The 72,089-nt window shown below is 31.5% G+C and overlaps 2 protein-coding genes across 2 annotated transcripts; one reads left to right on the top strand and one right to left on the bottom strand.

Moving 5' to 3' along the window:
• Window positions 1-12,522: 12,522 nt before the first annotated feature.
• On the bottom strand, window positions 12,523-14,105 carry LOC132744228 (protein trapped in endoderm-1-like). Its single transcript, XM_060732870.1, has one exon. The coding sequence runs from the start codon at window positions 13,995-13,997 to the stop codon at window positions 12,996-12,998; it is 1,002 nt and encodes a 333-aa protein (XP_060588853.1). The 5' UTR covers window positions 13,998-14,105; the 3' UTR covers window positions 12,523-12,995.
• A 26,907-nt stretch (window positions 14,106-41,012) lies between these two features.
• Window positions 41,013-70,119, top strand: LOC132744216 (uncharacterized). The gene is made up of 7 exons (XM_060732849.1): window positions 41,013-41,050; window positions 43,809-43,885; window positions 68,003-68,109; window positions 68,369-68,681; window positions 68,859-69,052; window positions 69,491-69,618; window positions 69,823-70,119. The coding sequence occupies exons 1-7, from the start codon at window positions 41,013-41,015 to the stop codon at window positions 70,076-70,078; spliced, it is 1,113 nt and encodes a 370-aa protein (XP_060588832.1). The 3' UTR covers window positions 70,079-70,119.
• Window positions 70,120-72,089: the final 1,970 nt, after the last annotated feature.

The raw sequence follows: 72,089 nt of genomic DNA, 5'->3' as shown, positions 1-72,089 counted from the left end.
ATGCTATTCATGACCTAAAGTTAAAGCATTCACTTTTATGATAGCTGTATAAAAGTTAAGAGCAGGAGGTATTTATTTTAATCTGATCACGCATTAGGATCTGACTGGCACCAATAGAAGGTCAAACAGCCAGTCATCTGCAAGCTGCTTTCACAATTTTGAAAGGGATGCTGTTGCTGGAAAACTAATTCTGAATTGGTAATTTTCACGAGTTAGAGAGCAAACATGGCGTTGTCCATATAGCCGGCAACAATCTCGCCCCTGAACACACACAATCTTGCCCCCAAAAAGTAAATATGTAAAATTGTTCAGGTTTTAAGACGCAACGACATTACATAGATAATATAGCATTTTCTCCTTCTTACAACATTTCAGAAACCAGCAGAAATTTGAATAGCTCCACCAGTTGCTACACTCATCTGTCATAAGGCGATTATTGTAATCATTGTTTTACAATTCTTAGCTCAATATATTATTGTTTTTTTAAATGACCATTTTCAGCAAGGTAGGTTTAAACTCTTATACTCTCATTATGTTAATGTCACAATGCACACAATTAAAGATAGATATGCGCTATTGTATTGAATACAGATGAGAAAAAAACAGCAAGAAAACCCCAAACAAATCCTTTTAAATAATATTTTACAAAATTCAGTTAAGTTAATTAAACATCACGATCAGTAATAGCATAATACATATGTATTTCATATTATGCCTTATAAAATGTTATATCTGATCCCTAATTACCAATGATCTCTTCATGGAAATGTCTATGGATTAACAAAAATACATTCAATCATGAAGTTTTCATTGCAGAATATTTGCTATGCATCATAACTTCATGTAACAAATATTTATAGTGCTGTAAGTGTTAATATAAAACTGTTTTATCTGAAACAATTTCTCAAAGTCTTAACCAATCAAGGGAGCGGTGACCTAGTAGTTAAGGTGTCTACCTCTCAATCCAGGGATCATGGGATCGAGCCCTAATAGGGCCACGACCATGTTTCTTCATATGACACCAGTACTGGTTGGTTCCAGGAAGAGGACTCGAAAGTGATTAATATCAGTTGCAAGATTTGGTTTCGCAATACAGATTAAATGAAACCAATCAATTGACAAGATAGCTAAAAATTTATGTATGGCAAGTTTGTTAATAAAAATCTTGTCAATGGAAAATATATTATAATCACATGACATTAATATTTGGGTAACTAAACTCCCACTGAAGTATAGGAGTTTGACTTCTGGAAATTTAATACCAATCTGAGTTTTGAAAGGCAAAATCTACTTAAGTTATTTGTAACATGTACGATTTCCCGAGAAAGCTATTTTAGCCGTACAATAAAATCGTTCAAAACAGATAAGCATTAGGAGAAATATTAGAATATCGCTATCTGTGGAAGTTAAACAGTGTTGATTTTTGTTAGACAAATAAACTGAAGTAATAAATATGAAATTTTCATATGTAACGGACACAAACATGTTCACACTTGATTTTAGAAAAATGCATTTTTTCTGCACTTTTTTCAAAATATACACACATTTATCATATCATTGTGGGTGCTAAATTCTGAGATTGGGCAATGAAAACTTCAACATATTATCGAAATCGCAGACTCGGTTTGATTTATCTGTTCTGAAACCACAGATGTATAATCATTTTGGGTCTTATCACTTTGCAATAAAGATATAAAACAGAAACTGGAAACATAATTCTGTCGTCCGTCGTCTGTCGTCCATCCACACTTGTTCGCGAACACTCTAGCGGTCACATTTTTGCCTCAATCATCATCAAACTTTGTCAGGATGCTTATCTAGGTAATAGCTCGGATTAGTTCGAACATGGGTCATCTCGGATGAAAAACTAGGTCACAGGAGCTAAAAATAAAAACCTTGTTAACACTCTAGCGATCACATTTTTGCCTCAATAATCATCAAACTTGGTCAGGATGCTTATCTATGTAATAGCTTGAATAAATTTGAATATAGGTAATCTCGAATGAAAATATAGGTCATAGGAGCTAAAAATAGAAAAACCTTGTTAACACTCTGGCGGTTACATTTTTGACTCCATAATCATCAAACTTGGTCAGGATGCTTGTCAAGGTAATAAATCGGATAAGTTTGAACATGGGTCATCTCGAATCACAGGAACTAAAAATAGAAAAACATTGTTAACAATCTAGTGGTAACATATTTGACTCATTTATCATCAAACTTTGTCAGGATGCTTTCCTAGGTAAATGCTCGGATGAGTTGAAACATGGGTCATCTCGAATGAAAAACTAGGTCACAGGAGCTAAAAATAAAAAAACCTTGTTAACAATCTAGTGGTCACATTTTTGACTCATTTATCATCAAACTTTGTCAGGATGCTTTCCTAGGTAAATGCTCGGATGAGTTGAAACATGGGTCATCTCGAATGAAAAACTAGGTCACAGGAGCTAAAAATAAAAAAACCTTGTTAACAATCTAGTGGTCACATTTTTGACTCATTTATCATCAAACTTTGTCAGGATGCTTTCCTAGGTAAATGCTCGGATGACTTGAAACATGGGTCATTTCAAATGAAAAACTAGGTCACCGGAGCTAAAAATAGAAAAATCTTTTTAACACACTAGTGGCTACTGTTATGATCCAAATATCCTGGAAATTAGTCTGAAAGTTTGTTTTGATGGTTTCTAGGTCAAGTTTTAATATGGGTCACCTGGGGTCAAAAACTAGGTCACACCGACCAAATATGGAAAAACCTTGTCAACACTCTAATGGTCACATTTTTGACTCAATTATCATCAATCTTGGTCAGGATGCTTGTCAAGATAATTCCTCGGATAAGTTTGAACATGGGTCATCTTGGATGAAAAACTAGTTCACAGGAACTTAAAATAGAAAAATCTGGTTAACACTCTAGTGGCTACTGTTTTAATCCAAATATCCTGGAAATTGGTCTGAAAGTTTGTTTTGGTAATTTCTCGGTCAAGTTCGAATATGGGTCACCTTGGGTCAAAATCTAGAGCATACTGCTCAAATATGGATTATCCTTGTTAACAGTCTAGTGGTAACATTTTTGACTTACCTGTCATGAAACTTGGTCAGAATGCTTGTATAGGTAATTGTTCGGATGAGTTCGATGGGTCAGGTGAGCGATCTAGGGCCATTTTGGCCCTCTTGTAATATAAATGTCTGTGATAGACGACTATCATTTTATTTACACAATTGGCCAAAATCGCTACTATGGCTAGTCATATTGGAACTTGAACATAATTTGGGTCATTCCTGAACGAAAACTAAGTTGCTTCGTTATAATGTGTTGCAGCCATACTTTATGGCGGTATTATGTTTTGACTTTGCAGGCAACAGATTATTAGGTAAGAAGTTAAAAAGATGTCATTTGGAATATGTTTTATGATTCGCTTCTTAGATTCGAAGCTGTCTTTGACTTATGAGCAATGAAAAGGGGAAAACAAATAAATGAAATTGGTTTAATATAGTCTGTTGAGAGTGCAACATCTGTCAAGACCCTTTGCACCGGCTTAGCAGTATTTAATCCTCGATGGTAAAACGCTTCTATCAACTAAAAAAGGGACTGCGTTCTTTAAATGCCGCTCTGCCTTATTGAAATTGACTGCAAAATGTTTATCATAGTTATATTTAAAAGATGTTTTATGCACTTCGAACATCATTTTATTTTGGAGGCATTTCAAATATTCTCTCTATGGATTTGGCAACACAACCAATTCTATAAAATGATTTCTGATTACATCAATTTATTAATAATAAAACCAGAATTTGATTTAAAATTATTAAGAAGTTAAAAATTTTCCTAAGAATGCGGATTTTGTTTTTGTATGTTTTTCAAAGTAGCAATAAGAAAAACAACAACCGGTTTTTTATATAAAAAAGGAAATGCTACATTATGGAGCTTCAAGAAACAGATTCATAAAGATGGCCAACTTAGATCAAAAGTATTATTTTGTCGCGTTTATTTTCAAAAAGGGTCCCTATGTTTCATATTTTTTCTTACTGCTTATTTTTCGGTGTGTTTGGAGCACTGTAAGTATTAGGAATTTCAAAGTTGTGTATGTTAGGTACAGTATGGGTAACACTAATTGACATTTGATTTTTGAGATTTATATGTTTGAGAGTTTTTCATAACAAAGAAAGTAATATATCTTTTACTGATTTAACATTTATGCATTCGTGTATCTGTGAGATATAACCAAGTATATATTCAAGCAACATATATTCTAATAAAATACTAATGTTTCAACAATACTAGCCAAAATCATCAGACAAAAACTAACTTAACAAATCATTTAAAACTATAAATGCATTAATTTCTTCAGATGTAAAGACACTCATTAGCTCTTAACAATTTGTCCTAACGAGCAATTAGATTAACACTATGCTTACACACTGTATCACATGCATCATATTCAGTGTAAAAATCAAATTCTTGAAGACTAAAATCTCTTGCACATACAATTTGTTCAAAAAGGCACTTATTTGAACGCACTTGAATCGGTAGAAGATTTCAAAATAACTTGTTGTTAAACCTAATAATCTGTTATAATTCCTAAATACTTATCTTATCAAATGATTATTAGAACCAGACATAACAATTTATTATACTTTGGAGATAAATATTTTGAATTTTCTAACATGATATAACCAAAACGCTAACAAAGTTCAATTTGAAATAATGTATTTTTTCTATGTAATGCCTTGTTGGAACTCCTTTGACATCAGTTAATATAGCGTAATTTTGTATAATGGTCTCTTTAACTAAAGTTTCGAAATAAATAATTTACGTGTTTTTTGCATTAGTGCAACTGACTTATAGGTGGTCTCAATAGATTCCACAATGCAGTTGAGTATGTACTATAAGGCAAAATATCTACCTACACATTTCGAAGATAAACGACTTATTCCTATTGAAAATGTGATATTCTGTTATTTTAAGGAGAAATATGATTGTTTTAAGCAATGATGGACACTCAGTCATATTTATAGTACCTTAAATGGCATTATCTTATCTAGTGAATCTTTCAGTATCACACTTGAGTATGCATTCAGCTTTTGAGAACAATATTTCGAATACGTGCGAGTAAGTTTAAAATAAATCTCTGATAATTGTTTTTTAAGAAAAAAATGATGCATCCCTGGAAGTCATCATATAAATCAAATGCTTAACGTATATCTAAAAAACTGAAAACTTGACTTGAGCTCTCACACCGATGCAATATTTCGACCTGTGTGTTTCTGAAAATATAACGAAAAGACGAGAAACATATGTTTAAGTGACTTATCATTTAAAGACTTTGATATTAACTAGAATGATCAATGAAGTAATTGAAATTACATTTTCATAAAATATATCTAAATTACATGTTATATAATATCATTGTACTGAAATGATTCTGTCAGTATAAAGCAATGTTATCGATAATGTCTATGTTTATTTAAAATGAATTAAGATAAAACTGAGTAAATGTTTATTTTTGTCTTTCAATTTAGATCCAAATCAGTGTAAAAATTAGTCGAAAAAAAAATTAAGACAAAACCTTAATGTTTGTTTTATATTTTATAACTCAAATCATATAATTCATTTAAAGTATCTCAACCCACTGTAAAGAGATATACCGATGAAGACATCTAAAACTAAAAGTAAAGATTTACACGAAATATTAGTTTTCAAATAAATCAGCCCATATGTTGTAATTTTACTAACATTTTTAAATACTTTATCACTTCTAAATAGAGGATATTGTATGAATGTAAAATTCATTATTGAACGAGTTGAATAAAATTACATTATGCGAGCCGCTGGCGAGCATAATATTATTTTATTAAACGAGTTTAATAGATTTAGTAATAAGGCTACACGAATACAATATTCCTTTTGTTACATATCCAAAAAAAAAATAAAAAATTGTTAAACGGTAAAAGTGAACTACTTTTTCATTTACGCGCCTGCAGTGTAAATTTGATTTAATTACCGCAAATGATGTCACGTAAAAATTTATGCACGGCCGTGTAAAACCGTTTTTACGGAATCGCAAAATCAGCACGGGTATGTGGTATAAAATAAGGAATTACCGTGCATGTTATATTTCCTATCAATGTGGTAATACAGTAAATATTTTCGATAGTACCCTAATCCAAAACGTCAACATACTGAACTCTGGAAGAATCTTAAATTTTTTATATCTCTGTAAGGACGAGGTTACCCACAATACTCAATAGGGTGAGGTACAGAGATCGCTCGCGATGCAAAAATTTCTCTATGACAATAGATCTCGGAGATTAAGTGTATCTCATCGCTGATGCAGAAATCATGTGGGATAAATAAACGGTCACTCCCGGTTAGGTGGACCGGTCGCCAAGATATGACCGAACATTTGTTAAAATCGCCGTAAAACCAAATAAACAGATGAGGTTGATTATAAGGCACTTACTTTGTTATTTAGATGATATCTAAAATATTACTTGTTATATGATAGAACAAAGATAAATTAAAAAAACATAATAAAAAACAGAACAAAAACAAAAACAAACAAAAAACATAATATGCTCCTTCAATGTTTTCGTATTTACAATAGATATTTTAGGCTAAAGGTATACTATTGTTTGAATGAATAAATGATTTATGATTGATAGTTTTCATACTTCAATGTTTCAAACTATAATATACAAGAAAAATGTATGGGGAAATACTATCAAGCAAAACAGACAGATGTGTACAGTAAACATTTTATTTGCGTTCTATATAATATATATATATATATATATATATATATATATATATATATATTGGTGCCATTTCTATTTTAATGATATTTGGCAATGAAACAAAGTTTATTTTATATAAAGATTTTACTCAAATTCGTCTCTTTTTCAAAAGTATTAAATGTGTAATTGTATTTAAAAACAAGTAGGTAACATTTATTTTTACCGTGTTAACTCCATTCTGGTAACTTAATAGCATCATTGTTTTTTTAAATCCCATTCTGTTTTATTTATCATTAGAAAGTCTGTATAAATTGTATATAGCTAACGTTTATACGTTTATTTTGATGTACGGAATTTATATTATTAGAAAATACATAAAAGTTGATTTTGTTATGCACTCATTAAAACTTCTATGTAAATAATGATCGATCGTAGATTTTTATTGTTTTTTTTTTCAAACGTTCTTTATCAGTCGTGAGTCAATCTAATGTGATTTGTTACCCTTACAATGTGGTTTACCTGTTGACGAAGTATGGTGTTCCGTTAGGGCCATCGTGATACACATTTTACTCGAAACAACGACAACACCAAATTACGATGGTAAAAAGTTTTAGCATCGTTTATTTGTTATTTTGAATTTTCACCATAGTACTTTCATTTTTTTCATAATCGTATTTTCGATTTCTCAGCATCGTGTTTCCATCATCGCACTTTCAACTTTTCACCATCGTGGTTTCGGCTTCTTCACCGTAGTTTCGTATTTCACCATCGTACCTGCGAGTTTTCACAATCGTAATTTCGCCTTCCTGTTTCAACATGCGCATCGACTAACAATCTATATAAGGAGAAATCATCCGATCATTGAATAGGTACGTATTTACAGGGTTTTATAAAATGATATATAAAATATATTTATGATCTTTCGAAATTGAATGAGAAGTAAATCTTAATTGTACTTAATCAAGATCTTTGCAGATCCATTGTATAAATACGAAACTACGATGATAAAAAGTCAAAACCACGATGATGAAAAATTGAAACTACGACGAATGAAAATTCAAAATAACGAAACAACGATATCAAATTGTCGAAAGTTTGATTTTAAAGACACGAAATTATCGTGGATTCGTTATTTTGACTTTTCACCATGGTTATTTCGTGTTTTCGTTGTTCCTAGTGTTGTGTGTGTGTCGAGATGGCCCTTACGGGACACCGTAGAGAATATATTGCCGTAGTCTAATTAATTGTTGTGCACTTCACTTTTCTTTACAAATTAAATATGTTCATCCATTAACAAAAAACACGATACTATATTCTCAGGTTATTAATCAATGAATCGTCCGAAAAGGAAAAATATCGGATCGACACATGGAAGAATTTAAAAACATCTATGGAATGATAATAAAATTTCATATTGTCATATTGAAGTTGTAATCTGCTTTAAAATATTTTTTTAATCTCCACGCAATGATCTCCCCTTCATTCTTCGGCATTATTACTGTGGCAATAAAGGGAAGTAACCACTGCGAGGAGTTTGCTAGTTTCTATAGGAGTCGGTAAAACATACACAAGAAAATGTATCGCAACACATGACTTTGTACTGTGAAGACATGTAAAAAATGACTGCAAAATATTGGATAGTGAAATGGGTCGTTGACAACACATTAATCTAAGATTACGTTTTGTCCAAAATAAAATTGATTTACAATGCTCAACCGGTAATACTTGTACGTAGTGTGACGACAAAAAGTTAAATTGTAATCATAATTTATTAGCACAGTCATTATCTAGAGTACACTTTGCCGACCACACCTATCTTGCACAATAACAGGGAAGTTAACGATTTAACAGTTAACGAGTGTTCTGTTACCGCTGGGTTTTTTTTCTTTGATTCACACAATATTTTGTGGAAACAGATCGTAGTTTTGTTGTGTTGATAAATGAGATACATGAAGACAGTCTTTTTGGAAATTAATGAGTTAATGAATATGCTGACAGTCATTGTTATTTTCTGAATAATTCATATTTCGTTATAAAAGCTAAGTGTACACGGGATCAAACATGTAATAAATCATCACAATTACTTTTGTCTTCTATTGTAATCATGCAACATGTATATGTGAATAATATGATGTAATGTTTGATTTATTGATATTTATTTAGCCCTAAGCTGAGAGTATTTGTTTGCAAAATAAATATGAATAACTACAGAAACAAGGGATACTAAATGGGATTTGTATTCTGCATCTCTATATCCGTATATACATGTTATGAAGATATATACTTGAATTTTAACGTCAGTGTCACCTGTACTTCATTTGTAAGCCCCATCCCCTGCCACAGAAAAGCACGCACACATTCGCGCGCGCACGAACGCACCTATATTTTTTCCTGTAAGGCTGACCTCAAATACAGCAAATCGTTTATATTGAACATGAATTTAATGGTTGATAACAGAGATATTGTAATAAACCATCCAAGACGTTGCATTTTTTTATATAAAAGTTAACTTCTGCCCTCATGGTCGGCGCGGCATACTGTTCGTACCAGCTATACACTTACTACTGTATTTATGATGAAATACTATGTTTTATCATCCTTGCCGGTTATTCCACTTATTTCACGCAAAAGATCTCTTGACACAACTTGAAAAGTATGTTTTTATTAGAAAGTCTTACATTTCTCACGGCCTTCCTCGCCGTCGTTCTGCGCATGCGCAGTACACATAGTCTTACATCCTCACGGGTCTTAAGAAATTCACGCTACACCGGTATATTGTTTTATTTGTTTATGAGATTTCATTAACTTATGCAATTCTTTTTTATATATCTTATATATAATACATTAGTGTATTAAATTATATTAAAACGCCTCAAGCCAATTTATTTTACGCAATATTATAAAATTGAAATTACAACTATTTTTTATTACGTTTTGAATTGTTTTGTTTTCCACCAAATAGATGAGGTTATAAAGCCGAAGAGAAAATTATATATCGACAAAGATACCATATTATATATAAGCTGCAAAGTACACAAATTGATTTATTTAGTATATTTTGTATTCTTTATAAATGGCGATGATACTTATAATGTTTTAATAGTATATATCTAATATCAGTTATTTATTTAGTATATTTTGTATTCTTTATAAATGGCGATGATACTTATAATGTTTTAATAGTATATATCTAATATCAGTTATTTATTTAGAATATTTTGTATTCTTTATATATGGCGATGATACTTTATAATGTTTAAAAAGTACATATATCTTAAAATCAGTCAGGGGTGTGACGAATAGATGGTCTTACTATGAACAATGATATATCAAATAACGACATAAATGATAGTTTATTCTTATAAATCGGTAGAGGGACAATGGAAGCCATTTAACAGTATATCTTATGTTTTAGTTTAAACATATTTTATTCATCAATTTTTACAAGCATGTAACATTTTTACATCACAATATATATGGATTGGAAAACAAGCATAACACTTATATTAATTCCTTTCCATATGTTTTGAGAATGCAATAGAATGGTTTAAAATAGTTTAAATATCAGGAAGTACATAAATGATAACATTCATATATATTAAATACCACAATTTGCTTGGAGGATTTTTACGATGTTTCAAATGTGTGTCAATAAGATCTATACACAAAATTATATACATGTATGCGTCCGTCTATCATCTTTGGTAACCCTGACTATTAAAGGCTCATTATGCCCGAGAAAACATTTCGTTTCTAATGCTCAAAAGCATTTTATTTATGGTGTTCTGAAATAACTTTTTTAAAAGGTTACTCATTTGCCAATTACCTGATACATCTTTTCTTCTACAACCTTTCGGCAATTAGTACAGTAAAATTGATTTATTATTTTGTATGTAAGTAAAATACTACTTTGTTAATATTTTCCTACTTTAATGACAAATAATTTCACATTCAGCGCTATTTATTCATATGATAAGTATCAGTACTCTAAAACCATTTTATCATCGTTATAAAACTCATGTTTGCCCTTTCTAAAGAATGAAACAAAATATTTATTTCTGAGGCGAAATGTGCCTTTAACCATCATCGGTAATTAAATGCCTCTTTGGCTTCGATGATTTTAAGGAAATATTATCGCAATTTTGAGTGCATTTTTGTAGAATAATGCACTGCGCAGGAATATAATTATGAAAAATGATTACTTTCAAAGCATTTAAACCATAAACCGGGCATTACTATACTATTATGCAAGCAAGAAAAAGTCATGTCTTTTTTCATTCTAATATACTAATAAAACAGAGAATTGATAAAAAAATATGTTGAACTACATAAAGCGTTGAAGTAATTTTCATGACGTCGTGTGGTTAATTGAGGTCATATCTGACGTCATATGACGTGTACGTATTCTTTCATTGCTGTGCATATATCGTGTGCACTTGATTGCCCTATCTGTTTGATAAGGAAATAATGTGAAGCCTGTCAGAATATTTTATTTACTTCTGTTGTTTTTTTATTATTCCTTTGTTGTTTAAGTTGCACATGTTATGTCATTGAATGTTCTGTAGGAACTATTAAAATCAATTATCTTGGTCTATTTATCTTTTAAGCCTTATGTAAATAAACGAACTGTTTACTTTTTTCGTTCACGTTCCAAGTTTTGTAAACAACTTTTATACGTTTCATGTGATTTATGTAATCTTTATTGTTATACCTTATTGTTTACTAGACTATATTTAGCCTGCTAAGAGATTACACGGAAATTTAATATAAATTTCGGACTGCTAACTAAAAGGTCTTATTCATTATGTTTTCCTTGCTTTACAACTCAAATGTCTCCTCAGCAATTTAAGACAACGGGGTTGTTAAAAAATATGATGGATATGAAATGGCCCGAAAAATATAACCATGACTTATTCCTATTAAATTTTGATGGCCAAATTTAATTAACCGTATGTATAATCGCTATTTAGGAAAGTTTTCCTGTATGTTTGATACAGTAATTGCCTTTATATTTGTTACAGTTCGCCAAAGTTTGTCTACCAATGAAATCGCTCTATTTTGTTTAAATTTTGCCGAAGTATTTTCCATACAGTGCTGTAACTCAACTGTATGTATTAAATACGTTAAATGAGCCGATTTAATGGACTCCGCCTATTTACATAGTGCACTCGGTTTGAATAGGCGGGGCTAACTGTAAGTCGGTTATAGGTTATATACAGAGTTTTAAGAAACTAATTTTCTCGCTTCACTTCGTTCGCTCGAAAATTAATTTCTTAAAACTCTGTATATAACCTATAACCTATACTTATGGAATTGAGCTATTTTGAAGCGTGTTATGTCAGTGTTACAGTCTCTACAAGACAATATTTTTTTCTAACATTTTACTTCTTAATAATAATCTTTTTTCTCATAATAATTTTTGTAAACACATTTGTCTATGTGCTTTGTTTGTTGTTTTGTACTTTCCTCATTTCGTGCTAATGTACCTGAGAGAATAAAGAATATCTTCTGTTCTGATCATGTAACCTGTAATTTAATCATTCATTTTACTGATAAATATCAAGATGTTTTTTTATCTTCAATAACTTAAATTCGTGACTAACCATGTATTTGAAATTAAAATAAACATTTTAAACAGAAGAAGAAATTTCGGTTAACCAAAGTGTAAACATATAAAAAATAAATTAAGTATAAGTATGATTTTTTTTGTATATTATCTAAAACCAACACTGTATTTATTTTTACTTTTAATTTTTAATAATTTTTTTAAAATAAAAAATTTAAGTTATAAGACATGATTGTATCATATTAAATCTCAAAATGTATACATGTTAATATAATGGTTTTTATTAGATGAAGAAATGTTAATTTTTAAAACTGAGACAATGAAAAATGATAGTTAACAAGTTAACATGAGCAACAATGCAAAATATGTATAAACAGGAAAAATAAGTTAAGCATTTGCATAAAACATGTAATTTAATTGTCGTAAAGGAATTAAATAGCTTTTCATATGCAAGAACCTTCAATATGAAACATGATGATGCTTTATGTACATATTCAACATGATTGTTTGCATTTCTTCAAACAACTTTTTATATTATGATATAAACTGTATCTTCATAAGGTTTCATGTCATGACAATGACCTTTTTTCCAGCAGACGATACACAGGGGAACTATTTGCCGTCCACACTTAAAATATATAAACAAATTTCACTTTAAAATTATTTTCAGTGCAATCCTTTCTTTTCATGTTATCTAACAATCGCTTGTTTTCTTTGGGGTAGAGGTTACACCAGTAAACATGCTTCCAGATCTCCTTGCCGGATTCTTCTCACAGTTTCCGGTAAGAACTCTCTTGAAAGCAAGTCTGAAATTTTTATCCATCAGTGTATAAACAAAAGGATTCAGGCAATAAAGAAGCCATCCTAGCATTGTAGTCCAAACATGGTGAATGGGATATTTGTACCCTGTATCGGAGACATTTAAAATGAAATATGGAAATGTGCCGAGAAAAAATATGGAAAATATACATAGCATCATTGCTGAAACTCTTAAAGCTTTTCCTTGTGGTGTATTTCCTTTCCATCGACTCATTCTTTTAAAACTTCTTTGAGCAACTATGCCAATTCTGACGTAGCAGTATATGATGAAAATGCATGGTACTATAAATCCAGCAGTTACAGTTACGATACGGTTTGACTGCTCGATTGTTTTGTCGAATGTACATGCTAATATAGACGGCTGAAACTGGAATCCTCCCCATAAACGAAACGTTGGCGGAATAGTGAAAACTAGTGGAAACAACCAACAAATTGTAAGTGCTATTGACAGTTGTCTAAACTTTGACATAAATCTGTATTTATTAATGTGCACAACATTCAGGGAACGGTATAAGGCAATTACACATAAATGTACCATGATGACTCCGACCAATGTGTAACGAATTCCTCCCGCCGCCGAACAAAATACGTCAGACACTCTTTGGGAATGACGGTGAAAAATCACTGCCTGCATGCCGAGTATAAAGGAACAGTACAAAAATCCTGCTAAACTTAAACTTCCTATTAATATACAATTAATATTGTAACGAAGGCTTGAAAGAATGATAGCTAGAAGTGTTAAGATATTTCCAAAACTTCCAAGAATACACAGGATTAAAACAATCACTTCTAGAATTATCAAAGCACTGGTTTCACCGCACCACCATTCCGAGCAATCGTTATTCAACGTTGAATTATCCTTCACCGGTAATGACATTGTCTTATTTATTTCATGGCCTTACTTATGGTTAAATGCAAAAAATTCATAATTGTTTTAAGACGGTAAATCCAAAAGTTTTATTCCCAATTTATTAACACTTTTTTTTTTCTTACTACAAGTTTAATACATCACTTATTTCCATGCACTGAATAATTCAATTTAACCATGTATTCCCAATATTAAAACACCAACGTTATATTCAATGATAACTCATTTTCATAAAATTGACAGATCTTTTAAGACAAATTCCATAATTACTGTCGGAATAACTTTGTAATATATTCGTACACGTATTAAATCTTGCCATGGATATAACGTCAACACACTCAGTTAAATATATCACAGATATATGTTACCCTTCGACAGCTTTAAAAGCGATCGTTTTCCAATTCAATATAAATTGTATAGTTATCTAATTTCTCAATTAAATATTTAAACAGCGCCGCACAACGTACTTATCCTATGTCTAATGTTTACGACTCGGTGATTTTAAATGCAGTATTATAGTATATTTTTATCGTACATACATATACGTAGAATGCTTAAAACAGTCCGCATCATATACATTAACCTTGAAACGAAAATACTGCGGTTTAACTTACGCATAAAATTTTCACAACTAGTATTTCAACGACGTTTCTCATTCCACCACATTAGTAATTTCCACATGCCTACGATATCAAACAATCTTCCCTAATTATTTTAAAGTGTCATAAACATCGAGTTGTATCAAAATTCACAAATCCACGATATCAAACCAAATTCATATCAACGAAATCTGAATATATCAACGATATCTTAAAATGTTTACATCCATGATATATCACATCGTTAACAAATCCACAATATCGTTCACACAATGTTCACATGTCCACGATATATTTCACACCATGTTCACAGATACATGATATCTCATTTAATATGTTTCACAAATCAATAATAAATAAGAACGTTAACGAAAGCACAATATCTAATTTTACGTTCTAAAATCCATTTTCACTATCAATATTCTGAAATTAGTGGTATAAAATAATTTCAGCCGATCCACGATTAATATTTGCACGATATAAACTTTTATTAATATTTGATGTAAGATACCTAAATACTGTTTTCGGCAAAAAAAGTTATGTTTTATTCATTGCAGGAATTTCACATTGATCAATTAAATTTGTCTGTAAAGCAAGGTATGATCTACGTTACTCCAGAATTGAAGAAATATTCTGCCAAATAACTGGAATATTCATTATTTTAAAATCGAAAACAACTCATGTTTGTGTTATATGCGACCAAGCAACCTAGTTAATTTAAGTCCTTTTTTCCAACTTTAAGTCTTGCTAAATTATAAACCGTTTTGAAGTGATTACATTTTAAAGTCGATGTACTTTATGTAATTGATGGTAAATGACTCTTACTTCAAATATTTTATTGGTTTACTCAACATTCACAATCCTTATATATTATAATTGTTACGCGGTGTTAACATGAAAAGAAATATATTCGCCCTCAAACATTTCGTTTTTGATTTAAATGTAAGATAAATACGATTCTATTCATTTAATCAGAAAATTGCTCAAGTAATTAATTGTCCGGGTCAAATTTGTGATAAAAATCCGTTATAACCTTGTGAAATGTCACATAATTTGTTACGCTTTCATACAACAATCTTGCTTTTATACCACAATTTTGCTTTCATACCACAATTTATAAAAAAAACTGTAGAAATAGTCGATATAGATTTAAGATTTAAAGTTTATTTTTGTATCAAGGTAGTATGTTTATGAAATTGTTGTAAAGTTATAATCTCCAAGGTGAAATCAAACAGAGATCTGTTTGACTAAATGTTTAGGTAAATTAATTTATATTTTTTTGTATTTTTTTTTTTGCTTTAGTAAATATTCAGTTACAATTATTTCATTCAAATTTGTTATAACTAGAAATGGTGCATAATGATAAAGGATAATTGGTTACCTGTATCACAACGTAAACGTTATATTGTAAGTAAGACATTCCAGTCGAAAATGTGCTTACTGTCGATTTTTCTGTAAATTTCCCTTGTTTTCAACAAAGTTAAATTCTGGTATTTATGCTTTTAAAAAAATGCAAATGACAGAACCGGAAGCATCAAAATAACCTAATATAAGATATATCAAAAAATATATTATTCTGCCAATATCACTGCTGCAACTTTATTTTGTACAGATCTACGAGGTGCTTATAGAAATTTTCTGATGCTTTTAACATATCGTCATGGTACACATAATTGCGCGCCACGACAAAATCAACATAATGGGTTTGCGACCAGCATGGATCCAGACCAGTCTGCGCATCCGCGCAGTCTGATCAGGATCCATGCTGTTCGCTTACCAACCCTATTACAAATAGAGAACAGTATGAATCCTGATCAGACTGCGCGGATGCGCAGGCTGGTCTGGATCCAAGCTGGTCGCAAACGCACTATGTTGGTTTTGTCATAGCACGGCTCATTTAATGAGAAAACTGTCACTAAAGATCAATATTTAACATAAAAATTTCATTAAATTCTCATCAATACTGTATATTATGTAATGATAAAAAGTTCTGAATTTTTTCATCACATGTTATCGACATTGCCTCGGGGAATAAAGAAGCGTAACAGAAGTTAGTGAAAGTATTTTCATAATATTACACCTTGTAAATGTGTGTCACACTTGCCGAGTTTGACATAATAAAACGGACAAAATATGTACACTATTTGTCATACTAATTACTGTTTAAGGTATTTAATATTTCAAGTGTTTTCGTGACATGACTGATAAGATGTTGTTTTAACATAAAACTTGTTAAATTTACAGCAGAATATGTTTCCTTAACAAATAAATATTATTTAAATAACCGTCATGTTGTTACCATGTTTGTAACCTGATTTACCAATAAAGAGTATTGTATTGTATTGTATTGTATTGTAATAATGTGCTTCGGGAAGTAAAATAAACCAGGAAGATTCTCCGATGCCACACGTTTATTCAAATGGTAAACATTAAGCATAAACACTACATTCTAAAGACAATCGCTTAAATGTTTGTTGTAATTCTTGTCAATTTATATAATGATATGATCCTTTTTTCAGAATATGAAAATATAATTACGATAATTTCCTATAGGTCATTCTAATTGTTAATTCAAGTGTACCATGTGACTAAGAGTTTTGTACTGTTACATAGGTAACAGTTCCTCTTCAAAGTAGAAATCTGAAAAATAAAAATCTTATAGAAACAGTGTCAAAATGAAGTATTTGTTCATGGTAATTAAATAAATAACACATAGGTTCGTAAGTTACAGCAAAAATATCATCCCCCGAAAAAATACTGTTACATGTACCCGAGGCATTATCAATATTTTTCTCGGGGTTACTGTAATTTATATTATACCATGGTGTTAAATTTATTGAAGTACAGATGTTCTCTAACACAAATTGTAATGTAATGAAAAGAAACTTATTCTACAGTTCAATTTTATAGCATTGAAATTAAATAGGGAGTCTCAAGGCAAATCCAGTTAAATCTATGACTAGACAAAAACCTTTTTTTATTATTTAAACGATAAGATAGTATTCCCGTCTACTTGTATACAAGATTTTCATATGGTGAATTAATTCATTTACATGCTTTGTTGCTACTTTCCAAATGTGTTTGTGTAAAAACACAACATTATGTTTTCCAGTTTCTTAAGAAATCCAATTAAATAAATGATCAGCTTAAATATGATTCAGGCCCCATATGGTACAAAACAGCTGGTAAACTAATTATAAAAATACAGAATAAAGCAATATAAAATACATTAAAAACAAGCATTCAAAGTTTGCTGACCGGAAAATCTTATTTTCTTATCAAGTTGTATCATCCTCAACATATGATTAAAATGTATCTTCTTTTTTCTCTCGATTAGAAACTGGTTAAATCGTTACATATCTTAAGTTAAAGCCTTCCAAAGAAATTCATGTAGCCTAAATGTATTATTAAATACAATTATTAGATTTTATGTCACGTTTGAAACATTCTATTAAAATGATTCCTTAAAAGTGAAACTTAAATATTTTGTTTTAGTGACTTTGTTGATGATAGGCTATGAAAAGTGCAACATTTCTAAAGCAGACTGGCAATGGCTGATGCAATATTCAATCATCCAGTTTCTAATGGAAAAGAAAATATGAGAAAAAATGTAAAATCATAATGTTGTAGCAATGGCTCATGGTGTAGTATACCGCTTTGTGTGTAAAGAGGCAAATGGTATTACCCGTGAAACTATTTCAGTTATGTCTTTTTGTCTTAAATAACTGTTTCAATGACAACATATTCTGAAAATGAAAGATGTGTAATCGTTTTAGCTGTTTATTTTATCTAATAATTCCGTTAATGGTCTCTCCCTGTGTCGCTATTGCACCATACGTTTTTATTTGGTGCATCATCGGTAGTCCTGTGTAGCTGGGTATTGTTTTGGTCTGCGTTTCGTCAATGTCGCTCTCCCTTAGTCTTTCCGTACATATTTCATACTTCATTGTTGTAGTAAATTTAGAAATGTGTCTTATATAATATGAAATTTGAATTACACGATGAATCAAATTGGTTTTTGAGTTTTGATATGTATTTTGTAATCAGTGTTATCTCTGGTAAGTTAAAGATAATTAACTGGAGAAAAGACATTTCGGCGCCAACAAGGATATCAAATTCAATTTTTTTGAAAACATATTAATTAACAGACAATAAATCATAAATTTGATAATTTGATAAAATCACTGATTATAAAGAGATTCCTTTAGATAGGTTTTAAAATTAATCTTCATCATAATTTTTATTTTTGCATGAAATCCAAGCATTTTTCAAAACTTGCACAAGGCAATTGGTCTTATACTTATACATATGTTCAATCTCTCTGGCCTCAGACTTAAATTGAACTAGATACAACTATTTCTTTTAAACAGCGCTCAGCATTAGCAGTCCATAATTTGAGACTAAATGGACATTAAAGCAAAATGCACAGCACTCAGTTTTAAAGTATATATAAGGAATATACATATCGTTAAAGAAAGATGTTATCACTGCAACAACAAATAAACTCAATAACGTAGCCGGTGCTAGGGGCATGGACAGTAAATTGCACTTTCCTGTACCGTCCATGAACAGGCTCAGTCAAACCGAGCCTGCAACAGTTTCAGTTTTGTTGTTTTGTTCGTTCTTTACGGATTCTGTTTTTCTCTATATTAGTAGTCTGATCCCTGTCAGGGTTTGTTTGGTCTATGGTGGGTTCTGTATTACGTGAACATATATTTGAGCCACGTCACGACAAAACCAACATAATGGTCAGGATCAGGATCCATGCTGTTCGCTTACCAACCGTACTCGAAGTAGAGAAACTGGAAGCGAGCAGCATGGATCCTGATCAGACTGCGCGGATGCGCAGGCTGGTCTGGATCCATGCTGGTCGCAAACCCATTATGTTGGTTTTGTCGTGACGCGGCCCATTTCTTGTTCTGACGTTAACTCTCAATGCTTGATTTTATTAATGAGATTTTAAAGCAAAGATGCTTACATATTTATCTTATTTCTTTTAATATTAACGTTTTTATGTTTTAAATGATTTGTTACGTTTATAGTTGTTTCATTCACGCTCCATGACTTACTATGACAATTCATTAAGAAATGTACGAATTAACGTATCAGTTACGACACATGAGACATTCCTGTTATACATATATATATCAAATAGTTTTTACAAAACAAATTTATGATGCCAGTGATTCATCATAGTAGTCTCGACATATAGCACTTGAACAGAAAGCATTAAACAGTCCTTGGTAGTTTATCATAAAGTTAAGGATTCATATGTAGCTAATTCGAGGCACATTGCGGCTAAGAAATGAATAAATATATTCTTCTTTAAAAAGGGCTTATATGAATTCAATAACGTTTAAATAATAGTTTTGAAGCTATTAGATACTTAAAAAGAAGCGCTTATCATGCACTTATTTGTCATAAAAGTAGCAAAATGTAAACAAAGAAGTATTTTGACTTCCAAACAAAATACTTATTTGCTATAACTGTATTAATTGTAAACAAGCAAAATAAAAAAAAAGCTTTAAAGAAATAAAAATAAAAGCATTTATTGTTTAGGACTTTATTTACGTTTAATGATGAAAAGACTAACAAGATCTCTCTTTTTGATAAACAGTTTTAAAAAAGTTAATAAAAGACAGAATCTAACTTAAACGTAAAAAACGGTTAGTGCTTAGTTAAAAAGTGGTTGACTTTATCAATTTGTGTCTTAAATAACATACTTAAAATCAGAAAACCTTAAGTCTGTCAGACCGCTCTTGAAGAAGGAAATTAGGATTGACTATACAACTGTCGAAAAAAAAAGCATTTATTTCAAAGATCATCGAAAAATTCGCTCCCGTCATGCTTAATTCTTACACTGAGGAAAATGGTCTAAAGCATGTGTCATGTAATAACACCTTGAAAATCTCGACATTCCACATCCATTTGCAGGTAAACAGGGAAAAGATCTCTTGGGTCTGTAATAAAGAAATCATTAAACACTGGGCATTAAATCAAAATGCACTTTCCGATTTATTAGCAGTTGCTCCAGTTAAAAACGATATGATGCATTCAACATCAGACATAATTATTTTAATTTTCAATATTTTATGAAATACATTAAATTATCCATTAAACATATTGGGATGTGCACATAATTATTCATGCTTGTTTATCAGGTTTAAGTTGCTTTATTAACAAAAGTCATATCAAATGATTAGCTATTCATAAATTGTTGATGACAAATGAATAATTGTGTCTTTATTTTCAGTGTTTAAGCGTTGAATGGGTTTCATATGAAAAGCTCATGATTCAGCAATTCATTGACTCATTAATAGAATTACCGTATTATTTTACTCAGTGTTAAAGGTAAATTTAACATGAGTAAGTGTAAGTATACTAAATATAGAAACTATTCTCACTGTGATGAGCATACATGATTTATTATTTTCTTTGTTTGTTTAAAATTATATAATAGTATGGTAGCTATTTCATCATATAATTGAAATTTTGATTCTCTAGGCATCATTTTGTACTCCAAATAAGTTTCAGAAAAAAATGTCGTGATGATATTTAATATATTCGTTTGATGCTGTATTTTTAGCACTGTTTTGCGTAAACATGCAAACTAAGGAGGCAAAATCATTTCTCAAATCATATCTTATTAAGCTGTACCATTGATAATATGATTGATTAAGAAATGAAGTACATCTAAAATCTAATCAATTCTAAAAAAGATTTTATCTAAATATTACATTTAAACATTTTTCACCGAAATCCTATTCATCAATTTAATACATACAGGATATTCAAGTTTCTTCTATAAATACAGGATATATTTCCATCGAGAGGTATGAAAATAAATATTTCACGAGTGGCAGTAGCATACGCATTTTCGATACAAACTTGAAAACATTAAAACAAATATTTAGAAATAGTCAGACTCAACTGAGCAAATAACTAACAAGTTTTTCTTTTTACAAAATGCAAGCACCAAATACATTTGCATATTATTGGATAGGTCATCTGACCTCTCAACAGTGTTGAGAATGATTGCTGGCAGCGTTCATTTTTGGGTTTAAAGCCTAAAAGTATTAGAACCAGCCTACATTTTTATGCGCATTCTTCGCTTCAAAATACGACTTTACTTCATAAAAATAACATCAAGGTGAACAAAGCGTAGAAGGAAATCCCTAAAATATCATTTACGTCACATTAAACACTACTAACAGTGGTTCATTTTGTTTTTAATCCTTCAATTTGTATAAATTGATTATCGTTTTCTGTATGAATAGCGTTTTATCATTTCATATTTCGAAAAGTACTAACAGTAAACTATCACCAAGCACTATTACATGACCGAGTGAAGCGTTCGGAACATTGTTCGTGATATAGAGCTTAACCGTAGACTGACGGAAATAGCCGATATGTTTCTATTTTTCGCATAGAAAATCCTCTATGTGAACAATTAAACAAATATTCCACAGCACGCATGCTCCCTTTTAAAGAAGCAAACTAGTTTTGTTGAAAAAACGCTTTTAATTATGCGCAAATGTTATAAAACGGTATTTGAGTGTTGGTTGATGACGAGTTTGAATAAGAAAAAAGGAGGCAACTTAAGGAAACTTTTAAAGGTATTAAAAGTTTACGGGGGTAATATCGAGTTTTTTTGTAAGTTGTTTCCTTATGATGTCTGGTAAGCATGATGTTATTCTGCTATTAAATGTTCAATACTAATAGTGACCCTCCAAAATGACTCACAATTTATATAAAAATGAATGGACTTTTCTACATTTCGTTAGCGTCATAATTTGATATATTGTTGACTTGATTTACTTTATTTAGTTCAAAATTCATATTAATTTATTTTATAAACTATTTTTTCCAGGGTTGTATTTATATTAATTTGATTAATATATTTCATGACAATATTTTTTTCAATAAAAAAAAATCACAATGATTGAGTTATAATTTCAGGAAATATTTACTAGTTATTTCGAAGAAATTGATATTCGTTTTCCCTTTAACGGAAATAATTTGGAAACAGATATCTCAATCATACGTTTTATTACATTTATCATCATTATTATCACAGTTTATGGTGATATGATAAGGGTATATTACTGTTACAATGCAAATTATTTGAATTAATGTCATTTTTGCCCTATATAACTTGTTACAAAATTTGAGAGAGATTCATGTATCGGTATTCCAAATACAATATTATAGCAAAGGTTAGCAACATGTAACACAAGACAAGACACAAGAATATCTCTCTATTAGTGCCAGTTAAATATAGTGACCATAAATAAATTTTATATCATTTCATAATCTCTATTTAAAACACTTATTTATTATAAATTTTAAATTTCATCATTAATCATCACATTAAAGTTTATTTTTACTTTTCATTTTTGGTGTACTTTCATAGTTTCAACAAAGTTACTCGTTAGTCAATCGCCTGACCCAACTATTTCATGTGTAACTATTTGGCAATTACTACAGTTATAGTGATTTAATCTTTTGTACGGAATTCAAAATACCACTTTGTTTTTATTTTGCTACTTTTATGACAAATTATTTAACATTTATTGCTACTTCTATAAGTTTACAAGCATCTAACATGCTCTAAAACCATTATTTAAACGTTATGAAATTCACATTTGCCTTTTCTAATAAACTAAATATTTACTTTTATCTCTTTAATCATTCATTTTTGGGGAAAAACAACTACAAACGTTATTTTATGCTATGGTTATATTTACTGCAGTTGTGTTTCGTTTTGTTAGTATTTCAGCTTTCATGGCGGTGTATTAGGGGTGGGAGTGGGGGAAATCAGTTGCCAAGATAATTTCTTTATTTTTATGATATCACAAATGTTTTTTTTTAAAACAACGCTTTTAAACTTGATTGAACGTTAAATGTAAATTATATAGAAACATTATTAGATTAAACACGGTGGTGATTTATACAAAAATGTAGTGTCTGTATGCACACATTGAAAGCTTTGTTTGTTAACCGAAATATTTTTGTACAAAGTCATTTCTCGTTATGAAAAAATAAATTACTTTCAATTGATTTGACTTTCAATCTTTGACTCCACGATCTGATTACATCTAATTACATAATACTGAATAGCGTAACTGATATTAAGTTCGTTTAATCAAACTGTAATCGTAAAAAGAGAGTGATTGTATCATATATTATGTAAATGTGTTCAATTTCATATTTCGAGGTGAAAAAGATCTAATAAAACAGTCACGGGTTCATGTAAGAGGAATTTAGAAATGTTGAAACAATTGACAGCTGTGATGCTATTATTATAATAAAATGAAGTGCAAATTACAGATACAGATACTTCTTTTGATTTTGTAATAAACTTCTATCCTAGAAAAGTTATCCTGTATATCGTGATAAGTTACAATTCTAGGATGACAGTTCCTCAGCATAAGGTGAAAATTTACTATCCTTTAGGACAGTTATCCAGTTTTTATCATTTTTATCATGTTTCTACTCTAGGAGGTCATTTTTCAAGAAATTCGTGATCATTTTCTACCCTAGGACGACATTTATCCAGTAAATAGGTAATCGTAATAATTTTCTACCCAGGGTCGACAGTTTTATCATGTAAATAAGTTCGGTATAAGTGCTTGTGTTTCATAGCATTCATTTATTTTAAAAAATGATATCAAATATCAGCATCTAACGCTCGCACATTAATCAAAATAATTCATTCTCTGTAAAAATGACAGAGTTATAATCTAATAACGGAAATTATTAGAATTTATGTGTCGTTTCCATGTATAATTAATATCATTAATATTTGTTATGTTGTAGGAAATCATACCAATCATAAATCAAATCATAACTTTTTTATGATCTCGTTATTGTCTTTTTAAAGCGTAATATTGTGAACTCATGTTTACGATTAACCGATATTTTCGTATTGTTCTTTAATCAATACTCAAGACGACTATTTAAAATCAACGCGTTATTTTAATGTTTTTCTCTACCAGTACATTCCGAATTTAGTTGTTAAATCCAAGTTGATTTTCGTTTCCATATGAATAATGTTCCTTATATTTGAAAGTCTTAAATAACGTAATCGTATTTAACAAGTGCCAATCAACACGTATACAATAACAATGTATGGAGAAATTAACAGTCGTTCACATTTTTGATTATCTTATAATGGGGTATATATATATTTTTTTTACTTTCAAAACTGAGGATATTGTTTTGTTTGAATGTGCTATATCACATTTAGAGTGAGAACATTACACTTTTATCACAAGCGCTGAACGCTGTAGCGCCGATATATGTCCAAACGTCGAAAAATGTCCAAACGACGATAAATGTCCAAAAATTGACGATAAATGTCTCAATCGCCGATAAATGTCCCAAACTCCTTTAACGATAAATGTCCAAAAATTAACGAAAAATGTCGCAACAAATTAGGTGCTCATAAATGACCAAATCGGTTAACGATAAATGTCTCAACTTGTCATATGTTAATTGCACTTATTTCTATGATTAACAGTAATGCATCAGCCAGTTATAAAGGTTTCCAAGATATATAATAACGGAAAAGAGCTCTTACATGAAAAGAAATGTAAATATGTTGTCAAGGAAACATTCACAAAATGTAAAGGATCGGGCATTCGCAAAGTGTATCATATTCTGAAGAGAAAATATTCAGGAATCACAGAGAAAATGGTACAAGCAGAACTAATAGGTTAGTTACCTGAATATCAAAAGAAAAAATTAAAGTTCAAAACAAGGCCGCGCTTAAGCATGTAACTAGTAATAACATTCATGATGCTCTACAAATAGATCTGGTAGATATGTCTAGAGACCCAGTTATTCATAAAAATAAAGTGCAAATACAAGTGTCTTAGACATTTTCAGTCGGTTTGTTTGGCTCAGACCTTTGCCAAATAAATCTGCAATAGCAGTAATGAAACAATTGAAAATCATATTTTCGAAATTCGAAAACCTAAAATAATTCAGCATGACTGTGGCAAAGAATTTAGCGGGCAAGTCAAACGGCTTTTGCAAAAACTAAAAATTAAAGACATCAAAAGCCGCCCATATCATCCTCAATCGCAAGGTAAAGTGGAACGTATGCACAAACATTTAAAACAAAAAATTGCTTTTGACATATCAAATGTAAATAAGTTCGGTGTTAATTGGGCGAAAAGATTGCCAGTCTACCAAAATATTCTTAACAACGAACCCAAGGAATGTCTTGCTTGGCGTTCTCCATACGAAGTGTATTATGGACGGAATCTCACGAACAAAGCAGAATCTTTAAGTTACACAAGAAAAAAAAATCGTAAAATTAGGGACGATGCACAGGAAGCAACATTTTGATTGAATAAAAGAAACGAGAAACCAGTTCAAACCACGACTTACAAAATTAATGAAAGAGTAATGGTAAGATATAAACCAAAAGGTTCATTAAACAAAAAGAAATTTGTTGTTAAAGGTTTTATAAGAAACAAGAATAAGACTATGTATGAGGTTGAATTCAAACTACCAAAGGAGAATATATCTAAGAAAGAATGGGTAAATGTAACTGATATAGCGACGCTTCCACCAGAATGTGCGAAAAAAATAAGACGAAACCATAAACAACACTATTACATTCAGAGAAGTAAGGCCTCATCTTTGCGAGATCTTCAATCGGAATTTGGACTTGACATCGGTTATAATCCTCCGGGAAATGGCAATTGTCAGTTTTCGGCCATAGCATTTCAGTTAAACAATATTGGTGTTTTTAGATCTGAAGCAACATTGCGCAATGACGTTATAAGTTTCTTGAGGAGGAGCTCCTTTTGGCATGAATCAATTACAGAATCCCCGACAAATTATCTATTCCGTATGGGACAAAATGCGGAATATGGTGATCACATTACATTACAAGCAATTTCAAATATCTATAATGCACAGATTTTAGTTGTTTCAACTTTAAACAGCAGGACTACACTAATAAGTCCAAATGGTCTCCCCGACGGCGAGGTAAATGAAAATTTACCTATGATCGTTCTAGGTCACTATCCCGAAGGTGAAGGGGAACATTATGTAGCCCTAAGCTATGACAAGGAAATAGTTCGAAATATAATTTACGAATCAGAGCAGATATATTTTGTTGAAACTAATAGTGATCATGATAGCAACAATGACACAGATAGCTTACCAAGTGATATCGATACTGCCAATGATAATTTGGATAACAATGACACGGAGAACTTACAAATGGTATCGATACTGCAAATGGCAATTTAGATAACAATGACACGGAGAACTTACCAAGTGATATCGATACTGCAAATGACAATTTGGATAACAATGACACGGAGAACTTACCAAGTGATATCGATACAGCAAATGGCAATTTGGATAACAATGACACGGAGAAGATATCGATACTGCAAATGACAATTTGGATAACAATGACACGGAGAACGTACCAAGTGATATCGATACTGCAAATGGCAATTTGTATAACAATGACACGGAGAACTTATCAAGTGATATCGATACTGCAAATGACAATAATTTGGATAACAATGACACGGAGAACTGGGGTACATAACTCGAGTCTGCAATTCTTATGTTATTTTGTTGTGATTAATGCTTCCGAGGGATCACTTTGTTTCCAGAATTTTGTACTTCACAACAGCAGGTGTCAAGTGCCGTGTGGCAGCCGTAAAAAGTTGCCCCGTACTTCACTTCAGTGTTGTTATATTTTCTGGTCCTTCGGGATCATTGATGCCAATACTATAAAGTGTTGAGAACTCTGTTTAAACTCCCCCAGCGGTCATTATTATGCTGCTGACCGTTCCAAGGCGGCGCCACTCTGTGTTCCTCAGATGTATGTCTATGTCGTTTCTTACTGTTTTGGTGACACTTTTGCTTGTGTCCCTTGTTGTTTTCTCGTCCAGGGTAAGTATCTTCCCCATTGCCTCTAGTTTTTATTTCTTTGATTAACGCCCCCCCCCCTCCCCCGGTCTCCTGTCCCCATCCCCTTTGTGGGCATATTATTCTTTTCTTTTAATTCCTAATCAGTTACAAATTATTTATCATTTAATGATTAACCCGTCCGTGCTCTGTCTTTGCCCTGTCCTGTTTTTGTTTGGGTCCGCCTGGGCTCCTTGCCACTGGTTCTTGTTGCTGGGTCATATGGGGGTTGCGTTCAATGAACGCCGCCTTTCCTTGTTGATCTTGTTTATCATATTTTGATAATTGAATACCGCTCAAGCCGGTGCTAGGGGGCGTGAGGGATGTTGCACTTATTCATTATCCCTCATGTACAGACTCAATCAAACCGAGTCTGCAATTCTTATGTTATTTTGTTGTGATTAATGCTTCCGAGGGATCACTTTGTTTCCAGAATTTCTTACATAACTCTGTATTGATAAAAACGATAATGCTTTAGTAACCAGTTAGCATAATGCAAAATGACAGCCATGTGTTATTTCACGGCGTCTCAACGCCGTGATATTGTGATGGGTAGTTTTCGGTAGCATGGGCAAAAGTCACGTGACAAAATGCCTTTCGATTTCTACAGCCGACATTTTATTGTTTTTACGTAATCATTGTACAGCCCATTTCCGTGAAAAGTTACATAGAAACAGTTTTTTTTTTCAAAACCATATAGAATCTAAACAGTATTTTTATCAACACACGAAATATCAGCGTTTTATATTAACACATTTCCGGACATCCTTTCGACATGCTTGAGAAATTCGCCTTGAATGGATTATGTATGGTGGCTGATTAACGCCATCCAAATATTTTCGCGTCTTCGCCTCAAAATGCGAAAATGTGAAAACACGAAGGGACGACATATTTTGACTAATGTGCTCTCATGTCGGATCTATGTCTCTCTCGGAGTGAATCTTTTCACGTGTAAAATGTCTTTGAACATTACATTCCTAAGTTTCTATATTTGCAATTAAGAACTTAAATTGTCTTCTTTTTTTAGCTCACCAGAGCCGAAGGCTCAGGGTGAGCTATTAGTATCAAAGGGGGATACTCCGGCGTCCGTCGTCCGTCGTCATGCGTCAACAATCATCTTCTTCTCTGAAACTGCTGGGCAGATTTAACTAAAATTTGGTCTGTAGCATCCTGTGATAGTCACACTTAAATTTGCTCGTGTCATTTCAATCGGCCCCTTTTAGGGTTCAGCAGAGCTAAAAATAGAAAAACCTTTAAACATCTTCTACTACAGAACTAATGGATGGATGATCACCAAACTTTGTCTGTAGCATCCTTAGGTAGTCTTTTATCAAGTTTGCTCATATTAATTTGATTGGCACTAGGGCTAAAAATAGAAAAACCTTTAGACATCTTCTTCTACAGAACCAATTGATGGATGATCACCAAACTTTGTCTCTAGCATTCTTGGGTAGTTTTTTATCAAGTTTGCTCATATTAATTTGATTGGCCCCTTGTAGGGGCTGCTATAGCTAAAAATAGAAATACCTTTAAACGTCTTCTTCTACAGAACTAATTGATGGATGATCACCAAACTTTGTCTGTAGCATCCTTAGGTAGTCTTTTATCAAGTTTGCTCATATTTATTTGATTGGCCCCTTTTAGGGGTCACTAGGGCTTAAAATAGAAAACCTTTAGACATTTTCTTCTACAGAACCAATTGATGGATGATCACCAAACTTTGTCTGTAGCATTCTTGGGTAGTCTTTAATCAAGTTTGCTCATATTAGTTTGATTGGTCCTGTTAAAGCTAAAGCTTAAATGCACTAGCATTTCTTTAAATTAAAGTTTAAAGATATTCTAAGCTCTAATTTTAATATAAAAAAATGTTGACAATGGATACACAGTCTCCTTATAAATATAAATATGAAATATACGTGTTTTGACTTCACACAAAGTAGATATGTTATGTTTTAAACTCTTAACACTTTTCGTGGTCACAGTATAAATATAATGATAGTGTAATTACAAAAACTTTTTTTTTTATAGAAAAGACCATCTTTACATTGGCTGTAATAGCATATGCAGTTTCCTGTACATAGTATATTCATTCTTTTATCTAAATAAGACATTTTCAGCAAGAATTTCATAAATTTCATTGGCTTGGGTCATGACCTGTTTAGGATGTGTAAATATATTTCAGCTCTGGAATTCGGACTACTGCATCATTGTAAGGTCAGTTGTAGGTCATTAACCAGGAAAAAAAATAGGCCTAAAGAAACATAAAATTTGTTTCTCCTGTACTTTACTATCAAAGATGAGTTTATCTGCTCAATTCTCTTATTGAATTTTGTAAAAAATTGTAATTTTTCTATTTTTTGTTGTTGAATTAACAAGGGACAAGGGGGATTAATTTCTGTTTCTGAATTGAATTTTGATATGAATTGGCTTACTTTTGATATATTTGATATCGCTTTACCTACTTTTTTTGTCTTTTATGTACAGTCTTGAAATTTGGACTATGGGTGTAATTTGTGTAATTTTTGATGTAGAATTCAATTTTGATACCAGCTGACCTACTTTAGGTATTACTGACATCATTTGACCTACTGTCTTGTATTTTGACATTCAGTTTTTAAATGTTGACCAGGTTTGTAAATTCTGATGCCGAAATGAATTTTGATATCAACTGACCTACTTTTGATATTTTTGATATAATTTGACTTTCATTCTTGTGTTCTTGACATACAGACTTGAAATTTGGACTAGGGGTGTAATTTCTGATGCTGAATTGAATTTTGATATTAACTGGCCTACTTTTCATATTTTTTACAATGTTTGACCTATTGTCTTTTTTTGAGGTACAGTTATGTTACCATACAGAATGTATAAAAAAAAATTGTCCCAAACTGTGAACTTCAAACAACTACACCTTACATGTTTTGCATGTGACATTTTGTGTTTTCATTCAAAAAAAGTTTTAAAAAAAATTGTCCAATCAAAATTAATCCTGCTCTAGTGGTCAGTTGTTCTGCATTTATTCTACATAGTCTCATAGGAACACACTTGCAACATACATATTTTAACAAATCCTTTCCAAAATATTAGGGCAAAATATTACAATTTTTATAGTGAATAATGAAATGATGGGTTAGATGAGTCATCTAGGGCCATCTTAGTGGTTCTATTGTTTATTATGAAGAAAAAAAGCTAAAACAATTAGTGTTGTGAAAGTATATTACTAAAGGGGCAAGTTAAAGTTGATCGAGCTGAACTGCCGAAAGAGCTGGACTTGCCTTTCAGCAAGTTCTTTTGAAAAATAATTTCCAACACTGAAAAACAGTTGTTTCTGGTGAGCGACTCAGGGCCATCATGGCCCTCTTGTTTAATAATTTCATTTTTCTTGCGCAATTCTCTAAAATGAGACTTTTGTTGTGATTAATGCTTCCGAGGGATCACTTTGTTTCCAGAATTTTGTACTTCACAACAGCAGGTGTCAAGTGCCGTGTGGCAGCCGTAAAAAGTTGCCCCGTACTTCACTTCAGTGTTGTTATATTTTTCAGTTCCTTGGGGGCTAATTGATGCAAGCACTATAAAGCGTTGAAAATTGAGTACCGCTCAAGCCGGTGCTAGGGGGTTGCACTTATCATTATCCCTCATGTACAGATTCAATCAAACCGAGTCTGCAATTTTTATGTTATTTTGTTGTGATTAATGCTTCCGAGGGATCACTTTGTTTCCAGAATTTTGGTTTTTCTATATGCGTTTCACAATTAACATTCACCATACCAGGTTGTAAAATAACTTAATTTGGTCCTTAAATCAGTTTTTACCACAACATCAAACTTCATTCAGAATTCATGTCACGTTATTGTGAGCAAAATTCTGAGTTTCCTTTAGATATGAACAAGAAAATGTTTATTACCCCCCGCCGAAAAGACGGATATAGAATTAGTCTCCATCCGTCCGTCTGTCCTTCCGTCCGTCACTCTACATTTTTGTCCGGAGCATATCTCAAAAAGTATCAATTTGAAACTTCATAGGTGGAGGTATCAACTTGAAACTTCATTTGTGGATAAATCATATTTAGGAAAAGTGCAGTGCACAAGAATGATAACTCTACGCTTCATATTTTTTTCATTGTTGCCCTTTGTTATTCTTCAAACTCAATTTTTGTCCACAGCAAAAAGCCTTTGAGATATCACATGAAACTTCATGTGGATAGATCTCACTCAGGAGGTGTGCAATGCAAGAGGGATAACTGTACCATTTCTAAATTTTGAGTTATTGCTCTTTGTTATTTTTCATACTTAATTTTTCACCTGAGTGGAGCATAAATTAACTAAAAAAACAAACTTTGAGATGTCAATGTAATCTTCATAGGTAGATAGATCTTTTTGAGGATGAATGTTGTGCGAAAGAATGATAACTCTAACATTTATAATTTTTGAGTTATTGACATTTGTTATTTTCTTACGTTTTGTCCGGAGAATATCTAAAAAAAGTGGTAGAGGTAACAACTTGAAACTTCATAGGTGGATAGCTCTTTTTGATGAGAAGTGCAGCACACTAGAATGATAACTAACCGTGCATTATTTTTCAGTTATTGCCCTTTGTTATTTTTCATACTTAATTTTGTCCAGGGTATAACTACAAAAGCCTTCGAGATATCTACATGAACCTTCAAAGGTCGACAGATCTCACTCAGGAGATATGAAGTGCAAAAGAGTGATAACTCTACCCTTCATATTTTTTAGTTATTGCCCTTTGTTATTTTTCATACTAATTTTTTCACCTCAGTGGAGCATATCTCTGAAAAAGTCTTTGAAATGTCAACATGAAACTTCATAGGTGGATAGATCTTTTTGAGGAGGAATGTTGTGCGCAAGAATGATAACTCTATCCTTTATAATGTTTGAGTTATTGCCATTTGTTATTTTTCAAACTTTTTGTCCGGAGCCTTATCTAAAAAAAATGTTAGAGGTAACAACTTGAAACTTCATAGGTGGATAGATCTTATTGGGGAGCATTGCAGCACAATAGAATGATAACATACTGTGCATTGTTTTTTAAGTTATTGCACTTTGTTATTTTTCATACTTTATTTTTGTCCAGGGTATAACTAAAAAAGCATTTGAGATTTCAACATGAAACTTCATAGGTGGATAGATCTTACTCAGGAGGTATGCAGTGCAAAAGAGTGATAACTCTACCCTTCATAATTTTTGAGTTATTGCCCTTTGTTATTTTCCATACTAAATTTTTCACCTGAGTGGAGCATATCTCTGAAAAAGTATTTGAAATGTCAACATGAAACTTTATAGGTGGATAGATCTTATTGGGGAGGAATGTTGTGCGCAAGAATAATACCCTTTATATTTTGTTAGTTATTGCCATTTGTTATTTTTCATACTTTTTGTCCGGAGCTTATCTCAATTATTATTAATTGAGCCTTGATTTTAAACTAAATGTGTCTGTATTTCTTACCATCCTTTACTGGTTTTAGATTATCATTATTGTTTAATAGGTTTACTTAATAAATGTTGTTCAGTATGTCTTATATATATATGATTATGTTTTATCGGATTTATGTAAAGCACTCTTGAACATTTCTTATTTATGAAAAGAGTGCTATAGAAATGTGGTATATCATAATAATAATAATAATAATAATAATAATAATAATAATAATAATAATATCAAAAAGGTGTTAGAGGTATCAACTTGAAACTTATTAGGTGGATAGATCTCATTGAGGAGGAGTGCAGCACACAAGACATTTAACCTACCGTGCATTATTTTTCAGTTATTGCCCTTTGTTATTTTTCATACTTAATTTTGTCCAGAGCATAACTACAAAGGCCTTTGAGATATCAACATGAACCTTCATAGGTGGATAAATCTCACTCGAGAGGTATGCAGTACACAAGAATGATAATTATTCTGCTCTACTACATATAAACATGGCTCTTGTAACAAGTTACATGATTATGATATTTTAAAACCTTCTGAACAAGTTAACATGTCAATTCAAAACAATGCTATTTGGAGATACCTTATCAATATATTTAACTGTTTTTTTTTGTTGTTGTTTTTTTTTTTGTGTGGGGGTTGGTTTTTTTTTTTTTTTTTTTTGTTTTTCGCCGTGACAATCATATTGCTGCATTTCCCAGCAATTTTTTACTTGTTTATATAATATTGTTAAGTTAATATTTGACATATAAGTAATTTTTAAATGTACATGTTTGTATCCAACCAGCACAGCAAGAAAACATACTATTACGTAAAGTGTATATTACGGTGGCACAGATGTGACACATGGGTGTCTTTATTTATCTTGTTCACACGAGATATTATCTTGTTCCCAAAAGATATTATGTTGTTCCCACGAGATATTATCTTGTTCCCACGAAATAATTATCTTGTTCCCACGAGATAATATCTTGTTCCCACGAAATAATTATCTTGTTCCCACGACATAATTATAGCCAATCAGAAGCTGTAAAATGGTAATATAGCAGTTACTTCCCCTTATTTAGTTGAACATTTACTTGATTATATATACATTATATTCATGTATAACCATGTAGGTTGATCTTGAAAGTGCCACACTGTAGGGACATACAAAACCTTAACTACCAATTACTGGTGTTTAATAGCGCATACCCTCATCTGGTGACGCATTTGCGTGCAAACTGATCTGGGTCGACACTGGAGGGATACATGTAAGTAGCCTTTCAAAACTCTGTATTTATAAGGCGGTGGCCCCGCAGTGGCTTTCAGTCCACCACGCGCGAATGAGTAATAATCAAATACAAATGTCTTAAATCAATGTAGCATGAGAAGGACCGTCTTCGCAGCACTTAAGAGAAAGTCACAAAACCCATTTAACACGTGTTGCGTATATGCTTATACCGTAACGACCATTGTCGAACCATATCCCCCGACAAGCAAATGCGTCATCCTGTCAAGGTCTGCACTGTTCGCTGTTGAATCAGTAGGTCAGATTTTAACTGTCAAAGCAGTTAACCCCTTGATTAGCTCACATGGTTTATACAGGTTAACTGCTTTGTTTGCCAGATAGAGTTGCATATTTTTCTTAACTTTTGACCACTTGACAGTAAAGGAATATGCAACTCTGTCCACGCCCCTATACCGTTCACAAACTTTCGGGACGGACACTTAGACACTAGGACGGACAATGGCAACGCTATATGGGGCACAAAAATATTGAAGAACACAAACAATAATAAAACGTATTGCTTCGGTGAGTTAAGAAGGCACATGCCCCCCGCGCCCAATCCGGATCTGCAACTGGCCATGCACAATAATGTATGATACATGTTACGTCGGGGGTAAACCTAAGGGTAAAATCACGGGTTAGTTAGATAGACTGTTACAGTATCCAATACAATAAATTACAAATTAACATATGAAAAGTTGAGACATTTATCGTTAACCGATTTGGACATTTATGAGCACCTAATTTGTTGCGACATTTTTCGTTAATTTTTGGACATTTATCGTTAAAGGAGTTTTGGACATTTATAGGCGATTGAGACATTTATCGTCAATTTTTGGACATTTATCGTCGTTTGGACATTTTTCGACGTTTGGACATATATCGGCGCTACAAACGCAATTGAGAATGTGTATATTTCCTCGCATCTCAGTGCGATATGTAGCTATATACCACTCACACAAACACAGATCATTTCTATTTATGCCTAATTATTAAAATAAGAGCAATTTTGGAGTGCGGGAAAATGACACAAACACTGTTACGCAAACGCCGCACGAACAAAAGTATTTTAGGTTTGTGTCATTGTTTCGGAGTTTTAGACATATAATGATATTAGAAAAGAGAAATATGCCATTTAGAACAAAACGCAACAATTAACTTTCATGCAAATTTTACGGAATCATAAAAATTAAAACGTACGGCTAAAATAGTTGGGCAAACCTTTTTACATTGTGAGAAGCATGCATAATCCAAACACAGATTCACCGTGTATATCCAGTTACGCAGGAATGTGCAAATAACGCTGGAATTGTGCAAAAATAACGCAGAATTGCGCAATTTAGTGGCTCAAACGAGCAGCGCGATAAGTAAATTGACCAATATTTTTTATTGTACACTAGACTAGAAGAAATGAAGTAGCGCACATTACACTTTAAACCTCATCAAAATATTTCCATGAAAATGTTTATATTTCAAGATCATTCGTGAAAATGACGGCCTGACTAGCGTATTGATGACGATTTTAGATTCGTTGATATCGTTAAATACAATAACGTACATATTACTTTATGATGTTTTATATTCGGTGTACTTGAGACATTTTTCAATCTACTCGTGTCATATTTCACTTAACTTAGCAGCTAAAACGTTATTGAGACATTTTACGAGGTAACGCCGAATTCGTGAATGAAGCACTGAAGGCAACGGCGGTTATCTCATTAAAAGTAAATCCTATTTTACTAGCTTCCTTCTATTGTTATTCGATACGACACTTGTAGTTTGACAAATGTCTTAGGTATACAGAATATGAAAAAATAAAGTTTTAAATGTCTTAAATGTAATATTTATTTGACAAAACACAAGTCACATTCAAAACAGTAATGAGGTTGTCTTTTTCACGAATGATATAAAAAGTAAACATATACCTGAAAAAATGTAATGCTGGTTTAAGAATAATGTCGTAGCAAACGTATGCGCTAATTAATTTCTTTAAATTTGATTTAGAATAAAATATATTGGTTCGATTACTTACTGTGTTATTCGTTTTGGTAATAGCGTTGCACAGATTCGGCTTTACTTTTACGTTATTTGCATATTCCTGCGTTACTGGATATGCACGGTGAGATTGAAAAGAAAAACAAATAAACATTAATTGCAAATGAAATAATCCAACAGAAGACTGTGTATGCTCTGACCAGTATGAACTACTTCTGAGATTATGTATCACAAATTATATAGATTAGGCACTGAGAACCGATGCTGTAAAGATTAAGTGAGGCATGTTTCAATTTTCGCGGTGTAAGGATCAATAAGGTATTTAATTCTATTTCCTTTGATTTAAATATTTAAAATGTTTGCCCATCATATCAAATGAACACGACTTTTTTTAATCAACACATGGATGTTTATAAATTCTAAATTTTAAAATTTAATTCCAACGTTGAATTTTACTTAAGCATATGCTAAGGTGTGGTCAAAAGCTTGTTATTTTCTTACACGTTTATTTCATAATATTTATAATATTATACAAATCAACGTAGGTGCAATAGTTATTGTAGTTAGTTTTCACGATATCTTAACGAGAATTAATTTATTTCATTTTTCTTTTTTTTTCTGAAATTAAGTGAACACAAAGAGAATTTACAGAATTTACAGACTGGATGAAAAGGAATTTATATAATGAGCTAAAAGTGCCAAGAAAACATAATGGCCATAAATCATATAATAAATACTTAATTATAATTTATTTCATACAAATTTCTTTTTAATGACGCCTTACGTTTTCAGAATTTATCCCATTACAATCAGATATTTTCTGTTATCCCTAAAAATTACCTGATATTTATTTGAACCATATGTAAAATGACAGCAGCAAATATATGTATATTTTACATTTAATGTACTGAAAACAATGGGACGAAATGTGTTGTTTTGGGTCTCGGGCCACTGTAGATTTTGGGCTTCAACGGAATTAATTGCAACTTTTTTGACTGCCTGCCTATTGCAGATGGGATATTTTCTTTGTAGATTTGCAATCTTATGTCATATATGTTCTCAACAAAATGTGTTTTCTTTTTCCAGGTTGTGTAGTTTGGTATCAGAATTATTAGACGTATTGCTTGTAGGACATTGACGGCAGGAACTTGAAATTAACTGTGCACAGCATTATGCTATTAGGCATCATTGATTTAAAATAAAACAATTTTGTTTAAACCTGCTATAATCACATCAATGTTTTCTATATGATAAACGATTGATTTTAATATATCAACCATATCAACAACAATTCACGAATCGACAATTTCACATATAGTTTGAATAAATATCGAATCCAACTTCTAAATCAATTACAATATGATCATTTTTCGTTGATGGCAAACAACTTTGTGTTTTAATTTCGTTTAAAATTGACTTTCATGTGTACGTATAACACAATTTTGATTTGCATTTCAACGTACTTTGTAGACTTTTAACAGAATCAGATATTAAAATTTGGTCATCTTGAAACTTATATAAATACTTGAAATATATCAGGATGTATTATATAAATTTTCAGACAAACAACGTCTATAAAAAAGCAAAACAACATAGGACCAGCTAAGCATCCATGTTTTAAGTTAACAGTACCGCGTGTTTATATTCACTTGTTGTGAAGTTAAACCTGAAAGTATCTTATCATTGCTGATTTTGGAATTCCTGAGACTTATCTACATAATAATTATGTACGCTTGTTTTGATACTTTAAATATCCATTTATAATTGAAATTTGATATTTGTCCAAGCAATCAAAGCGCAACTAATGATATGAGCTAGGTACACTTAAAGTACTTTTAGTTGTTTTGTCTATTGTATCTACTATAAATTTTGAAACAGAGAACTAAAACACCTGCAATAAATTACTTATTATAGTACTTTTCTAGGTTCCTCGTAACAATAAGACTGTTAATAATGTTGAATCCATAGATCAGCAAACATTATTGTATTACATTAAACAGAGCTTACTTTGCAATTAAGTTGATTCTTACAATTACAAACAAAATTTGTGGAATTTCTACCAGGTAAGAAAATGATTATTCTTACAAATAAACACATCTAATCTCGTCACCTTCTTAAAATTATATACAGACAACGTATTATGCCAGGCAGAATAACAAATAACAAACGCCAAAGCATTTCTTTAAGTTTAAAAAGGAAATCTGTAGTTATAATTCATTGTTATCAAATCTAAATGTTTTTAGTTTTGATTTTTGACTAAAGTATGGCTGAATTACGGTTTTACTTTCACAAAACATTAGAGAGTTTCAATTTGCAATTGTAACATTTATAAAAAAAATAAACAGATGTTGTAATTGTGTTCCTATATATAAGATTTATTTTTATAGGGTGATCTGAAGAAATAGAGGATATTTGTTTATTTGTGTGTAAGATGAAATTTTATTTCATCGAGTGGGCTTTAAAAACAGTATTCTCACGAGTGGCGTAGCCACGAGTGAGAATACTGTTTTTAAAGTTCACGAGATGAAATAAAATTACATCTTACACAACAAACAAACAAATTTTATTTTTAATTTATGCTTAAAAACAAGTTAAAACGAAATTTCCTTAATATTTACGTTAATATTAAAATCTGTTTCCCCATTTAGAGCCTCAAAAAAGTCGGATTTCTCATTAAATACAAGAAGACATGGGCTGAAAAATAAGTTCCACAATCAACGTTAAATGGTGGTGATAGTATTCATTTTATTAAAAAAATATGTCTGATCGCATGTTTAAATAATAAAAAACAATTCTAGTAGGAGAAAAAGTCCAACCATCCATCCATATTTCTGTTACTGACTGCGAATTTATATTAGACCTGGCTATGTTAAATGTAAACGGCCGCCATTTTTAAAGTTGTGTATTTCAATGGAGGAAAATAATTGTATTTGATTCAGAGGGATATCATTTGGATTTGTTAGTCATACTTCTTTTTAAAAGAAAGAAAACTTATATGCGGATTGTAACAGACAATAAATAAGTGTTGACAGATGTGTAAACATTCAAAAAAGTGGATAGGAAATTGGAAAACTTGGAAGCCTTACGAACGCTGGGTTGTTTTACATATTCTTTGACTGAAAGCTGCCATTGCTTTTCAAGTTTTCATAAAGCATACTGCAGTTTTTGCTCGTAGGATACTTAAATATTCCCAAATGTCATCAATAGCAGTTTTGCATGTGGAAGGAATGTATTTTTCAGACTGTAAAATGAAACAAAAAATTAAAGAGACGATATTTGGTGATTGGTAATTTTAATGAATAGAAGTAACTTACTGTAAGTTTTCTTCTTTTTATTACTTTTGACATATAAGTTATTTATCAATTTCAGCTTAGCTTTTCTTTAAACAGCCTGATATTGACGGAATAGTCAGCAAAAATAAAATTGAGGTACAACATGGGGAAAATCTTAAAAAAGTAGTTTCGTCATTGAAAAGTGTGAAATTATATTTTGATAATTTTCACTGTGAAATTATCAAATATAATTTTCACGGATAAATCAGTAATCCACTGAAAAGCATAAAATAAAGGGTGATCCATCTGGAGCATTAATCACAACTAAATAACATGAAATTGCAGACTCGGTTTGATTGAGTCTGCTTCGGTGGTAATCAATCTTCAACACTTAAAAGTGCTGGGATCAATGATCCCGAATGACCAGAAAAATTTAACAACACTGAAGTGAAGTACGGGCGTATCAGGTTCCACATTTCGATTACAAATGCTATTACAAATAGCTAGGTTAAATTATGTCGAAATGTCCACCAAAGCTACACTGATTTTTTACAAATGCTTCCTTTGATAATAGTTTGTATAACGGTTAGTGATCTTAAAGAGAGTTGGGCTCGGAACTAAAAAACATTAAATAAATGAATGTTACATCTGATTACCGTTTTCAATGCACATGATATACATGGTATTTATTATCATATTTTTATCGATTTACCTCGTATTAAAACCAATGTGCAATACAATTAAAAGGTGTAGACAATAATTTTCGGCGCCAACACTGATTCCCTGTCAAAATTTTGAAACACATTTAGCTGATACCACATTGTATATTAATTAAACAATCCCAGATGTATTTGAAATTTTATTAGTTCTACAATTCATATAGACGATGCATGTAGATTCTATTCTTTATCTTTATTGATATTTCGTTTATAACTTTTATTGGTTTTCTCTTGTGTTTGTTGAAATAACGTGACTGTAAGCTATGTGTCGGGTATAAATGAATATATATTTTTAAGAGATTATGTATATATTTTATACGTTCGTTTCTTCACAACCTTTAGAAGTAACAATGAAAATCCATTTTCATTGATTATTAAAATTTGTAAACACAACAACATATATCTGTTGCAATATATAAAAATTTAATGTTTCTTTTTCGGAAAATTTATTTTTAGAGATAGTATCTGTCATATCGATGTTCATCTGCTTGTTTGTTTAAATAGATTCATCACTAATATGTTAATTTTCAAGAGATGTTGCCAATTTTAATATTTTTCTGCTATATTTAGCTCTCATTTATGTTATTTTAAGTATAAACATTGGTCTTTAATTCTAGTATTTCTTTTTAAATTAGTTCATCAACAATTTAAAATCGCATATAGAATCTAATTTTCTAGTATTGAGACCGGTGCTTGATGAACTTCTCCGGTGAGTAGCATGCTTTAAAAAAGTGTTATTTCAGCGCTAATTCTGAATGACTTGTATGCTAAGGATGACGTCATTCCGCTGGCTACTTATGGTGGAAAATGAGTATAATTTGAACAGACAAGCCCTGGTTATTTTCTTCTGTGTGTATAGCGTAATTTACGCGTTACGTTAGAATTACTTGTGTAATATTATTTTAGTTTTTTTATTGCACTTTTGCTCTAAATGCTAATCTTTTACCTTTTTTATTTACAAATGATATTCTTTTAAAAAATACAAATTTCCCTTTAGTTAACATACAAAGTATCACATGCTTTTATTGAAATATGTGTAATTGTAACTTTAGGAACATTTTCAAAACACTTATTGTTCAGTAAAAGCTGGTTCATGTTACTCTAACAAAAGGCGTTATAATGATACCATTCATTATAAAAGCTGCCAAATACAAAAGAGAAAAGGAATTACATTATGGCGACAACAATACGGACTGCATTTTTGATGAACGCAATACTCATCAATATTCAATTGGGAAGAAAAACTCATTATAGTCGATTCTGGTAAATATGCTTATGCCATTTTGAAATATTTTAGGAGCCTTTGTCTGTCAAAACTGCAAAATATCAATCCATATTTAACAAATTAAAGCACAGCTTTTCATCTAAATTTCTCAGATACAGTACTTTGTAGGAACAGCAGTTTGCAGAAAAGAATAAACATTATTTAATGAATGTTATAATTCTCTTTTTGAAACAGCGTGTTACATAACAATCCTTTTAGATTAAGTGTTTCTTTGAATTAGTTCGTTTTGTGCAATTCATAAAGGACACACAAAACGAAAGCCAAAGAAATAAGTTATGTTTGAAATAAAAATACCAGTTCATAAATAAATGTCCCTGTGATCAGCACCAATACTTAAAGAAAATGATGCCTTAGAAATGATTATTTTTATCCTTGTTTAGAACCGGCAAACATGAGCTTTTTTAAAAGAACTTTTACCTTCCTTTCTAAAATTTTTGAATTATTGCCCTTTGTTCATATTTAAAATTTTAACTTTGTCCGTAGGTTAAACTAAAAACTTTGTAGGTATATAGATCTCACTGACTAGAAGTACAGTACATAAGAATCCTAACCCTCCCATCCCAAAGTTTGGAGTTATTGCCCTTTGTTCATTATTACACTTAGGACTTAGTGTGGGACAGAACATGAGAACTATAAAATATATCAACTTGAAACTTTGTACATCTGAATGAGTAGAAATGCACTGCTTAAGAACCGTAACCACACTTCTCTAATTGTGGAGTTATAGCCCTTAGCAGTGCATATGAATCCTAACCCTCCATTTGGAGTAATTGCCTTTGTTTTTGTTTTACACTTTGAACTTATCCGGGACGGGACATAACTTTAGAATTATAAAAATAAAATAAAAACTTAAAACATTTTAGATAGATAGATCTCACTGAGTTAAAGTGCAGTGCATAAGAACAGTAACCCTCCCTTCCCTATTTTTGAGTTATTGGTCTTTGTTCATTTTAGCTCGACTTTAAAAAATAGATATTGAAATAGTCATATCGGCCTTCCAGTTGCCGTTGCCGTCCGCAGATATGTACCTTGGTCATAACTTTTTAAGTTCTTGAGTATTCTATTCATACTTGGCCACAACAACCCTTGGAACAAGACAGTAGATCGGAGTACCTTATCGATGTAGAACAAATAATTAAAAAAACATTTGAAAAAATCTATAAACCACTGCATTCTCCCTATGTTTAAATTATTAACTAAAAATCTTTTCTGACAAGCGCTTGTCGGGGTGTATTCGGCACTTATGACAAGCTCCAGTTGTGTATGTATTTTTACGTATTGATTGATATTGCGAAGGTCCATGTTTTTTCCCCAACATAAATGAAGCTATGATTGTTTTTATTTTGTTTTGTTTCAATATGTTAGCACTTATGTTAAATTTGTTAAAGTCTATTCTCTTTGTAAATAACATCATTTTTGATAAATAACTGTTTTCAAATTATTACAACTGTTTCCTAGTAAAAAATTACTAATGGTTGTCACTCTACTTCTAAATAGGTGATACATGGTTATAGTGTTTGTGCGGTCATTTTTATAAATACTGTACCGTTAAATATTTCCTTACAACCCATATATTTATTTATGAAAATCCTGAATATTAGTCAATCAACGTGATAATTAGAATAATCTTCATCTAAAATTTAATCGAATAAAATTCAATAAATGCCAATTTATATCCAAATAATACAATACAATACAATACAATACAATAAGTGTATTTTGAGTTGCTCTCCACAACCGCGTTTTACCACTCGGCCATAACAGTAAGGCAGTTGTCATGTGGTCGATATTCGTGTTTTTGAATATCGTTTTTATGTATCATTTTGTCCTTGTATTTGTATATATATCTCTTGTATTTGTCTGTTTACAGTCCGCTATACAATCCATTATCCCATATCATTCCTATATCATTTCATTTCATCATCTTATTATAACAACTAATTTCTCATATTTCATTCTGACATAATTTGCATGCCGGGCCTCAGTTTTTACAAACTTCCCGGAAAATCCACCTCACGCATGCGCACTTTGGTATAAATATTTCTCTTGGTTTGCGCCAGAAATTGTTTATCTTGTTTATTTATTTATCAAGGCTTATGTTTTATGTCCTTACAGGTAATTGTTGTTATTCATTATGTTCATTATCATGCATATTTCCATTGATCGTTTATGTATTTCGGATCTGTATTTATGCACTTTGGTATAAATATTTCTCTTGGTTTGCGCCAGAAATTGTTTATCTTGTTTATTTATTTATCAAGGCTTATGTTTTATGTCCTTACAGGCATAAACAGACCATTCCTGCATTTGAAAAAGGACCATACGACATTGGTGGCCTGTGTGGATTTTTACGTTTGGATGGTATTTTTTATGGTACGAATATATTGGTGACGAAACTGCGAACACAGAGGGTGACGTAGGGATTCCCCAACTATAGCCAATCAGAACATCTTTTATATTTCTTATTTACTTCCGGTGACCGGGTACTCCCGAGGAATTCCATCAAAAACAAACAAAAGTTCAACTAGCTAGTTATTTTTCTATATTTTAAAGAGCTCTAACATTTAATTAATTAAAGGTACCTTTTCTTATTTATATATCAAACGTTGGATTTATTCACTTCTTCGGACCATTTAGACGACAACTATATATTTGTGGACTTTGAACATTTGTAAACAAACAGTGTAATTTGTAAATTCTTTAAATTATTCAGTGTTTACATATTTTTGTAAGTGTCTTTTTCAATTTAATTAGTAATCAAGTGCCATTTTATCGTTATATGTAAATGTACATCTAGGTTGATTTTTTCATTTATCTATATTGAGTTGTGTAAAATCTTGATCAAGATCTACAGTGTGAAAATCAATTGTTTTGACACCAGAGATATACATGTATATTATTATTTGATTTTGTATATTTTAGGTTGAATTCCACAAAGCCTTTCTTACTTCCAGGGCTTCTGTGAATTGATTTTTATCCTGTGATTTGGACATTTTGAAAAAGATTGATACCAGTTCACAGACATGTACTCAGCATTTAAAAACTATCAGGTGGTTGGTGAGCTAACCACTCTGTCTTTTTATCATTCATCTTGGTCTGGATTACTAGTATAATTACACCTGTCCCTAATTGGAAACTTATTTTCACATCCAGTCTGGCTAATTGTCCATATTACTGTAATAAATCATATATTAACCCCAGATATTTATATATCAACAGTGAATTATTTCATATGCCTAACTCCTGATATACTTATTGTTATCTGATTACTTACTGTACTATCGTTTATTTATTATATTATTTAAAGCGGATTGCTTGAACCCAGTCAATTTTGCCGAAGTAAAGCATGTTAGATTGAAGTAGTTTAGCATTTATTTGTGGGCAACATGATCATTGTTAGTTGACTTCGTATGAGTAATATAGAATAAAGATTCAAGTGGTTTTGAAATATTTATTACTTAGTTTAGAAAAATTAGTTTCAACCCGGGCAGTTAAAATCAGTTTTATATTTAAAATTTCTGTAAACTTAAATAATATTTTCATTTGAATTAGGGGCTGTGGGGGACAGTATCATGTAGCCGGTAAATAGATTTTAAGTGAAATATTTATTTTTAATTAGAATAATTGTCTCTTTTAAATCTGTTATTTTATACACAGGTTGTTGGGAGCAACCCGGACACTGCAACTTCTTCTTCTTTTCGAATGTGAAGTATTTTGTGTAAGTGGTAATTTTTGCTTATATAGAATTTATTCCTATATTTCAAGAATCTAACATATATACAAATAGCAAATAATTGTTTGCTACTTGTATTACAAGCGAAAAGTTGCTAATTTGGGTTCTAAACTCATTTAGTCATTATAAAAAGTCCTGTTGATAGGCATATTTTTAATTTTACTTTATGACTGAAAAATTAAAAACATTTTGGGAATTGAAATAATTGTCTAAATCAGAAGAAAGAAAACTTTAAACACATTTATTTTCCTAAATACTGCTTTATAATAGAGCTGAATAAGTTGTTATTAGATCTATTGTTTAAAAAACTTTGATCTAAATTTACTGACTGGTATCTGGTACTTATATTATTCAGGTGACTTTGAAATTTTTTTTAATGTATGGTGCACGGGTTTTGGGTTTAAAATTTTGAAAAAAGTTGTTAATTTTTTTAAATTTTTTGGGGTTTTTTCTCTTAAAATAAATTGTTTTATTTCTATAGGTGTTTGGTTTTTTTTTCCCTTAAATTAGCCCTTTAAAGCTGGTTACTGATTAAAATATTTTTTTTAGTGTTAGGGGTGGTAAAATTTGGGCCCAATTTGGGAAAACCCTAAAATTTTTAAAGTCACGTTTTTTTTTTTGCCCAAACCCCATTTTTTTTTTTGTTTTTCATCTGGGGGATGGTAAAAACTCAGCCCTTAAAACATTCAGTATGCAGTTTAAAAATTTTTTTTGCTAGACGTTACAGAAATCTGGAAATTTTCCCAAGTTTTTGGCAATGGGAAAATAAAACCTCAAAAGAAAATAAAGTCATACTTTAATGTTACAACTAACTCCTAAAAGGGAACTATCGGGAAACATCGGGGTTTCCTTTTCCCTCCCCTGTTATAGCTTTCCCTTTCCAAAATGCCAAAACCCTAAACCATAGGGGGTCTTTTGTGACAAATGGATTTGGGTAAATCCCGTATCCCTGGGTTAACCTTTTTTCAGGAGTTTTGGAAAATTAAAAACTCGTCAATTTTCGAGATTTTGGCCCCAAATTGATTTAATTTGGTGTAAAATTGATGAGGGAAAATTATCCACCATTTATTTTTTAAAGGGGGGCCCCATTCGTAAAATTTTTAAAAGGCGTAAAAAGGGGTTTTTTTTGGCTTTTGGTAAAATCCCACTGTTCTGAGATTTGGGAATGATTTTAGTTTTGGCTTTAGGGGTAATTTTTTTAAATAAAAGGTTTAAGGGAACGTTTTAAATGAACAGCAGAAGGGGGAGATTTTGGTTGCTGACTTTAGTTTGCGTCTGGGGGAGGTTGCTTAGCAGGTTTTCCAGGGCAATCTTGAAAAGGTTGTCCAAGGATGAAAAATGCTGCGGGTGGTTTTGGGGTTTCGGGCCCTTCTGAATAGAGCTTAAAAAATCCCTTTTAGATTTTTTTTCAAAAGGACTCAACTTAATACTTCGAAAAAGATTTTTGAGACCCATTGAGGAAGATTTACGTTTGTCTCGTTACCCAATTCTCCCCCTCTTCCCCCCCAAGCGGCCCAAGCCCTCGGGCCCAATGTTTCTTTCCCTTTTCTACCCCTAATGATCTGTTCTGCAAACCCGTGTGTCACTACTGTAGATAGTAGACTTTTCCAGGAAAAAAAGGGCCCCTTTTTTAAGCAATGGGAAGGGATGGAGTCCAGGCTGTTAGTATGGAGAAGGGAAACCGGGTTGAAACAAAAGAAGGGTCTTCCCTCAGGGAAAGTCAAAGGGCCCCTGCAGTCCTTTAAAATACCGTCGACCCCATCGGGGGCAAAGAGGGGGTCCCTACTTCCCCTTCTATTGGCCCCCGCTTCTAAATTTCTTCCCAGTTAATCTTCTAATGAATCTGAAATTCTTATAAATGGGACTTTTAACTAAACTTTGATAAATCTTGGGGTTTATGATTTCAATTTTGGAATTTATTCTTTAAAAAATTTTAAAACCCCCGCCGTTGTCACAAGGGTTTTAGATTTTAAATTTTGGGTATTTCCTTTTGCCCAATGGTTCAAGGTACCCTACTTGGGGTATTCAGTTTTTGAAAATTTTTTTTTCCTTCTCTTTCATCAATTTTTTCAAACTCCTATTTTTGATTGTTCCCGACACAGAGTACTATGCAGAGTTCTTTGAAAAATAGGGCCCCCAACATAATGAAATTTTTTAAGTCTCAGGAACAGAGTAAATCAAACCCATTTAAAAACATATATCTTCCCCTTTACTGACTTTTTCACCAAAAAATGTTTATCTTCCTTTTAAAAGACTGTCATTGTGAAGCCCTTTTTAAACAACAACCCCTTGAGGGGGAAAGGTTTAAGGGATATTGAAAAATGTTTATTTTGGTGTTTCAGAGTTCTGATTTCCCCTTATGATTGAAAGGGGTGCCCTAGATTGGTTTTAAAATTACCCAACCCGGTAAATTCTTTTTTCAGGGGTTTTCCCGTACGTGGGTTTTTTTTTTTTTCCCGTAGAGGCTATTACCATTCAAAACCAAAAATGACTTTTTTGTAAATTTTCCTGATGTGTTGGGTTTTTCGCAACCCTTTATTTCAGAGGGCGTTTCTGGGTAATCCCACAATTCAGACAAGTCTCTTTATGACCTTGGAAATTTTTTTTCCCCTTTAAAAATTTAAATTCTGAACACGGTTAAGGAATTCCCTTTTTCAATCAGTGGAAACATATTTTTTCCTCTGGGCCTACTGATTTTTGGGTTTTCTTTACTTGGTCGAAACATGAAATCAATCTTTTTTGATCCCCCCCCCTTTAAAAACCCTTATGCCCAAACCACCAGGGATTTTTTTGAGGGGGGTACGTGAGAATTTTTTGAAAAATGAATTTTCCCCAGGAGCGATTCCCTGATCCAAGAGTCCTTTTTCTTCTAAAAGTTGGTTTTTGTTTAAAAAAGAAAGGCGGGTCTTTGCGTTTTTGGGAAACGATTCCGGAAAATGAAAAACCCTACAAATCAAGGAAAGCTTATGCCCCTTCCCCCGCCCTCGCCCAAACTATAGATTCTTCAAAAGGTTCCACTATTTTTCTAAATGAACCCCGCCCCAGGTTTTCTGGAGGGCCCGTCAAAAAATTGTAAGCAAAAGACTGGCCCCTTTAAATGTTGGGCCCTCGGGAAAAGTGCAACAGAAAGGCCCTTTTTGGGCTTGCCCGCCCCTGCAACGTTTCAGCCCTTGATGGAGCGTTGTTGGGCGAAATTTTACCTTTGTGACTGTTTTTATTTATCTTTATGCATTATAAACTTTTTGATTCTATTGGGTCTCAAATTTCCTCGCCTTCCCGTTATTTTCAAAGTCTTGAGATGCCAAAATTTAAAATTAAAGGCCAAAGGGGTGAATTTTTTAAGCCCCAAGTCAGTATTTGGGTCAATTGGGTTTGTGCTGAATTTGGGGTGAAGAAGGGTCCTGAGAAGATTTTAAAAACTCAAAACATTCCGTAATACTTGCCTTTAAGGGGTTGCGTACTTTTTTTTGGGTTTTTCAGGTTAAATTTCAAGGGGGGTTTTATTAAAAACTGCACAGATCGCCCAAAATTTTAATGACCTTTTATTGGGAAATTTTTACCTGCAAAAATTTTCTAAGAAAACTAAAGTTCCTTTTAATTGGGGGGCCGGGTCAACAGAATGCCTTTTTTTTTCTTTGATGATAAACTTTCTTTTCCCCCATCTTAGCTTTTTCTGACTACAATAAAACCCCTTTATTTTTAATGTTGTGCCCGTAATTTGCGGTTTGGGGGCGGTTCTTTACCAGGTTTTGGGGGCTGAAAGGTAAAGGGGCATGTTATTTTCCATCCGTAGGGGGTTTTAGAGGAAGGGGAAAGACTTAAAACCCGCTCAAACTAGAGTTTTGGCTCTTAAGTGGTTTTTGTGATAAATTCCTGATTATTCTAAAGGTAATTGTGGAATTGAAAGACCCAAAAACCCCTTAAATATGTGTTTTTATCTGCGGGAAACTTGGGTGCTACCAAAATCACAGGTGGTTTCCTCCCTTTTCTGCTTTTTGAAAATCAACTTGCGGTACAGGCTGGTAAAGGGGAAAGACCGCCGATACCCCTTTTTAGAAAATTTTTCAAACTTTTCTCTCCCGATTCTTTAAATTCTCCTTTTAGTCTGTCAAGGCTCTTTTGTTTTTTAAATCTGAAAAAGGGCCGGTAAATTTTCCCGCCCTAGAATGTATTTTTTTAACCCAAATGTTTTTTTTTCTTTAAAACCCGAGAAAGAGATGAAATGGAAGACCTTAAATTAAACGATTGGAAGGGGGGAAAGGAGAACAAAAGTCCAAACTTTCCCCTTTTGTTACTCTTTGAAATTGGTCATAAAGGGTTTAAAAAAACGCCAAAAGGGCCCAAAGAAACGGCCCCAAAAAGGTTTTGATTGTTTCTGAAGGGGAATGGGGTAACCTTCTTTTAAGGTTCAAATTTTTATCGTAAAGGCTTCAAAAGGTTTTTTCCTGTTAAACCCGCTTGTTTTTTCCCCGAACAAAGCTTGATTTAAACTTTCCCGGGGTTTTCATAATGAGGCAGGGAAACAAGGTTGTAAAAAGATTTTCCCCTTTTTCCGATCAGGTTTTTTTTTGGCCCCCAGTTGAACAGTATACGAAAACGGGTTTTGGAAAATGCCCCGGTAAAGGGGAAAGTCTTTGGTAAGACTGGGAATTAAAAATTTTTCAGTCGAAATTTTTCCAATGGAAAAATCTGTAAAGGGTTTTTTTTCTCTGGAGATGTTTTGGGGGGGTTATGAAAAATCTTGATCATTTTTGGGTTAAAATTTCTCGTTTTGCTTCAGGCTTATTTCCGCCCAAGGAAACCCAAATGACTACCACCCGTAAACTTCTTTTGGAAAAATTTTTTCCTGTAATATGGTTTTCCCGTCGGATTTATAAATGGGCAAGGGGGGAAATTTTGGGAAAACGAAGTTAAACCCAGAGTTGGGGCAAGATGGCCCAAAATTGACAAAACCCGGCTACTACCGTATCATCCCCAGGGAAATGGGATGTCTGGGGGCTTTAAGAAACCCCTTTTAATATGGGTTTGGGGAACCCCGGAAAGAACGACAAGAAGGTCAAAATTGGGGAAATCTAAGGGTTCCCGGGGTCTTGTCCCCTGGCCCTTTTAAAACCCCCCCCATTCCTTAACCCGGTTTAAATTTTCCCCCACTTCCCCATGTTTTGGTCCGGGCCCTAGGCCCCTTTTGCCCTTTTGGGTTTTTGGTCGGGAACGACCCTCCTGGTCAAGGGGCATTCTCAGTCTCAGGTTTTCAGAAAGATAAAATTCGAATATTCTGTTGGCCTCCGAGAGGCCCCAAGAAACAAGGCAGAAAACAAAAGGTTTCTATGACCACCGTGGTGAGAGAAGCGGAACTTGAAGCCACCACTGGGGATCGAGTACTGGTCCGAAATGTAGGTGTTCGGGGAAAATCAAAACTTGGCAGATAGAATGGGAGAAGATGTATAACAACCATTCCACCAGCCCACCTCCCCGGAATTCCCAGTCTTGAGGTGAAGAAGGAAAACAGCAGAGGAACGGGGTCCGGGTTTGCCACAGGAACTTTTACTTGACTTTCTGGGGATGCCTTTGTGCAAAACAACTGAGTCTTTAATACAAGCCCGCTTCCCTCTGACTTACATTCGGATCAGAACTCGTTCTCCAATCCTCTCTCTGATTATTTTCCATTACAGCTCCGTTAGATTAAATCCCTCAATTACATTCAAGTCCATCAAATGTTTCACAAAGCAATTTTCCACAATACATGATTCTACAATTGTTATGTCAACATCTTTTACAGGAACATTCAAACAGAAACAAGATGCCAACGTCGACCCAACTCAAACTTCTTCATTCTATTTCAGGTTCAAAAATAATATGTCATTCCTGCACTGAGAAATCCATCTAAGGACAACAACAACAATTACTGAGACAGAAACGTACAAGAAGAAACCCGGATGGATCTAAATGACAACTGGAAATTAGATTAATGCTTTTTCTTTCGATTTATAGTTTTTAGGTGTGTTTCAACTTTGAAAGTTAGGCGTTGTTCAGTAACCTGAAATGTGTTTCGTTTTATTGTTTTATACCATGTACCTATATTTTTACCTTGATAATTTATAAAATGTACTTTCAGTACTTTAAAATAAAATAAGGATTTATTGTTGAGAGTGGAAACCTCTTCAATGAATTCACATTTTACTGATAAAAATTAAATTTTTGTTTCGAGCGTGACATATATTTTTTCGCGATTCCCCGCAAAAACGGTAATTTTTTTTGGAAAATGCTTGAGTTTTAAAGGGATTTTTTGCCGGGTTTTTTATTTTAAATTTTTTCACAGGGTTTAATTTGGTTCATTAAATTTTGATTTGTTTTGTAGTTCCCAAATTTGTTTTAAATTTTTTTTTTGGTTAAGCTTCTATTTTAAATTTTGATTCAAGCTTTCCCCTTTAAATTTTTTTTGAATTCGGGGGGGACATTCCCCAAAATGGGGAAATATGTATGTGGGTAATTTTGGGGTTTTTTAATATGTTTTTTTGTATATTTTTTTCCCTTTTATTTTTATATATATCTTTTTGTATTTTTCTGTTTCGTCCCCTAAAACAACCTTTCCCCTATTTCCATATATCATTTCATTTATCATCTTATTATAAACAAACTATTTTCCTCATATTTCATTCTGACATTAATTTGGCATGCCGGGCCTCAGTTTTTAAAACAAACTTCCCGGAAAAATCCACTCAGCATGCGCCCAACTTTTTGGTATAAAATTTCTCCTTGGTTTTGCGCCAGAAAATTGTTTATCTTGTTTATTTATTTATCAAGGGCTTATTTTTATGTCCTTACAGGTAATTGTTGTTATTTCATTCCTGTTTCATTATCATGCATATTTCATTGTGTCGATATGTATTTCGGATCCTGTTTTATGCACTTTGGTATAAATATTTCTCTTTGGGTTTGCGCCAGAAATTGTTTACTTGTTTATTTAATTTATAAGGTTTTGTTTTATGTCCTTACAGGCATAAACAGAACCATTCTGCATTTAAAAGGACCATACGACACAGTTTAACACCGCTGATCCTGAGTACGTATGCGTACGTAAAAGCATAGTTATATATTCCAAATTAAATTTAATTCTCGTTAATTGGTGGGCGAACCCCAAAGTGGAATTTGAATTAAATGATGATACATGTTAAGTATTATTTAACAATAAACTATTAACTTAAATAACTCATAACAGGAAGCCTTTTTAATGTAACTTGGGAAATTGCCCCTCTTCCTATAAAATCATAAAGTAATATAAATCAATAAATCATGGCAAAGAAAACAATAAATAGTTTAACAAGCTGATTTATAAACTTCCCTTTAAATTTTTCCTTTTTCTCAATTATTTGGGTATTATGCCCAGAGATTCGAGTCGATTATATAAGTTTTTGAAAAACTTGCTGAATAAAGAGGAAGTAATGAATTAATAATGTTTGGAGTATTAATATTTAAATCAAATATTCGTAAGTTTGTCTTTTGATTCACCTTTTGTTTCAAGTCATTATATGATTTTAAAAAAAAAGGAATTTTTATTTTTTTAAAAACTTTAAATTTTTCTTATTTTTTTATTTTTCGTGAAAATTCTTTTTTGGCTGTTTTTCAGAAAAATTTTTAATTTTAATTTATTTGAGAATTAAATTTTTTGTTCTATTTAAAAAGAAAAAAATTTTATTTTTTTTAATCTATAATTTTGTTTTTCTAATTTATCATTTTTTTTGTTTCCTCTTTGGGTTTAATAAGAAAATTTTAAAACCAATTTGAATAATTCTTTTTTTTTTTTTTTTAATTTTTTGGGCCCCGTTTTTTGTTTAAATGAAAAAGATTACGAGTTTTCCGTTTTTTTTAAATGCCACAAACAAATTTGTTCAAAAAATTAAAAAAAAATGTTTTTGTTTTAATTTTTTTTAAATATTAAAAAATTTGAAATTAGAAATTTTTTGCGTTAATAAAATTTGAAAACTTTAAAAAGCAAAAAAAAAATTTTAAGAAAAAAAAATTTTTTGTTAAATAAAAAAAAGGGAAGTAATGAAAAAGTGTAAGTTTTAAATTTTTGGAAAAAAAACAAAAAAAATTTTGGGAAAATTTTAAATAATTTTTTGTTTTGTAAAAATTATTTAAAGTACGTTATTTTTAAATTTAAGGGTGTATAATTTTAAAAAAGGGGTTTTGGTTTAAATTTTTTAAAATTTGAAAATGTTTTTAAAAAGAAAGAAAAAGAACCCTTTTTAAATTTTTCATTTTTTTCCTTTTTTAAATTTTTTTTGTGATCGAAATTTAAAGGGTATCCATTGGCTAATTTATACAATTTTGCATATATTGCATATTTTAGGACATGAATCATGATACAGTCATGAAGAAATAGAAAGTCAGAAGAAATAGTAAAAGTGGAACGTTTAAAATTTCCCCCTTATTTACGCGTTTATGAATCGTTTTACTGTTGACCAACTTCTACAGAACGCAGCTTTCGATAACAAGACCAAAGCAAAGGTACCAATTAAGGCATCGAAATTAAAGAAGAATGTTACAAATGGCGGGACATGGGAAGAGTGTACCAAATAAACGATACTAATTAATAAGTAAAAAACAAAGCCCAAAGATGATTCAAAAGTGACTAATTTCATGAAAAATTGCATGCAAAGCGACATGACCGATGTACATGTAACATAATTATGTAACTGTTAGATAAAGATGTAAACTACTCACAAAAGCGAGGAAGTCGTGGTGTCTGGTTCTATAATTTGTACAACCTTAACGTGTCTATCATAATATTGAAATGTTTACAACAGTAAACCATAAAAAATTCGAAGACAAAACTTTTCACAAGCACCTTTGAATAGAACTAATAACATATTAAAGTATTGTAGGGCAGAAACAAATGGCAAACACAATACTTAAATGTGTAATCATATATATTAACAAAACAAAAACACAGTCCATCAGTTAACTAATTTAATGATTTGCTATCAGGTTTCTCTTACGGTCATCAGGGCAAATATGATGTGATGATCATATCTATCATACACTTTTAACATGAAAGCTTACGATAGAATAATACCGGGGGAACAAACAAAAACTGTTTATCCATTATTTCTTATATACTACATATATCATCATTAAATGCTATCTATACAGGAATTTTGTATATAATATAGTGTTGCAAATCATATAATTATGTATAATATTATCTATATGATTTATAACACAGTTTATACGCAGGCGGGTGTCAATTTTTCTTATATATCGTATAGGTTGAAAAGATTATGAACTAAGTAAGTCGACGTCGGAATTATGGCCATTTGGTGCCAAGGTGACATAAATGCCATAAATCAGATCATAGATATATGATTTTATCGTCTCTTTTTATATCTGAAGCAAAGTTATGCTTTACATGTATGTATTTTTTGTTTCTTTGCACAATACCAACAAAGTCTGCTAGACACTTATTTTTAACACGTTTTAGTAAACGTTAAACTTGACTTGTTATAATCTGTTATAACTTGATGCTTTATTGTTTTCTATAGCTATATGGATATGTGACGGATGCTTATTGAAGCCGAAGATAAGAACTGACAAGCTTATCTTTTGAAGATGAAAACTCATCAATTCCGAATTTGAATTACAAACACTATTTCTATGGTCGCTGTTTCTTGGCAAATCAAATCAAATTTCAATTACATTAGGTCGTTCCTTAATATGAAATTGAATATTGATAGAATGTCAAAATATGTACTTTATTGCTTTTACATTTTATACAAAGTATCACTAAGATTTTCTCTTAAATATATCATGAACACACTTTTATACTTTTTCCTGGGCCATTTTATGTTTTAGAAAACCCTACAGGCATATCAAAGAAAAAACTGTTTTTATTTTTGATTATTTCGTCTTTTAAGGTCAAGGTTACGTATGGATCAAAATAAATATTATCTGCTTTGATCATACATTAGATCTTTGTCATAGCAGTTTCTGTGTTTGAGAATAAAATGAAAGCAATCCGTACTGTAGTAGTAATTTTATAAACCTTGAAAGTCATTGTCATATATATATTACTGCCAATTGGCCAGGTTACCGGCATGTATTCAATGGAACATTGTTTAGCAGTTATAAGCAGATAGTCTACATGAATCCTTGGAAAGATGAAGTGTTTTATGCGGTAATCATTTTTAATGTATGATAAATGGTGAAGTAATTTAAGTTCGTCCGGCCAACAAGCAGGACATTTATTAGAACCCACTCAACTTGTGTGATTATGACTATCATTGCACATAAATTATTTTGAACAGGATATAAAATTGCTCATTGTTATCAGACTCCATACATATATCAGTTAACAAAAGACGTCATGTCAAAATTGTGAAATTGTTTACAAAATGCTATACATTGGTGTAACATACAAGATTTATTGTGATGAAATATGCTAAAGGATTCAACATTGGATCAAGATATTTCAGCGTCCACTGGTGCGTTTTTGAACGTTCCAATATAATCACATTCACAAAAATAGAGCCAAAACAGTACAACATTATATTGTGATATTATGTCAAAGACAACGGATAACTTAACGATGCCTTTTTGCAATAAATTGCAAGCCGTTATTTTAAACACGCAAAATTTCTTTGTATTTGACGAATAGTGTCAGATCGGTTAGTGCCACTTTACACCACAATATATTACAGGACAACTTAACGACGCCACAATGATATATAACTGTCAAAGACACACGGATGCCAGACAAAACGTAGCCGCAGCGATTTCTAGGAAAACATTTTGCTTTTATTATGGAAACTGAATTTTCTCTTTCATAAAATATTTCCTTTTGTTGAAGCTACATTGATTCAGAGGGGGAGGGGAAACTTTTAGCAGCTTCTTGCAAATAATTTGTTGATGGAGAGTATTTATCAATAACTAAAATTGAGGTTTTACAGTGTCTATCTGTCGTTATTCAAATATCAATTTTTATAAATGGACGCAAATTTAAATTTTGTATGTCTTAATGATATTTATAAATATAATTTTACACTTATTGTTGATGTATATCGAAACAATCTAGATTCCATAAAAATATTTTAGGTCCATTATTAGGAATAACGTCTAAAATACAACGATCGTATGTGAACCAGATATTTATAATCTATTTCACAAAGATAAAAAATATTCTTATCTATATTTTATTACATACATCTCTGTGTATTGCTGTCTCTTTAAAATTTTTATTCAATATCATATTTCAATAATATGAATGTTTGAAATTCATTTATTCACTTTATGTTTTTATCAGATGGTTATTAAGTAGGCGCCGTTATCGGTATAAATAAACGTAACTGAAGCAAATTTATTTATTGACGCCGCCAATTATGGTATATGTTTCTTACCAGGAAGTCATTGTTGTCATAAATCAAATCAAATAATAATAATTAAATCATTCTTGTTAAATATTGTCTTAATAATGGCGAAATATATTTGTCAGGTATTATTAAGTACAAAGTTTTGTGCTGCATTAACCTACATACTCTTACATTTCTGTAGTTCACTGACAAACTAGAAGATTCGTATACTAGAATCAGTCCTATACATTGATTAATGGAATGTATACACGTTATAAATGACAAGAGAAATGCTTCAATCTTTAACAACGACAAACTCTGCCTTAACCCTGTTAATATGTCACAGGCAAGTTACAAATCCATTACATTGCTGCGTTCAGCGTGCTTTTAAGTGAGTGATTTACTTAAGACTGTTAACCAAAAATGATAAAATAGATTGAGTCACGTTCACTTACAGTTTATATTATTAAAGCCTAATGGAATAATTTATTGGAGCTTTTAAACATTTCCGTTGTTACGTTTCGTATTCACGAGGCTTAAATTCATATTCAATGATTCTTATTAAGAAAAACAGTTGTAATTTAAATTGCACGCATTCGAACACTAAATTGTCAAGTTGTTTAATGCACTGTATTATTTTAAACTGCATCCTATTATGCATACAGTTATACTTCTATAACGTGCAATATTCATTTTATTTCAATATAAATAAATGTAACATGAAGACAACCGATATCACAATTTGTGTATGGGGCTGTTCTGCATATGTAAAAGTTTGTACTTTATGTAAAATCATAGTTGTGTTTATACTTTGGTAGCCGAACAGAAATGAATGATCAATATTTTCATAAAACTCAACAAAACATACGAAGTTACTAGAATTGTTGGATACAATTCTTCATTGAACTAGTGTTATGAACAGATGATTTAAAACTGAGTTAATTACGTTTCATTGAATTCTTTGTCATTTGCGTCTTGGATTAAATTTTACGATGTTTTAAATTTGTTGTTTCTGGAGACAAATTGAGACACATTGAAACCATGAGGTTTACTCAATATATAAGGAGTTTACGGCTTTCTGTTGTCAATTTTATTATACACCATTCTAGGGCGACGGAATATTTCAATAAATTACTTACCATGAAAATGGCTTCCAAATTTGTCAAATAAAATAGAAGCAAATGAAGTAGGCGGTATGTCGGTGTCGTCAATTTCATTCTTCATTCTATATGCATGTAACATATTATTTGCTGTCAGGATAGACAACAACTTTTTGACCCCCTTTATCAAATTATTATTATTTTATAAAGAATTTTGTTCGATAACAAATATAGCTTAAGAGAAATAAAAAAAATACATATACATGTATATTTCATGCCTTCTTTATTTCCTGAAACTATAAAATAAAAACAGAATTTTAACTAAAAGAACATAATCGATTGCAATTGTGTCGGCTATTGTCATACAATCAAATGCAGGTGATCTTTCAAAATATAAAGAAGAATTCTATTTACGACACAAAAGAATCTAGTTAAAATATATGATGTAAACCAAAAGGCAATGTTATCTATTTTTTATTTCATTTCTATTTTGGGTTTGATTTGAAATCAAATATACATATACTGCAAAAATACATAATTATCAGAAAATATTTAAATCTAAAACTTGAATTTGCAACCATGGTGAGTTTGCATATGGTCTATTTTTGTTGCTTGCCCTTAAAGTATCAAATATAGAAAATAGAAACCCTAAACAACTTCTTGAGTAAGTAAACTGATAATGTTTCAGGCTCAGTTTGATTAAGTCTATACATGAACAGTACCGGAATGTGCAAACTATTTCCTTTTTTCAGAAGTCCTCGTGAGATAATTCCTCGCAACCGAACTCCAAACAGTAACCCTTTTGGTCTTCGTGATTATATTCCTGTGCAATTGAACTTGAACTGTATATTTTTCCACAACAATGCACTTAAAATTGATATCTTTTACCTAAACAAAATAGGAAAATTATGTCAGCGTCACATGACGCAATAGCGACGAAGTCAAAACGTAACAAAGAGTTTGGCAAATAATCATAGACAAGATCAAGTTGATGCATTAAACATATGACAAAGGCAGTTGAAGTACAGATGTTAAGAACAAAAACACCAATACAACTGATTAAGATATAAACGATAAATCCAGGAAGTCTCTTTTAAAAGTCTTTTCCAAGGATGTGTAACTTTATCAATAGTCATAAAAGAGAAAATCCTGGATAGTATGTCTTTGGGAATTAAAATGTTTAGAAATGGTTTATATAGACGTTGTGGACATTATTTACTACTTTTCACAAAGATATTTTTTGAGGTCAGCTTTGAATTGAAGTTGTCGTATAGACCAAATTATTATATTTCTGATTTGCAAGACGTATTTTTGTCATCATTAAATAAGGAATGTATGATTGAATCAATACAGAAAGAAAATAGAAGAAAATAAATGAAACAAGAAACTGATTATTACCAAATATTGACTCAGTCAGACAAAGTAACGCAATTTTCCTTCCATATTTGCTTTCAGTGACAAATGAATAATGTTTGAGCACACATTTTGTAAATTCTTCTATCATTTCTACAGACCAAAGGTTAAACGAATTTTCTTCCAACAAATTGCCTTGAGTGTTTCATCATATTCACCCACATATTTGACCTGCCTTGCATTCGAGTTAAACGCATTACTATTTCTTTAACTATTAAACATTTCATAACAAAAAGAGTTGAGGTTACGACATAAGTCATAAAATTATAGTTTTTAAAGGAATATAAGTAGCTCAAATCAAATATTTGGTATTTGAAGAAACCCTGCCCAGATATGACCAAAGAAGCGTTGAAAACGACAAGTATAGTCTTTAAGAAATTAACATTCATCCTATGTCAAATGCTTGCGGACAGACAGGCGGACGACACTGACGAGTGTCATACCTTAATATGATCTTAAATTTCATATGTATGAAATTATAAAGAAAAAGCTTGCCTTAAAAAAAAGGTGCTTCTGTTTTACTAGGTTTTTATATGGAGCTGCATTAAGTGAATGTTGATCACCCATGCTCATCTTTCTCATCAAATTTTATATCCGTTTCGTTGTGTACAATGAAAGTATCAGTGCTTAGATTTAAATTGGTGGCATATATGGTTCCAAGGACTCTTGAGTATTTGTTATGCTTTTTGCTGAATTACGCTTGAATATTTTTTATTACATACACTGCTACAATGAACACTATTGTGTTCGCTTATTTGAAATTCACCTTCTTGTCTCTTATGAACAATATCAGTCATACCGAGTATACGATATATATACTGTATTCAAGTTTGTTCTTTAAAAACAGGATTTATTTTCATCAAGTGATATGAAAATAAATACATTTCAAAAATAGCCACGAGTGATAATTTTGAAACAAAGGGATGAAAATAAATCCCGTTTTTTATAGACAAACTTTAATTTCCTGTTAATTATATATTTTTTTTCTTCTTTTTTTTTGACCTTACAATTCAAAAGACTAGACTTCCTTATAATTTGTGTATAGAAGAAAGACGGAAAGATACAATTGATAATTTTGAAAATATGTTTCACTGCCGTGAAAAGAATTTTACAGTAAAAAACGGAAAGGAAAAAGCCTTTTATTTAATCAATATTTCGCAATACTTCATTTATAAGTATAAGTTGAATTATTGTCAAAACGCTATCTTATGCTATTTCTATTTTTAGCATACATGTTAACATTTTCCTATTGACAGCCCTTATTGTGCAACAACACTACAAACTTTACCATAAACAACTAGGTCAATGCCATTGATAAATATTAAGCTTGATAAGATTGTACAAACGTTAAAAGGCAGAAAAACAAATTAGTACTATTTCATTGTACAAGTTGCAAACATAAGACCACAGTAATCCCATAATCCATTTACGTTTGCTTCCGTTTGGAAATAAATAAAGCTTGAATACACAAACTGAGATCTATCAGTTACGGGAATTGTAGATATCGGCTAATAATAAGGCATTTCTTCCAGACAAATTGCTCCCACTCTTTCATTTAACCTTGCATTGGCGGCGCTAATTAAGATTATATGAAATCAGAGTTCAAAGTACTCAAATTTGCTACCTGTCGATTAATGTTCTCTGAACGAGCTTAGTTTGTTATTTACTGTTCTAGATTAAATTTAATTTGAGAATGTTTTCATTAACTTTTATTCTGTTTTGTAAACATTTTTGAGTATATTTTTTCGACAAGGTTGAAACGGTAAAATGCATATTTTTTTATAATGTAAATTAACGTGATTGTCAAACTGTGATTATTACAAACCACTATGGTATCAGTTAAAACAAAACTATTTTAAAACATATAAATGCATGTATTTACATGTTCATGTGACGAAATTGTTAATTTGTTTCAATTGATTAATACAAAAAAATCTTTTCTTGCATTATGCCCTTATTACAATTTGAAAATATTGTTTGACAACAGAATAAAAATCTGGAAACAAAGTGATTGCTCGGAAGCATTAATAACAACAAAATCACATGAAAATTGCAGACTCAGTTTAATTGAGTCTGTATATGAGGGATAATTAATAAGTGCAACATCCCTCACGCCCCCTGGCACCGGCTTGAGCGGTACCTAAAATATAATTTAGTTAACCTCTCTTTAAAGTAAATGATCATCGACAGAGCAAAGTAGACGAATGTTTTTAGAATTTGCATGGAAGGCGACATGCATGATATACCACATTGTTATATAACCGTCTAATGCGTTAATTTGACATTTATAAGGCTATATAAATCCTACATTTTAACACATCTGTTTCTAAGTATGCTACTGAATTTCATAACCGTTTCAGTGAATAGTATAAGTACACCAAAGACAAAACTTACGACAGACACTTTAGAGCATAGTAATACTTTTGTTCTATAAAGTATAATCATTCAAAAAAGAAATGTTCGTCTTAACAGACAAAAATCTCCCATACCTGATAGTTTACAATCATATAAATAATAATGTAACAAGGAGAATAACAAAGACAAATGTGTATATTGTATTCATTGTATACACTACATATATCATCATTAACTGATATGTATGCAGGAATTTGATATATAATATTGCAATGCAATGATATAATTGTATGTTTTATAGTCTATATAATTTACTTCACAGTTTATATGCACGCGCCTTGTTTCTAATTTATCGCATTAGTCGAGAAGATTATAAAAGTCTTAGCCGACGCCGGAATTATATCCATTCGGTGCCAACGAGAATTAATTGCCATAAATCATATAATAATTATATCATTTAATGGTCTTTTCTTATATCGTTTGACGTTTAAACGCTTTGTTTTATAACAATACTTCCAAAATTACAAATTTCTGTTTTTTAGTTTTCAATTTATTTATTTATCTTCTCTATTTTTTTTTTCACAATAATTATTAATCTGTAAGTAAGTATTATCATGAACCATTTGATTGGTTTTAACAGCAATCACATTCACATCGTATTACATCCAGGCTAAGTGTTTCTTCAGTTACTTCAAAAGTTCACAAAAGTGAGCGTAAAACAGAGCTCGTGATCATAAAAACGTTAAAGGAATAAACAATACGTTTATTTAGGCTCAAATCGCTTCATTTTCGAGTAAACCATATGCCCACGGAGGAACTTGCAAGATGTTTTTGTAATATTGAATAATCAAAAAATCATAGTCTTAAATACTCACAAATTATCCTTAGCTCCATTTTATCTTCAAACGCCATTTTAATTTTTGCAACATGCTGAGCATTATATGAACGAAAAACAAAGTAGTTTAAATGCTTCACTAGATTATCCTTATGTATTGATTAATATTGTTTAAGCACTTAAGACTTGTAAAGGTTACATGGGGAATAAATCTTTGGTGTATTTGCCGTCCGACAATGGTCGGTCGTACCGTCATTTAATACAACCTTTTCTTTCGCAGAAGGTTCTATTTCGGACAGGGTGTAGATTTTGAAAATTAATCAAGTTTCAGGTTTTTTTAGTTATGCAATTGTGATCGTGGTTGATGTAATACACATTCGTTGTTTGACAGATACACATTTCAAATTTATTTAGTGTTTTGGAGTATGGATAACTGCAGATTTCGTTTTTTATTTCTTGTCCAGCAGACTTCTGCAAATTTTCATTGTAACTTTATCAATTATTTCAAGTGCGGGTACATATATCCCTAGTAATATATGTCGGTAATTGTATCTGATTTTATAATTGACAGGGATATGATTCTAGAATCTATAAAGATTTGGATGTAACAGAATAAACAAGAAAGGCATTTTCTTGTCGTTTTATATAAGGTTTTCATTTTATTAAAAGAATATATAATATAAAAATTATAAAACAAATATGATATTATATAATATGATATATGATATGATATAATATGATAAATTGGTGCTAACAAATTTATTTTAAGAAGCATTATACAACAGGTCATTTCCGTGCTATGCGATTTCGGCGCATAATACTTGCATTATATACTGTATTTATACATGTTTATTCATTTATTTATTTATAATACACATTCTTTAATTTTAATTTATTCTTGTCTAAAGATGAAGAATTTTTATGAAATTACAAAGAGCTTTTTTAATATTTATTTTATGCAAATGCATATTCTATTTATCTATCTATATCATATAGTTTTATTTATAATAGAAATATGTTTTCACTGATCATAAGATAAAATGCGTTTTCAATAGTAAAATTGCCATTGAATCACTTAAATACCATCATTTACATTGTTTCAAACAGAAGTAATCTTATTCTAGATAAGAATAAATCTTGAATAGATCAAAGAATAAAAATCATTAATTCAATATTATTTTTTATCTCTAAAATAGCTACTAAAGTCTAACAAATTGTTTACAGTACTCTTGTTCTGTTTAAACACTACAATCATTACCCTGCAACACCACCATTAAACAACCACCATCATTCCCATTTATTTTACTATCTTTTCATTCTATATAAAAGATACACTCCTTTCGAGTTGCAAAATAAATCTTCTATTTTAATGATAAATTCCTTGATCATGGTAACTTTAATTTTAGATCAAGTACTTTAACACATGCCTACTAAACGTCATTTTAAAAAAATGGCACTTTGGTTTTTTTAATGACTGTTAATCTAAAAAGATATGCTTGTCTGTCATTTCGTATTAAACTTCATTGCAAAACTTTTTTGCGGTAGGCATCACAGTCATAACCTCGATGTGTTCATTTTTGTCGATTACCAAAACATCATAATGATTATGAACTTTACATACTGGATTCAAAAATTCCTACTATTTATGAAGAAATATCTCATGGAGTTATACTGATACAAAATATCCTTAGTTCTACGTAAAAAGTTAAATACTGAATGTCTTAAAACTTAGAATATATAGCAGGTTTGCCTGGCATGATTTGGGAATCAAATTCCTTTATCTTATCTAAATTATACAGTCTTATCGAAATTAGTTATGGATTCTTTAAAGATTAGCCAGGGAATGCTACTATACATTATCGAAGACTTTTTATTTAACTTTTAGTAAAGACAATTTATGATTTTGTTTTCTTGTCGGACCTATAAAATTAACAATTGAGTTCAAGTAACACATGATTTTTTTTATTTCATTTCTTTTAAAAATTCCATTTGAAATAAACAATGCGTGTAAAAACATTTCTCTTTTCATAAAATCAAGAATGGCATATAAAGAGATATAATACTGGTAGAAGAGATTGCATGACAATAAAATACTTACAATTTGAACTCAACAAGAGAGTAGTGCAAACAGTGTTTTCGTATCTCTAAGAATATAATTTTACGTGCCTTATCAAATGTAAATATACTTTATAATATAACTACCCTAATATATTGGAAGCACACATAAGAAGAAGTTCTTTTTATGGAACATTGTATTTATGCATTATTATGTTAATATAAATTATTCTTGTATGCAATTTATATTTCTTAAATTACTTAAAAAAATTCAAGGAATTTCTACACAATATATAATTGTCAATAACAGTCAATTAACTTGTTATTTTTGCAGGTTGTTTCCTGAAAACCGCCGTTTTTTGAAAGGTTTTCAAATTATCTCATAAGTATTTGATTCTATTTCAACTTAATGTTTGATAATGACTAGTGCAAGCAACGTCATTCATTCATTTATTCATTCACTCATTTATTCATTCATTCATAAAACAGGATGGAAATCTATTACCATTATGTCTTACCATTATGTCCCAATCGAAAGAAAAAAATCAGGGCAATTTAAAATATGTATTTAATTATGATATAACTGTTAGATTGCAGGACAAGCCAGTATTCAATTCTAGAGCATAGCATTATACACGAGAAATCACGCGACTAATGTCATCTTATTTCATTAATAAGCCGATGTTTCCCACTTTCTCGATATGGTTGAAAAATTGTGGCTGTAAACACTACAAGGGATGCAGTTTTGTATAGACCGTGTGGGCTGCAGCCTAAAAATGAAATAATAAAAAATATATATCTACCCGACTTCATTTTCTATCAGTTCCAGAGACATATATAGCTGTTATTGTACTAAATATCCATTTACTATTACAAGCTTACATGGCAATTCTTGCCAAAAAGTGTCTTACCTAAAAGTGTCTTTATAAGCATTTTTCTGTGCTTTATGAATCGAACATTGACAAACTGAATAGCTTCTGTCCCCTTCCCCTACACCCCTACCCTTTTTGTATAGGTCTTCTTAGTAATTTTCTTCTTTAATTATCTTGTAAGTTTCCATGATATTTCTTATTTTGAGTAAGTTATTATGACAAGCCGTCCGAGGTATCCGTTATTTCTTATATACTACATTTACATGAATTACATCTATCATTATTAAATGATATACAGAAATTTGGTATATAATATAGTTGCAAATCATATAATTATATACTTTATTATCTATATGATTTATAACACAGTTTATACGCAGGCGCTATTTTTCTTATATATTATATAGGTTGAAAAGATTATTGAATGAGTAAGTCGACGTCGGAATTATATCCATTTGGTGCCAGGAGACATAAATGCCATGAATCTGATCATAGGTATACGATTGTATGGTCACTTTTTATATCAGAGGCAAAGTCATGGTTTACATGTATATGTAGTTTTGTTTTGCACAATACCAACAAAATCTGCTGGACATTTATCATTAACACGTTTGAGTAAATGTCAAACTTGACTGTTTAGCTTCCTGTTATAATTTGATGCTTACTGTATTATATGGCTACAGGGATATATGACGAATGCAAAGATTATGTTTTATTGAAGCCGATTCAGTGATTCAAAAACGTTTTGATCATAGCAAAATTGATAGTTCTTTATTTGATAAGTACTGATTTCATTTTGGGCTACATATTTGAAAATTTACAGTTAACCAGGTAAGTACCAACAAGCTTATGTTTTGAAGAACAACTTAATCATCAATTTAAATGTTTGTTTCCGACTGTGAAACTACAAACAATGTTTCTATGGTCGCTTTGTTTTAGCAAATCAAATGAAATTTCAGTAAGTACATTAAGTTTGTTTTTACGTGGCGCAATATCCCATTTAATCAAAATAGAATATTGACAGAATGTTGATCAAATGTATTCTGTTTTACATTTTATACAAACTGTGATTTCTCTAAAATATTTCATGTACACACTTACATACCTTTTCCATGGCCATTTCATATTTTTAATAAACCATACAAGCATATTAAAGGCAACACTATTTATAAGTTTTAATAATTATTTTGTCATTTAAGATCAAGGTTACGTCTGGATCAAGAATATATCTGATTAGATCAATATATTAGGTGTTTGTCGTAACACATTGTGTGTTTGAGATTAAAAAGAAATCAATCCCTACTGTAGTAGTAATTCTATAAAGCGTGCAATTCTTGTCATATAGATATTGCTGTCAAATGGCCAAGTTCCCGGCCTGCATTCAACGGAACACTGTGTAGCAGTACTTGGAAAGTTGAAGAGTTGCATGCGGGAAACATTTTAATTTATCATACATTGCAAATTGTAACGTAATATAAAGCGCCTACCAACAAGCAGGACTTACATTACAACCCACTCAGCTTGTATGAATTTTTGACTATCATTGCAAATCAATTATTTTGATCAGAATATGAAAATTGTGCATTCTTATCACATTGCATACATAACATACATCAATAATCAAATGACATCGTGTCAGGTTGTGACATTGTTTAAAAGATGTTATACGTGTGTGTGACAGACTGCATTTATTGTGCTTTATGCTTTAGAATACAACATCATTACTCGAACATTGAATCAAGATATTTGTGCATCCACTTATGAGTAGTTCATTGTTACCATATAATCACATTGACAAAGTTAGAGCCAGTACAACATCATCTTGTGACATTATGTCAAAGACAATGGATGACTAAACGATGCCCTATTGACATTTAAATGATGATTTGCATGGTGTTTTTTTTTAACACGCAAAGTTTCTTTGTATTTGAAAAATTGTGTCAGACCGGTTAATACACTTCGTGCAAAATTATATAGACAAAGTGATCCCTCGGAAGCATTAATCACAACAAAGACAACGTAACGACGCCGAAATGATATATAACTGAAAAAGACACACTGATACAAGGCAAAAAAGAGCCTCAGCGATTTCTAAGATAACATTTTGCTTTTATTATGAAAAACCGAATTTTCTCTTTCATAAAATATTTCCTTTTGTTTAACCCAAAGGTGGTTATAACGGTGCCTGGACTCTATATTGGGGTTATTTGTGACAAAAACTAGGTCCAGACCAAAAAAACAGGTGACAATCCTTATATATAGACAAGGGTTCCAACTCCAAAAATCGCAATTTTCGCCCTTAACTCAATGAGAAGCGAATTACTTTTCCATTTTTCAAACAAATTCTATATTTTTTTACGTGTACATGTAGCATACTAATGGTACTTTCAATAAATAAGAGCAACTTGTCCCTTTTACCATGCATATAGTAATCTGCCGAACACAAATCTAGCCGAAAACGACTTTCTTGCTTATTCCACCGAGAAGTCGCAACATTGTAAACAACGTGATTTATCCCGTATTCAATAAAAAATACTATTTTGCAAAACATGCATGTATAATTACCTGTAACTTATTCGACATACGTCCATATAACGTTTATTTTCTTTCACTTTCTAACTTTTCTCCGAGAACTTCCATTCGGGTACCCTCGCTTGTCACGTGACAAATTTGTAAGACGTCGTTTCATTGGCTGTAGCGCTGGTTCCGTACACCATAGACTTGTACAGCTGAAACGAGACACCAAAACACCGGATGTAAACAACAGCTGATTTCATAGAAGGACATAACCTTCTGCTATTAGGTTCGGCAGGAACCGGCAAATCATTTGTTATCAATGAAATTGCCAAAAGCTTGAAGAAGATCGGTAAAAATGTACAGATCACATGTTCAAAATATGATAAACAAGATCGACAAGGAAAGGCGACGTTCAATGAACCCAGCCCCCACCCGACCCAGTAACAAGCGTCAATGGCAAGGATCCCAGGAGGACCCCAAACAAAAACAGGAATTGCGTGCAGTGTTTATAAAGGGATCAACGCTTGTACTATTCATCAGTTTACTGGGATATCCGATGGTCGTTATGGCCCTGATCGTATCACAGATGTTATAAAAAAACAACCCAAAACATGAGCATGTACTCAAAAACATATACAATGTTGACACTATAATTGTTGATGAATGCTCAATGATAATTCAACAAGTTTTTGACAGTATAAATTGTGTTTGTAAAATTGAAGACCAAAGTCGTGATTTTGGAGGTATACAGATAATTTTTTGTGGTGATTTCCTCCAGTTACCACCAGTTGCCAGTCCATCATATGGTGATGAAGGAAAGTATTGTTTTGAGTCTGATAATTTTAAGAAGACATTCCCCCACAGAGTCATTTTAACTGAGATAGTAAGACAAAGTGAGGAGCAGTTCATTACAGCAATTAATGAAGTATGTAATGGTGTAATATCCCTTTAATCTGAAAACTTTACATCTAATCTGAATAGGCACCTAGACATTCAAGAAGGTTCAAGGACTGTGAAATTATTTGCCAAAAATGATCTTGCAGATGACTATAACAGAAAGTGTTTATTAGAATTTCCTGGAAATGTGTATAAATTTAAATCTACAGACCAGGGACTGGCAACAAAGATGTCTACAATTTCTGCTCCTCATGTATTATGGCTGAAAGTTGGTTGCCCACTTATTTTATTGAGAAATTTATCAGACAAACTTGTCAACGGTCTCCAGGGATATGTAAAGGATATTCTTGATGATGGATCTGTTCATTTTCCAACAGCCAACATGACAAAAAGGATACCAAAAGTAACTTGTCTCCCTTCTAAAAAATTATGATATTTAACAGTAAGGAAAGAGTTTTGTTCCTTTAACCTTACACCAAATTTTGAAAATTTATATGACTCTGTTATATAATCATAATAAATAATAAGGACTCTCAAAATGCTTTGTATCTTGATGCAGCAAGTCAAGAAATATAAAGCCCAGGAGGAAATTACTTCCCTTTTGTTTCTGTTAGTTAAAACTGCAAATGCTAAATGATAAGTTATATTGAAATTAACATGAATAAGCCACTTTTTACTTCTGTACTAAAGCAAGATAATAAAAAACTTTCATTAATCATGCATTTCCAATAGAGGTATAAATCTGTGTAATTGACATTTTTGTTAATTAAATAAATATCCAAAGAATATATGAATAACTTAAAAATGACATAAAATTTTGCTCAGATATGATTGACTACATTTTAGATATATCTATGTTTCAGTTTACAGTCCAAGGCTTAATACTGATATAGCTGTAAGAGAGCAGTATCCACTAAAACCTGCATTTGGACTTACCATACATAAGGCACAAGGAATGACACTAAACCGGTTAGTATAGAAAGGGAAACCAAGTCATAGCTGACCATATACAGCCAATCTTTGTTCAAATAACTACAATTATATGGAATTTCTAATTCTGTTTTTAGAACTATATGTGATATGATTTGCTTTATAAGCACTAAACAAGAGTTTTTATCATTATTTTTGGTATTTCTGTGGCTTCATACACTTGTTACTATGTATATATTTCAGAGCAGAAGTTGACTGCAGAGATATATTCAGGCCTGGTCAACTTGGTGTAGCAATGTCACGTGTAACTACATCTGCAGGTCTAAGGGTCATCAACTATCACCCTAGATACATCATACCTCCACCTCAGACTGTTAAAGATTTTGTTAATGAGGCATCACAACCAGCTTTCCCTGACTTAACATGTTGCAGAAACTCACACAGGTATTTATGCTTATATAAAATTCATGATGAAAATATTTATTCTACTTCATCTTAAATTGATGAACTATGTCATCACCAGGTTTTTACTGTAAATAGGATGACAACAGTTGATTTTATTAGTTGAAAATTATCATATTTCACTCATGGCTTCTGCCACTCAACAATTTTTTTTTTATACCACTCAATGAAAATAAATCCTGTATTTATCAATAAACTTGAATATTCTCTATTCTTAATGATAAATTTTGTTACTGAATAATTTGATAATAAATAAATGAATAAAATCATTTCATATTAATTATATAAATGAAATAATTAAATAATAAATAAATATAAATGACTTAATAAAAATGTTTTTCTGAATGAATATTTTTTTGGAATAATTTAATAAGAAATAAATAAAATGATTTAATTACAATTCAATAATTTAATAAATGAAATAATTTAATGAAAAAAAAAAAGATTAATAGACAGATAAATAAATAAATAAATTAAATAAATAAATAAGTAATAAATAAATAAATAATCTAATCTGTAATATATTCAGAACTTCAGAAGTCACCTGCCTTAATATATTGGTATTGTTAAGCCTTTGTTGCAACTGCAGTCAGGTTTGATTTTACTAAGCCTAACCTATTATTACAATTAATTATGAAAAATATTAACCTTTTTAGCTTGACTATTCGCAGAATAATTGAGCTAATGCAGTCACCCATTTGTCGGCGTCGGCGTCGTTAAGTTTTTGCGTGTAAGCAAGTATCTCCATAATTACTGAAGGGATTGGATTGAAACTTCACACATACTTGTTCTCAATGATTATCAAACATGATTAGCACAAGTCCCATAACTCTGATTTACTTTGTTGCATGAGTATGCCCCTTTTTCGACTTAGAAATTCTTGGTTAAGTTTTTGCATGTAGGCTGGTATCTCCATAACTTCTGAAAGGATGACTGAAACTTCACACACTTGAACTCTGTGATTATCTAACATGACTGACACAAGTCCCATAACTCTTATTTGCTTTGTTGCATGATGATGCCCCTTTTTCGACTTAAAATTTCTTGGTTAAGTTTTTGCAAGTAAGCTGGTATCTCCATAACTACTGAAGGGATGACTGAAACTTCACACACTTGAACTCTGTGATTATCTAACATGATTGACACAAGTCCCATAACTCTGATTTGCTTTGTTGCATTATTATGCCCCTTTTTCAACTTAGAAATTCTTGGTAAAGTTTTTGCATGTAAGCTGGTATCTAAATAACTACTGAAGGGATGACTGAGACTTCACACACTTGAACTCTGTGATTATCTTACATGATTGACACAAGTCCCATAACTCTGATTTGCTTTGTTGCATGATTATGCCCCTTTTTCAACTTAGAAATTCTTGGTAAAGATTTTTCATGTAAGCTGGTATCTCCATTACTATTGAAGGGATGACTGAAACTTCACACACTTGAACTCTGTGATTATCTAACATGATTGACACAAGTCCCATAACTCTGATTTGATTTGTTGCATGATTATGCCTCTTTTTCAACATAGAAATTCTTGGTAAAGGTATTGCATGTAAGCTGGTATCTCCATAACTTCTGAAGGGATGACTGAAACTTCACACACTTGAACTCTGTTTTTATCTAACATGACTGACACAAGTCCCATAACTCTTATTTGCATTGTTGCATGATTATGCCCCTTTTTCAGCTTAGAAATTCTTGGTAAAGGTTTTGCATGTAAGCTAGTATCTCCATAACTACTGAAGGGATGACTGAGACTTCACACACTTGAACTCTGTGATTGTCGAACATGATTGGCACCGGTCCCACAACTCTGATTAGCTTTGTTGCATGATTATGTCCCTTTTTCAACTTAGAAATTCTTGGTAAAGGTTTTGTATGTTAGCTGGTATCTCCATAACTACTGAAGGGATGACTGAGACTTCACACACTTGAACTCTGTGATAATCTAACATGATTGACACAAGTCCAATAACTTTGATTTGATTTGTTGCATGATTATGCCCCTTTTTCAACTTAGAAATTCTTGGTAAAGTTTTTGCATGT

This window comes from Ruditapes philippinarum, unplaced genomic scaffold, assembly GCF_026571515.1.
Source record: "Ruditapes philippinarum isolate M1 unplaced genomic scaffold, ASM2657151v2 ctg1491_1_1_1_1, whole genome shotgun sequence".
NCBI classification, from domain to species: domain Eukaryota; kingdom Metazoa; phylum Mollusca; class Bivalvia; order Venerida; family Veneridae; genus Ruditapes; species Ruditapes philippinarum.
Note: the sequence above shows the minus strand (reverse complement) of the source record. Positions and strands in the feature narration are given on the sequence as shown.

What these genes read in the sequence shown, in the direction of transcription:
- LOC132744216 (XM_060732849.1), top strand. Translation starts at nt 41,013, where the DNA reads ATGACGTCATTCCGCTGGCTACTTATGGTGGAAAATGA. An exon ending in CTACTTATGGTGGAAAATGA is followed by an intron (nt 41,051 to 43,808) that starts GTATAATTTGAA and finishes ATGTCCTTACAG; the next exon opens with GCATAAACAGACCATTCCTG. An exon ending in TACAGCAATTAATGAAGTAT is followed by an intron (nt 68,682 to 68,858) that starts GTAATGGTGTAA and finishes TTAAATCTACAG; the next exon opens with ACCAGGGACTGGCAACAAAG.
- LOC132744228 (XM_060732870.1), bottom strand. Translation starts at nt 13,997, where the DNA reads ATGTCATTACCGGTGAAGGATAATTCAACGTTGAATAACGATTGCTCG.